This window comes from Trachemys scripta, chromosome 4 (genome assembly GCF_013100865.1).
Source record: "Trachemys scripta elegans isolate TJP31775 chromosome 4, CAS_Tse_1.0, whole genome shotgun sequence".
Taxonomy (NCBI): domain Eukaryota; kingdom Metazoa; phylum Chordata; order Testudines; family Emydidae; genus Trachemys; species Trachemys scripta.
Genome location: NC_048301.1, coordinates 26,062,374 through 26,134,462, shown reverse-complemented (window position 1 = coordinate 26,134,462; position 72,089 = coordinate 26,062,374).

The following is a 72,089-nucleotide window of genomic DNA, read 5'->3' as shown; positions in this document are numbered from 1 at the left end:
CAATGGAATGACCCTGAATTTACAGCAGCATAATTTGCCTAGGATGTTCCAAATAATGTTAAAAGAATTTTTCAAAAGTGACAAATGTTTCATTTTTGAATTTGTGCTAAATAACAGATTTAGGCAGTTAATCAGAAACTTTCTTCAAAAATTGTCCTCTGCAAAGACTATAGAATTTCTGATGAAAAGGAATTTTTAGGAAGTTGGGCAGAAGGAGTGTCAAATGATCAATAGACAGAGAGAGAGAAAGAGAGAGACACATACAAACACACACACACACACACACACAGAGAAATTATTGTCCATATTAATAGATTAATAGATTTTAATTCCAGAATGGACTACTGTGGTCATTTAATCTGACCACTTTCATCACACAAGACAAATAATTTCACTCTGTTATTCTTAAAGTGGAGAAGATTACTCTTTCCTACTCTGCATGTGAACAATATTAAACCCAATAGCTTGTGACTGAACTGAAGCATATACATTTGAAAGACACACATCTATTACAAAGACTGGGAATAGAACCTTAGTCTGTGAAAAGCCTCATTGACTTCAAAGAGTAAGGCGGAGTAAGGTGAGCCTGGGTGGCAAAATTTCTCTCTTGATGCCCCTGGAGCTATGTAGAATTCCACTAGTTGAGATGTGGCCCATAGTGGACTTTGAGGTTCAGTAGGAGATGCCATGCTGGATGATCACTAGTCCTTCAAGTCCAATATCTGTTTTCAGTAATGCCCTCTAATGAATTCCTCAGAGAATAATGATTAAGTTAGAAAATGACATCTGGACAAATGGGCATTGCCATTTGGGGAGGTAGAAAGAATTCCTTCCTGACTCCTATGGTAATCATCACATGCCTTGCAATATGACTTTTAATGATCCCTATTTTAGCAAACATAAATACAATTATTCATAAAATTACCACATTGGTCATAAAGTTACCTACCCCTTTTTAAAATTCAGCTGAAGTATTTGACTCTGTGACCTTCTGTGGCAATGAATCACACAGACTGATAACATGCAGTGTGAAGAATTATTCTCTCTCCTTTGTTTTACATTTACCTGCCATTAACTTCAAGTGACCCCCCTGTTGTTCTGGTGTTATGAGACAGCGTAAAAAGATAGACTGTCTAGTTTTTGACCATACCGTTCAGAATCTTAACTACAGTAATTAAATCCTCTCCAAAGCTTCTCATTACAACACTAAGTAATCCTAGTTCTTGCAGTCTCTCCTCCTGCAGAAATCCTACCATATCTCTCTCTTCAGTGCCCTTCTTTGGACCTTTTCAATCTTAGCACTCTTTTTCTATCAGCATCCCAAATCAAACAGTATTTCAAATCAGGGCCTCCCATTGTCCAATATTTTGGAAGGAAATCATTGTTACTGGTATTAAAGCACATACATTTTAATAGTAGGTAGGACTTAGATTATGCCTGGGTCTTACGTGGGTGTTGAGTGGGGGAAGGCACAAGGAGTTTTCCATAATGTGCAGGCAAAACTGGCATTCCTGCATTCAAACTCCCTCCTAGTATCCTGAGTAGGGTATATTGTGGAACTTCACCATCCAAAGCTCCAGATGGCGCCGTATGGGGACACTTGCTGCACCATCTCATTGCATGGTGCAGTGTTCTCCCTTGTCCACCCTCCCTTTCCCATTATTATCGTCACACTAGGGGAGGGAGCACATTGCACCAACCAATGGGATGCATGCTCCTCTTAAAGCTGCCTGGAACTGTGGGAGGGATTGTTTCTCCTGGAGCTCTCACTGGATGGTGTAACTCTGCATCACTCCCTACTCAAGGCTGTGCCTAAATCCTACAATTAGATCTTTTACTGAAAATTGAACTCAATTGCTGTATGTGTTCCATTTAATTTTCAGATATAGAAGTCACTTGCATATCTAAGGACTATGAGGATCTAAAGGACGAAGAGTAGAATTTCAAAATTATTTAGGCGTCTGAAGGTGTAGATAGGTGCCTAGTGGGATTCAACGCAAGCAGTTAGGTGCCTAATCTAACTAACTGAAAATCCCACTAGGGATCTATTGACATTTTATGATGTCTAAAAACCTTGAAAATCTGTCCCCAACGGCACTTTATTCCTATAAAAGATGCCAGGAAGGCCATGTTTAATTATAACTTTGCAGAACACACAGTGTTAATGGACTTTTTAAAAGTTTCTCTAGCAAAACTGACACATGGCCGTGCTTCTCAGCTGCCCCTCGATAGTGTCTTTAGGCTTGAAATGGGAATGAATTGCAAAATTCAAATCAGAATACAACCCAGTGCTGAAGGCCCCCAAAGCTCAAGGTTATTTGTGCCTCATGTTGAGTCCTTGATGGGTTGTAAACACATCCCTACAGCTGCAATTTCTGTTACAGCATGTTAATATGCTTATACCTCACTGTACACCTGTAGCATGTGTACAGCTCTTTCTTCTGTGCTTGCCCATCATCCTATGCATGATTAAGCGAGTATGGAAGCAATCAGATCCCCGCATGTTCATGCCAAGCTGTACTGTAGGTATTCACCCCTGTTGGTGACAGAGCTTTTATATTTAGGCAGTAAAAATCAGGAGCCCTTTTCTGTACACCAGTAGTCTATTGTAAGAGAGTGTGGGACGTTTTCTCTTTTGTGCTGCAACCCCAAACATAAATTGTCTGAACCACAACAGCTAACTTTGTGTATATGAAATAAGTAGGGCAAAGAGAGACCCTATGAAATAGCTGCAGTTAGTGGCTTGTTGACTGGGGGTGGGATGAGGGAAGAAACTCGCTTTTAATCAATGTGATAATCGATGACATATGGCATCTTGTTCCTGCCTGACTCAGTTTTTTCCCCCACATGCTGCAGGCCTCAGTGACTCTCTCCCAACCCTGAGCCCTTTGCTGGCCAGCTGGAAATTCTCTCTCTCTTTTTTTTTTTTAATATAGATACATTTTTAAAACAGACATTGATCTTCAAAGAAGCCTGCAATTTAACTGGGGATGGAATGTTTACAGCCGCAGTTTGTTTAGTGATGATAAAATGCATATGCCTCTGTTACTTTTTCCCATACAGGCTGATTCCATGCAGGACCCCATGATTCTACAGGCCAGCCAACAACATGGAAAAAGCCCAGACAACGATCTCATGCGGTGTGTTAAACGTGCATTTTTCTAAACTGCAATACAAGCACTCTGAGTGGCAAACGTAGTGTATGCTTCTGTCTCAATGCCCTTTTTGCTTGTAATAGTTTTGGAGGTTCACAAAGCTAAAACTGTTCTGAGTAATCCTGGGAAGGCTGATGTTTTTAACTCAGAGCAACTTTACGCTTCACATTGCAGCTTAACACAGCAACAGCAACAAACATAATTGGTATTTTTGTTGGAAGGCTACATTGAAGCCATAGGGGTTTACAGCTTTAAGCCCATCCTCATCTCTTCAGGGAATGAGCTCCAGATTTGTAGGCTAGTTAAGAAGACGCTTTGTCTCTTACATACACAGGTATGAGCTTGACAGTGCTATTGCACCAGTTTTACATAGCTATTGTGGGACCTGCCCTGCTAATGACAGGTATATCCTGGGGCAAAGCTTAAAGGAAAGTTGTACATATCACTTTGAATTCTGGAAGCTCATATACAGAGAAAACCAACTTTTATAGACTAATAACCTTTTTTTTTTTTAAATTAAAATACCCTTTTATGCTGACTTTCTCAAAATGCTTTACAAAAAGACACTGCATTATTATTTTCTCTGTTTGACAGATGGGGAAGTGGAGGCCCAAAGAGTTTAAGTAAGACTTGTCAAGGGTCACACCAGAAGGTAGGAATGGGTGGCATTTGAGAGAAATGATTTGTATTATTTTGGACCCTTCTGAGCTTCTGGCTATTCTGCCAGCATTTTGCTGAAAAATGACCTGGTTTTTGACAGTAGTAGGGACTGGAAGAGACTAGGCTCAAGTATTTTAATCTGTATCATTTAAACACAAACCATTTTTATTTTAAATATAAAACAATAAATTCCTCCCTTGGATGTCCATACACAATATTTAGTGAAATCAGTGGGAACAGGTAACTGGGCTTTTCAGTTGACTCATGCTGTTAGTAGGGTTAGAACCCTGCATAAGTCTGCTGTGTAAATTTTGCTGCACTGGCATGCAGAGTCTTAGAGGTGGGAAGAAATACATGTTGTAATTAGCTTTTACTTATTTCTAGAAATACTGTGACCTAGTAGAACAAGCAATGACCTAGGACTCAACATGGCTGGGTTCTATTCCCCTCCGTTGACAGTGGATGATGTTGGGCATGTTGCTTCCCCTTTCTGTACCAGGATAGCGGCTTATTTTTTAAAGTGCTTGAAGTCAAAAGATGAAAAGCGCTATGTAAGAGGTAACTATTGTGCTTGTACAAGGAATTAACTACATCTTTCATAAGTGAAAAAGTCAGAAATCCAGACTAAGGAGGCTGTCCTCATCTATAAACTCAAGATTGCATTTTTAGTGAAAATAAATATCGAAACAAAAAAACTCCTGTGAATATAAGTTGTCATGAAACCCTCCACTGACATCTTGTGCCTTGGGTATGCTGCACTGTGGCATTTCAGTGGAATGTAAGGTTTCATTTACCATTAGCCATTTACTGCAGTAGTTACACAGCCAAGACTCCCCATGATCTTGAGACTTAGCTGCATTAGGACTGCAGGGTCTGGCTTCATATGTGCTGTACTGCTGAGACCAAATGAGTAGTTAAAGGAATTAAGAATGCCACGGTAACCTGAAATCATCATTTTTCTTGCCCACATTATTTTGGTCTTAACTTTAACTTCCAAAGTATATGCAGTGTTCACCCAGCTCTAATTGTTTTATTTATATCTATATCTATCTATAAATATGTGTGTGTGTAACATATTAGACATGGGTGCATATTGCAGCTGTGTGAATGTTGCATATACATATATATACGTGTATAGCTATCGATATAGATGTGGGTGTGCATGTGTGTACACACACACACTTTCATTCTTTAACAAAAGAAAGAACATGTGATGGCAGCAGGCCAATGTATTGTATATCATTACTACAAATAATTTCCATTAGTGATAAAATGGCTTATAAGTCATAAGAGGCAGAGCCTCAAGTGAGTCATGAAGGTAATTCCCCCTTAGTTATTATCACTCTGCTCAACAGGCCTTTGATATATGTAATCGTTTAGCTTTTTTATTAGATAACTACTAGTGAGGAGCTTAGAACCCTTTGACATTCCTTTAGAGGCACACCATGCCAAGGGTTAATTTGAATTTCAATATGTTATGGATTGTATGAAGTTTGTATGGAAGTTTCGAGCTCTGGGAAAGGGACAGATGCAAAGGTTTGCATGTACCCATGGCTCTTCCATTCACTCTAGTGTAAATCAGAGGTAACTCCCTGGAGACCAATGGAGTCACACTGGAGTAAAACAGGTGTAAGTGAGAAGAGACTCAGGCCTGTGATTTTATTTCTCCCTTTGCTTTCACCAGCAGTGAATTTTCCTCACACGCAACTCAGTGTGGGACACTACAATAATAATGCTTGCTAATTTCAAAGCATAATAGATATCACTGCCATTTAAACAATATGAGGTCTCAAGTAGTCCCCACCACACCTGCCCATATATAAGAAGGTGGCATGAAAGATTGCTGATGACAAGACCCATGAAAGAAAAGATCTTGAGGCCCTGTATAGCACCAGAGTCCTTTGATGGAATTACTGCACAACTTTGTGTAGTCTGCATGCTTTCAGAGAATTTTTATACCAAAAACACACACAAAACATGCAATAACTATCAAACAAAATAACATCTGCTCTTTCCCCTGTAAACATTGCCTGCCTGTTATGCTGATCTCCTTGTGTGAAACTCTGTCTACACACTAATTTAATGATTGCAATCTCTAAACACAGGTAACAAAAGTTTGTTGTGGTGAGGTTTTTTTTTGGTTTGGTCTTTTGGGTGTTTTTTTTTTTTTTTTTTTTTTGTCTGGTAACACTAAAAGGTTCTGAGACTGAGTAATAGCCTAGGGGGGAAAATTCTATAGTAAATGACTAATCCCTTTAGTAAGTGCATTTCTGCAGAAACTATTGTATTATTATAGTGGCATGTACAAAGGAAGTAGGGCACTGCTGGTCCAACAGTGATAGCTACTCCTTAGATGGTATTACCATAAAGCCATTTTGTCAATTTACCTTATTAGTTTTTTCCCCTGAAAAGGATCCTTTTTTTCCTCAAAAACCTATAGTGTTTTGAGTAAGATATCGTTGACCATTGTTCTCATCTACCATTGAACATATACAATTATATTGTTCAAGCATTCCTCAAAATCCTATATAATATCAAAAGCAACCCTTTTGAATTGATAAAATGGTTCAGTATCAATCATATTTATTCGTTTATTCTGTTCATTTGTATATGTGCTTAAACATACAGGCTAGTCTTATGAGATTTTTTTTTTATCATCTACAGTGATGACCCTCCCCTGCTATGAAGTAAGTACATGATCTAAAATCTATTATACTCAATGGGAATTTCTCCACTAACTTGGATGGGCTTTGGATCAACCCCTACATTACCGCCTCTCATAGGATTTCTGTCCTCACTGTTACATTATCCTTTTAGTTTATGGTTGGATCATTCACAACTTGCTTCTGGGTAGGTTGCTTGAGAAGGCAGAGGTACTCAGCCCCAAAGCCCACTTTATGTAACGCTCACTTTTCTGTCTGGTTTGACTTTTCAGACACAGCATAGCACAAAGAGACCATTATCCTCTCATTTACAATGATATTTGGGCACATCCTTTTAGGGATACCTTAGTTACTTGGATTTTGTTAAAGCAGATGGGGTGTGTCTCTTTCGAATGGGAAGTACTTCTCAAGAAGTAATTCTGGGAGGAAGTTCTGGCTTGCCACTTTATTCCTACCTCTTGGGGAGACAGAGAAAGAGAGAGAGATGGCTTTGTTACAGTAACTCCGGAAGCCAGAGGGGCACTCCTTTTCCAGTAATAAATAGATGTGATTCTTTTGTTTATGAGCTTCTGCTGGTCCATTATTCTAGGGACTGTGATTGCTTATGCAAACCTGTGTAGAATGCAAGGCCTCTTAACAACAGACACATTGACTTCAGTTAACTATGTGCTTAAGTGCCTATGTGGACTCTGGCCCAGATTGTTACAAGATCAATTCTGAATCCAGATCACACGTTTAGGATTTTGGGGAGCAGAAATGTTATCAAGTATTGATTTGAAAACAATAACAATTATGGGAATACCAGACAAATCTGTCTTTCAGAGGAAACAAAAGGATTATCAAGAGGTGAACTGCAGGCTGCTCTAATCAAATATGAATATCTTGCCATTCATTTTTGGTAAGGGAATAGAGCAGAGTGTGTTCAATGGTCTGGAGTCAACACGGTATTCAAGGAATAATCAGAGGTCAAACCCTAAGATAGTTGAGCATTTGCCAAGAACTCACTATTCCCACTGAAGTTAATGTGAGTTGCGGATCAGCTCCTTGGATCCAGGTATTGTTTGTTATCCTTCTACTACCTCATGGCTGTTTTGGGGAGTATCTGGAGTAAACTAAGGCACGAGGGGGTTGAACAGATAGGGAAGCTGATTTTATATTGAAGGAGGGGGCTTGGCTTCAGACAAAAGGCAGCAGGCTGAAGCTACAGGGAAAGGGAAGATGTGACGAGGAGGTTCAGGAAAAAGAGGCAACTCCAAGGTGCACAATTTCAACATTGAATGTGGGTTCTAATGAATAGATGGATATCTATAGGGATTTATCTGATCTGTAGTTCATTACTCATATTCTCTCTTCATCCATTTTGACAATAAATTTAATAACAAGCCCTCTGAATCTCTTGTACTTGTTAAAGTTTCATGCCATCATCAACATATTCTGAACTAGGACTTAAGTTAGTTTTGCCCACAGCAAATAATAGTTTCCATGTTTTTAATACCTTGGGGGAGTCTGACAATTACTAATTGATGGTTTTTCCCTGCTTGAAATCATTACTGTACTTCGGACTTTCGAAAAGTATGGCTCAGTCAGCTAGTCATCAAGTGGGGAATTAGTCTCCCTACTGCCAACAGTAAATTCTCCAGTTCATTCAACAACCAGTTGAGCAAGCTCCTCAATATTTAACAACATGAACTATAAACAAGCAATCTCTTTGCCTATTTTATTTTCTCAGGAGAGCTTACACCTTCCCTGTCAAAATATGTACATGTACAACAGACAGTCAGCTGCTTCCCTTCTAATGATGAACTTTTTAGCATTGTAAAAGACAATGACTGTCATTGTCAGAAACACACTCAAAAAACCCTACCTGGTACACTGAGCCACAGTGCATAGAGTTTTGGAGCTACAAAATTCCGAAGGACTTATCTATTGTGATGTTTTTCTTTCTGGAGTGTTGGATGCATAATATCTTTAGGTAACTCCAACTACTGTATGATATTTAATCATCTCCACTGCCATGCAGTAATCACTTTTATTGCTTTATGCTAGTCAGCATATTCTTTGCACTTTAATATACATGAGGTTGAAGGGAAAATATTTTTCACCGAAGGCTTTAGGGAAAATTCTTTATTTATTAATTTTTGTAAAACAAACAAACAAAAAAACCTGCTGTTATTCTTTTAAAAATTGATGAAAATGATTGCTGTGGCCATATTTGTTCAAACAAACAAAAATATAGTATAGTGACAACGCTATCTCTCATTTCCACATTTCACCTGGAGAAGGAAACCATTTGATCTGGAAAGCCTGTGTACTACATCAGTCCACAGGAATATCTTTTATTCATGTGTATTAAAAAATATGCAAAGAGTTTGTACAACTTGGGTAGAAAAATGTTTGACAAACAAAACAAACATGTCCATACAAGCGTTGCAGATTTGGGGTTTCTGGGGCAAATTTTTCAAAGGGTGCCTTGCAATTCAGTTTTTGAAAATAAGCCAGAAATGTTATGTATGTAATTTTTCACATGTAGACTTTTTAATGCTAATATTTTCATGTGCAACATAGATTATCCATATGTATAGTTCCAAGTATAATTGGGCCCAGATTCCTGATCATATTCTCTAGGTGCCACTGTAGTAGTAAGTACAAAAAAAAAAAAAAAGGGAATTTAGGCATGCAAGTTGGGTAGTTTTCCCATCTAGCTACCATTTTTGTGTGTGCTTATCACAAGCTTTGTGTACAGAAGAACTTGGCTGCCAACAATTTCTTGTGCAAAATTGTGCTTGTTAAATAGAAATTTAGATTTTAGAGGTTCCTTCGGAAAATTTTGTTGTTGATGTAAAAGCCTACTGAAACGTATCAGTTTTTCACTGGTGAAAATGTACATGTCTCAAGGTCCTTTGCATCACATTGCAACTAGCTTGTTATGTTGACCATTATATAGCCATCAATTAAGAAGAGGTTCAGCACAGATAATACATAAACACTCCCAAAAGGTATTATTTAGAATATCCAAAGAGATACTATAGGTTTCTCAAAACCCACTGATCCCTTTTTGGTTGCTCTGAATGAGCATTCTGCTTGAGGTTAACATCTGACATGTAGTGTCAGATCATCAACTGATGTGAATCTATATAGCTTCATTGAATAGATGGAGGGGATGTTTAGTGCACTATACTAGGACTTTGGAGACCTGGATTCAAGTCCTGGCTAAAGTCCTGACTTAGACATAGACTTTCTGTGTGCATGTGGGTAAGTTACTCTGCCACTCTGTGACTCAGTTCCCCATTTGTAAAATAGGAATTACAAGGCTGCTCTGAGGTAAATATGTTAAAGAAGATGAGATGTTCAGGTTCTCTGGTAACAAGGGCCATAACACATGGAGATAGAATTCAGTGGGACTATGCTGATGTACACCAGCGGAAGATCTGTCTCATCCTGTAGATTATGGTTATGCTGTATTAACTTGCTTGTGTGTGACATTTAAATCAAACATGAATTACAAAAAACAAAAGACTCCTCCACTTCTATCCTTCTCTTCTGTTTTGATTAAACCGGGAAAGGTTTAATCTTCCTCTTCTTTTGCAAAGGAAATCACACTCATTGCTCTGCAATCTTGAACCCTTCATGAGAAAAAACTTACCCGAAAGGCACAGTTCATAGCATGCCTAGAGATGATATTTAACACCTTCAGTGCATAAAGCATAGAGAAGAAGAGGGTTTAAAATGGTTATTATTATTTATTTATTATTGATATAATGTGCTAGGTCTTGTACAGACATATGGAAAAACACAGTCCCTACCCCCAAGGTACTTACAACTGAAAAAGACTAAAAACAGACAAGGTGCTGGGATGAGCTGCTACTAATTCCCAGCTAAGTGATTGGGGTGATGACTGGCCTATGTCTTGTTAGCTACAATCTTTTTTTTTTTTTACATGTATAAATCATCCCCAGATTTCCCTCTACTTAGCCATTGTTACTTCTGTGGCTATTTTCAGTTTTTAGTTATTTTAACAGTTGCTGTTTGCTAAAGCTTTCTCTTTTCTATTTATTTTCATACCACTGACCTAGACAGCTATGGGCTACAGGGAAAGAGAATGTTAAGATTACAAAGTTAGGCAATAGGAAATGCCAAAATTCAGGCTGACTGTGCAACCCTAGTTGAGCCACCCTTGTGCGTACACATTATGACTCAGTCTTTAATTACATTGATCACATCCTATTTTTTCCACAGGACCTCCCTCTCTTGCAGAGTATAGAGTATTCAGTGAGTAGCTATTTAGTATTTCTTTTTTATCCTCGTCATTCAATGTGTGGCCCCATGCAATATTAACTGCGCACCACACAAACCCTGTACAGAATACAGAAGTATTCATTTCCTTGTGGGCTTTTTTATGGTGCTCTCATTGTACTATCGTAGTGTTTTACACACATGACTGAACTGATCTTCAGAACACTGCTGTGAGGTGAGGTGGTATTCTTATCCCCATTTTACACTTTGGGAACTGAGGCACAAAGATTATAGCCCCACAATTGTCAAAAGTGTCTACTATTTTGGGGATCCAATATGAGAAGCCTATGACCTGATTTTTCAGAGGACTTAGAATATATAAATAGCTACATAATGCTGAGCACATCTGTTGTTGGCCTCAGCTGCAGTTATGAGTGCTCAGGACTTCTGCAAATCACAACCCAAGTATCTCAAATTGAGTATCCAAAACAATACTGTGATGGGGATGGAGACACATACTTTGCTCATGAGTTTCACGGGATTAATAGATTCTATTCCAGATTCTGGAGGGGAGTGTGATATAATGATTAGATCCCTCTACCTGTGTCCCCCCAACCTCTCCCTGGAGCCCCCTGCTGTTAGCCCCAATGGCTTCTGTCCATCCCTATCCAGCCCAATTCCTGCCACTGATACCACTGCTTCTATTCCCCCCTCCCTCAGCACCCCAACTCCAGCCTCTGGCCCCCGCCCCTGCACATAGTTTCCCTCCCATCTGCTTCTATCCTCCCTTCCACGGCTTCTGCCCATCCTCCTCCCTTCCTCTTGTCCTATCCCCTTTCCCCCATTCTTGTTCCTATTCCCTCCCTCCCAGTCTTCTGTCTCTCTCTGCTCCTGCCTCTGTTTCCCACTTCCTGGCTTCTGCTCCTATTGTCCCCTCTGCCCAAACTCCTACCTTTGTCCTCCCAGACTGCATCTTTTCCTCTGACCCTTCTATATTCCATTCAGGTGGCTTCCTCTTTCCGCTCCATGCTGCCTGTACACCATTAGCAAGAGCACAGAAGAGACAGTCTCCCTGCTCTGTTCTGGTGCTTGGCATCCCAGCAGGAGCAATTGCAGGGAAAATCCAATTAAGATCCTGCAATCCTGGGATCAAGCAGTCACTTCCTTGGGATGGCATGTGTGCAGTCCAGTCAGCATGTAGGACTTGTGAGGAGCATGCTCAGTACAAATGGAATCTTCAGAGAATTTAGCTGCCAAATTCTTTAACAAATCTCCACTGAGAATGAGTGAACTGAGATTTTTCAAAGGCTCATTCTTGGCCAAATTTGGACAAGTTTTCACAAGAATGGCATCTCTCTGAACTCTATTTTAAGAGAAAGTTCACCTCTGTTTGAGCTTTGATTAAAAAAAAGGAACAGATCCCATGCTATGCACACGTACCTCGGGGTCTACAATTAGAATGAGTTGCCCGAACTGTATATATAAATTAAAAAACTCTCCATTTGTGCAAGGGCCTAAGTCTTGAGCCCTCACTCATGCAAGTTTTGCCGTTGTTTAGTTTCACTTCTCAAATAAAGGCTGCAAAATCAGGCCCTAGGCTACCCCAGCCCCATATTGTCAGAGCAAGTGTGAAGGAAAGACTTCGTCTCCAGTTCCTGTTGCCCGTGGTTATTGTAATATCAAACATTCAGAGAGGCACGTTAACCTGTTCGAGCATGTCAACAGAATATTATAATATCAAAACATCCCTTGTCATAAATCACAGAGGAATAAGGAATAGGTTAGCCTTCTCCTTCGGTGGGAAAAACCCACTTCTATTTTTAAACAATAGAATGATTTTGATACATCTTTTAACTAACCAAAAGTAACATCCTGAAAATTTTAATAGGCTAATTATACACTGATGGTCATCTAGGAATGTGCTCATTTTCAGGTCTTTATGTCCTGACAACTGTAAGAGTTATCAACTGGAAAATTGGCACACAAACACAGAATTTCAATCACTAACCCCCTGCAGGATTGGATCTGACTATTTTCATAGTCAAACAACGGTGCAGGGGAAGATGAAAGATTTTTGATCCTCCAGGTCCTGGGCCCAGACATTGTCCTGATTAGTTTTGCAAAACTCAAAACAGTTCCCAATATACTAAGATGCACAATCAGAGCCCTCTGAATCTCTGGCATTAAAAGTAATTCATTGACGTTTGTACTAACCTTTGTTTCAGTTTCGATTTGCGAGAGTTTGCAATGTCTCTGTGAGATACTGTTATAGAGTCCTGAATCCCCTTGCCAAAGCACGGAAAACAAGAGAGCATCTGTCACAACATCCCACAGGTAGCACCCTAGGAGTTAGCTGCCTGTATCATCTGTGCATTAAACCAGCCCTGACAAACAAAACTGCTTTAATCCTCTTGAAAAAGCTCATGCTATGAAATTCTGTGTCTGGGAGCACTGTAGATGTCCCTCTGTTCTGCCTGAAAGCACCATGTAGGAATATGTCTAAGCCGGTGTCAAGGGTGCAGCTACACAGGAGCCACACATTGTTTTGGGGGAGGTTTCACTTTATTGTAACACTTGTATATCTTTCACCTATAATTTCCCCATGTGGTGGGCCACCATGTCTCTTCCATCTTCACTTTGAAAAAATGAACTCAGTATAATAATAATTAATGGAGATATCCCATCTCCTAGAACTGGAAGGGACCTTGAAAGGTCATCAAGTCCAGCCCCCTGCCTTCACTAGCAGGACCAAGTACTGATTTTTGCCCCAGATCCCCAAGTGGCCCCCTCAAGGATTGAACTCACAACCCTGGGTTTAGCAGTCCAATGCTCAAACCACTGAGCTATCCCTCCCCCCTTCATGATCTAGCCTTCATGACCCTCTGCCAATAGAGATCCCTTCAGATGTCAATATTATTCCCAAATCCCCAGGGTAGTGATTAATACCCTGTCCCTCTAGCTGACATACCTTCCCCAGCTTACTATATGGCTTACATAAGTACATAACAATGGCTATACCGTGTCAGACAAACAGTCTATCTAGACCAGGATCCTGTCTTATGATAGTGGTCGGTGCCGAGTGGTTCAGAGGGAATGAACAGAAAAGGGCAGATTATCAAGTGATGCTTCTCCTGTCATCCTGTCCAAGCTTCTGGCAGTTGGACATTTAGGGACACTCAGAGCATGGGGTTGCGCCCCCCGGCCATCTTGGCTAATAGCCATACTTAATTTTTTTTAAAATACAGTCATACTTTTGGCCTATATACAACTTGCTCTTGCAATGAGCTTCAGAGGTTGACTGTGTGCTGTGTGAAGGAGTACTTCCTCATGTGTGTTTTAATCTTGCTCCCTATTAATTTCATCGGGTGACCCCTGATTCGTGTGTTACGTGAAACGGTAACTAACACTTCCTTAATCACTTTCTCCACACCATACATGATTTTATAGACTTCTATCATATCCCCTCTTAGTTTTCTGTTTTCCAAGCTGAACAGTCCCAGTCTTTTTAATCTCTTCTCATATGGAAGCTGTTCCATTCCCCTAAACATTTCTGTTGCCCTGCTCTGTACTTTTTCCAGTTCTAATACATCTTTTTTGAGATGGGGCAACGAGAACTGCATGCTGTATTCAAGGCTTACAGCTGTCAATCTGGGGTTCCTGTAAAACACACTTGATGCCGGGCCCTACAAACCCTGGGCTGATTCTGGCAGTGTGCTGTCCTCTTTTGCATGGGCACAAGTTCAGCCCCAGCAGCTCCAGCAGAGCTTGAGTGCCCAGGAAACCAGACACTGCTGCTGTGACAAAGGAAAGGGAATCAGCATACAAGGTAAGGAAAAGGGGAGAGCTACTTGGGGATGGTGATGAAGGTGAAGATGAGGAGAGGAGTAGAGTGACAGTGACGGGGGTGGGAAAGGAAAAGGAGTGGGTTTCATAGGCTATGAGGGAAATTTTGCCAGAGTAGCATAAAATGGAAAGGCATGAGGAGTTGCATACTGGGGCTCCCACTTCTAAATATCATTAGGCCTTTGCTCTTAACCACCAGTCTCCAGTGTTTGAGATGGAGAAGTCACTGTTAAGGCTGCAAGAAAATGAGAAATGCCTCTAAATTGCATTGAACCTCTGTTAATAATAACAGTCAGATTACAGCACCAGAAGATAAAAGGACACACAGTTGTTCAGCTGTACAATAAAGTTCTTGGACTTTTGTTTTTATGCACAAAGCTTAAAATAAACTTTTAAGTTGTTTTTCAAATGAAGTCAGCCCCATTCTCCTTGGCCCACATCACAAAACCGTCACATGGCTTGGCATCTCGCAACAAAACAGGCCATTCTTCATGAGGAGAGTGCCAGGAATGGAGGGGAAGCAGGGAAGAGCAGTATTTGCAGGTCTGGGATAAGGGCTGCTTTAGTAGAGCTTTCTAGGGAAGCTTATGCAACTCCAGACTAAAGTATGCTTAGCTCATAGCAGGGCTATTAGCCCCGCACATTCATAAGCATTAAAATTCACCCACAAATTTGAAGGTGGGGAAAGGAAAAGGAAATATAATCTAATACACTCTGATATTTTTTCATGTTACATTATCCTGCCAACAGATACCATCAATCACAGTTTTTAAGAAGCACAATGACATTCTAAATGGTCTATGAATATTACTTTAATATTGAGACTAATTCCTTGGATGAATTTTAACTTTGCTTACCCCTCCCTTTTCCTTTTACCTTTGGCCAGCTCTCTCTCTCTCTCTCTCTCTCAAAATTTTCATGGTCTCTGCCATCAGAGAACAGTGTAATTAACTTAGTGAAAGAGCAGGTAAGAGTGATATCAAAAAGTTTCTGGACATTATTTTAAATCTTGCTTGGAAAGCACTTTAAGCTGAGTCAGGAATATAACTGACAGCAAAGCAACTTGGGAAGTTTTGCTACATAGTTTCAGTAGTACGTGTCCTCAGAAATTTGAGCTATAGCTTCTAAAATATAGCATTTAAATGAAATATTTAGATGGTATACAATTTATGTGTGATATGCACATCCGTAATCAGCAACATTAACTCAGTTACTTGCCTATACGAGATGTTCCCTCTTTCCTTTGTCAAATATTAACTTGACCACAATGGGCTAAATTCTCTGGCTCCTTGTTCTGCTGCACGGTAGTGAGAATTTTCTAAAATGGGAAAATTGCACTTTAAAAAAAAATGCTCACCTGAAAACAATTTAAGGGATTTCATTTCAAGGGCTAGTCCTTTAAGGAACTGAGAGGAACAATAATTTCCTCCACTGCTTTAGTTACTGAATGAAATTCTATAGCTTATCTTATGCACAAGGTCAAGATAGATGATTATAGTGGTTCCTTCTGGCTTTAAACATCTATGGGCCAGGTCTTCAGTTGGTGTCCATTGGGATAGCTCCATTAAAAGTAGAGAATTGTTGTTGTTGTTATTATTATTGTTATTTGCATTACAGGAGTGCCTAGAGGACTCAACTGAGTTGCAGCCCTGTTGTGTTAAACACTGTAAATAAGAGACAATTCCTGCCCCAAGCAGCTTGCAATTAGAATAAATGAGGCCGACAAAGAGTGGAAGGGGAACCAGAGGCAAAAGAAGGCAAAGTGCTTTTCCCACAGACACACCAGGTTTGGGACCCACGAATCCACGTCTCCTAAAACCTAGCCTAGGTCCCTATCCACTGGACTATTCTGCCTCCCTAAAAAAGTTACACCATTGGTGCATCTGGCTCTGTGAATCTAATGTGTGAGTCTATTACCACTTTCTAATAGTGGCTGAGCAACTACAACTCCCACTGAAGTCAACAAGAGTTGAGGACATTCATCATATTGCAGTAATCATAAATTAGTAGATTCATTCATATATTACAGGGCCAGAACAGGCCATTATGATCATCTAGTCTGACCATCTGCATAACATTGGCCGTAGGATTTCCCTGTATTAATTCCTGTTTGAACTAGAACCAAGCACCTTCTAGCACTGGCCTCAATCTCACTGCAAAATAAATTAACTTTAGATTGAAGTGCAACAACAGAGCATTTCAGCCGCAAAAGATGAATGTTTTGGGAAGTTAGGATCTTGTCAAAAAGAGGGAGTTAATAAAGAAAACTGCTTAGCAACATTTGCTGGGGTGGGCACTGTTGAGCCCCTCCCCCCATAGCACAATGTAAGCATGTATCTCAGATGGCTGTAAAATATAGCAATATACAGACAATAAGATTAGTATTAATGAGAGGTCCAACCTTTTAATTCTTTATGTCTCGAGCTAACCACAATGTGCATTAATGACAATGGAATATTTTATGAGTCATCTTTTACTATCTGTGTTCGGTTAATGCACTCATCATTCTTTCATCTAAACTTTGTTTTTTTCATACACATGCACCTTACACGTTTGCAAGTGCTCAAATAACACGGAAACATCACTCCTCCACCCCTCAGTCCTCTTCCCTTTTACAAGCCTAGGAGCTGGAAATTCATATGATCTTCAGGGGCAAAAGCAAAGCATTACGTTTTCTGACAGCTTGTGCCAAACAGTTGGGCAGAGGGGCAAATCTTGCCCATGCAGTCATGGAGGTTACACAAGTGGGACAGCTGCAAAAGAAGGCGTTCACCCCTTGTATGGCATGGAGCTCAGCTCTGTAGCTCTGCACACAGAAGGTAGGGCATGTTCTGGGATACGGACCAAGCATGTGCTTCTATGAGGAGTAAATCTTCCCTCCTCCCTCACAGAAGGCATATTTTAGAGCAGGGGTTCGCAACCTTTTTCTTGCTGAAGCCCCCCTCAACACACCATAGAAACTCCAGGTCCCGGCAGGGGGCGGGGGGGGATTGGGGCTTCGGGCTTGCGGGGGGGAGGGGACCGTTGGGCACAGGCATAGTTTGACTTCTATTTTGTGGGGGGCAAGGGCTGGCAGGGCTCGGGCCAGCTCTACACAGCAGGGTCCAGGGAGGGAGCGCCACCTCCACCCCCTGACTCACCTCAGGAGCCTGTCTGGGCTGTGGGGGGCTGCATCCAAAAAATATAACTCAAAGGGGAGACTCTGCTGGAATTCTCCCCTGGGTTGTTGTGTCCCCTTTGGGTATGTCTATACTGCAGCTACAAGCGACAGGGCTGCCCAGAGGAGGGGGCAAGTGGGGCAATTTGCCCCAGGACCTGGGCCCCACAGGGGTCCCCACGAAAGTATAGTTTTCTATGGTATTGCAACTTTTTTTTTATGGAAGGGGCCCCTGAAATTGCTTTGCCCCAGGCCCCCTGAATCCTCTGGGCGGCCCTGACAAGCGATCCTCTCAGTGAGGGTAGACAGACTCACACTAGCAGGGCTTGAGCTGGCATGCTAAAAATAGCAGTGTGGAAGTTGCAGCTTGGGCGCTCGATCCTACCTGACCCACTGTGTGTGGCCTCAGGTGTTTAGCCCGAGTCTCTGCTGGAGGCACAGTGTCCACATTGCTATTCTTAGTGTACTCGCTGAAGCCCCACTGGCTCGAGTCTGTTTATCCGGGCTGAGAGGCTCACTCCCTGCTGCAGTGTAGACATATCCTTTCTGACTCCATATGCTGCTGGAGCAGTGTATAGAACCTGACGCTTTATTCATGATCTGTGTTTCTTGAAGAGTGCGGGAAGTTGCCAGGCCCTATTGTTGTTCTCCGCCACGCACAATGCTTATCCCTGTTCTTTATTCAAATTCACTAACGCAAAAATTTTCAAACTTAAAAGCCTAAAGTTAGGGACCCAAATCCATTCATAGGCACTGAAATAAGTGGGCTGATTTGCAGAGCCTCCGCTCCCACTGGATTGATGAGAGTTGCAGGTGCTCAGAACCTCTGACCATACAAACAACTGAAGGGCTGTTATAGCAGCTACACCAAACCACTCAGCAAACCTCAGGCTAAGTCTTTAAAAGACCTTTTATTCTACTCGTAGCAAGGCCTCCCTATACTTTGTGGATTTTCTCAACTGAGAGCACCTTAGCTCACAGGAGCTTTCAGTAGTAAGGATTGCTGGGGTTTTATAATTGCTGAGCTTGGTAATACAGCTATTAACTGTTGCACTGGTTTCTGGTTCTAACTGATTGTGTAATAGTCTATAAGTGCTTCATAATAAGACTTCTAGCAGTTTGTCCTACTTTTGAGGTTAACGACCAGTGAGATGATAGGAAGTGATAAGAGTACAAGTAGGTAAGAGCAGCAGCCCTGAATATCCTTCCTTTACCAGACTGTGTACTACTCCCCCTCTTACCTCCCCCATCCCCCCTTGAGAAGAGTTTGTTATGCAAACCTGCACAATGCGGTTCACACGGTAAAGAACGGAGACAGTTAAACCTGAGGTATGTCTCCTGCTCTTACAGTTAGTTACGATGCAAACTTTCTCGTGTTGTGCCTTCGAGATAAAAATAGCAGATTCAAAGACAGAAGAGAAGAAAAAAGCAGTTTAAAGTTTTTACCTTCAGTGCTAAGAGGGACAAAAGCTCCTAGGCTGGAAGTGGCACTTTAAATGAACTGGCAACATTCCCTGTAGAAAAGGACATGCAAAGGCCGTTTTTTCCTAGGACAGATATCTAACAGCTTACCAGTGCTTGACTGACATGTCAGTCTTTAACTCAGAACTTAGGTGAAAGGAAAAAAAAAGATGAATATAACGAGAATTAGGTTTGCAGAAATCAAGTCCCTGCAGGGTACATATGTACCGCTTGAAAATTAAGGGCCACGTTTTTAAAACTAAGCTCCAAAGTTGTGTATGCTAAATATGTGCATGTGTGAATGAGCAGGTAACTGCAAAATTTGCAGTTGTTTACCCACAAAAATTGAACAGATATCAATTTGCATACACAATTACCCACTTTGGGTATCCAATGGTATATGTTGCACTCATTATTACTTACTTGTATCCATTTATATATATTTTTAGGTGCCACTACAGTACCTACTTTAGAACCTTTGTCCTTTTGCCTCTCCAAGTTAACAGGCATCAGTTATGTTTTCAGATTCTTTTTTCCTTAGTACAGAGATATTTTATTGTATAAAATATAAACAAAAGAAAAACACATTATATTTATGTATATACAGAGAGAGAGAAAGAGAGAGATGCACACACGCATAAGAAAGTTATTTTTCAGATGACATCACCTTAGTCTGCTTCTACCAACAGTCATTGTTACTATAGGTTTCAGAGTGGTAGCTGTGTTAGTCTGGATCAGCAAAAACAATAAGGAGTTCTTGTGGCACCTTAGAGACTAACAAATTTATTTGGGCATAAGCTTTCGTGGGCTAAAACCCACTTCATCAGATGTACTCCTCGTTGCTTTTATTGTTACTATAGACACACTTTCAGGTCTAAATATCTATGACAGGGTTGCCTGCAATAGCAAGAGGTCGCGTCCAGTCCTATGTTCTTATATTGCATCCTTCACTGATCAGATATTTAAAAGCCCAATTTATAAAACATCAATGCTTCATTTCTGTACACTTATTATTTATGTTCACAGCACCACACTTATCTTAACCTGCTGTCGTCATGGTACTGGCAGTTAAGTAAAAAGTATGGAGCAGGCCTTAAAATGTGTTCCATGCACAAAGAGTTCACATGTATTCGCTAAAGAAATCCATAACACTTTCCGAAATGCACAGGCAAATACGAGGAATTCAATAAATGGTGTTGCATAACTGATAGTTCTTAAGCCCAAATCAAGCCAATAACAAGTTTTGTGGAATAGTATATAATATTGTAGAACTGTGAAACACTGCTAACCTTCCAGTATGATGAGCCCAATCTTGCAAAACATTCATATGAGTAGACCTATTGACTTCTATCTAAACGGCCTGCCTGTTATCTTAGAGTGAAGACAACTTATAAATACCTATCATATGGATACTGTAGTGATAGAACTTTAATGGACAGTAAACTGTCTTTAATGCCAGAGAGTGACACACACAACCATCTGCCAGGCAACCACCAAGATCACACTCATCGAGGACTTTCCAGAAGTTAAATAACACATCTGAAAAAGAAACAAACAGAAACTCTTCTGATTTCCATAGGACAAGGGAAGATGAGGTTACTCACCCACCTGGATTTCCCTTCTGGACATGGTGCTGCCACTAGGTCACCAGGTTGGCGTTGCTGCAATATACTCTCATTCTCTCTGTTAGCTTCACTGGGACTGGAGCTTTTTTTTTTTTTTTTTTTTTTTTTGCAGGGGCTTCATCGCATGCAATCAGCGCTAACAAAACTCCTGGATTCAGATTGCTGATGGAAACCCCCACTTTATGAGAACAACTAACTCTCTGCCATTGATTTGCTTGTTCTATATGATAAATAAGTGATAAGTATTTGCACTTTGAGATAATTCTATGCACTATTTTTTGTGTGTTACGTTTCACCCTTGAATTAAATGTTTTTGTTTTCACTTATTGGGATATACATGGAAAAAAGAGAGAAAGAAAATCTCAGATTTCCCTTCCTAAATAAATGATCAGATATTTACCTGCAGTTTCTTATCTTAATCGTGTTTTCCAAAGTTTCTCAGTGATGCATCTCACAGTGACATGTCACATGTTGTGTCAGTCATACTGTATTACATTAGCAGACATGACTGACAAACCCCAAGGTGACAGCACAATGCAACACATCATCCAGGAAATTAGAAAAAAATACAGTTTCCCCAAAGTATAATTAAAAGGATGCTTTTAAAGATTTGTCTTAATTGTTCTCTCTTTGGCTGCTAAAGACTGTGAGATTGGCGAGCCCTTTGTGAATCATTCACAAGAAAAATTGGAGTTTTAATTAAAACCTTGTGTGCCTGGTGTGAAGTGGGGGCAATACTTTAGATCTATTTCAGCCTCACAATATAGCATTTTTACAAATAATTAACTATATTTGTGAGTGGACTGAGGTGCAAGAAAAAGTTGTGATTTGGTGCCCTCTTCCTACATCTTTGTTCACTGTTCCTTTCTTCTTATCAGCCAATGCAATATTTTACCTTTCTGTCACCAAAAGGGTATCCCCCTTTCTTCTCAGTTGGGTGTGGTGGACAACGTTAGCTCCTAAACACATCCCAGAACCATCAGGTTCAGATGTGTTGACAAGGAAAGGCCACAGCAGTTGATGCAAAGCATTCTGGGGCAAATTTGAAATCCATCCATGTGTGACTAACTAGAAATAGGCTCCCCTTTGGAACTGCATAGAGTGGGCCGTGTGGAGTAAATGGTGGATTTTCTGTAACTTGATATCTTTAAATAACGATTTGAGGACTTTAGAAATTCAGCCAGAGGTTATGGGTCTATTACAGGAATGGATGGGTGAAGTTCTGTGGCCTATAATGTGCAGGAGGTCAGACTGGATGATCACAATGGTCCCTTCTGGCCTTAAAGTCTAGGAGTCTATGAAACATAGTCATTGCCAGATAATAGATGTTTGGAGGTTGCCTGTTGGCAAGTGCACTTATTAGTCCTGGTTCTGTTCTGCCCTTGGAACCTGTATCCCTGACCTGTGTAAGGCTGCTCTTGAATATTGTAGCAAAAGTGACAAAGGAAGGAATCCCACAGAGGTATTACTATGGGCTGGTCTATACATGCAAAGTTATGTCTGTTTGATTTAAAACTGATTTAGTTAAATCATGCAAAAAGTTGTATGGACACTCTTAAACTGATATAAACCTGACCTCTGCTGATTTAGCTTAAGCCAAATAAGAACTGGTTTAAGTTAAACTGAAATAAGAGTCCATACTCAGGGCTTTGCACTAGTTTAACTCATTTGGTTTAAAAACCAATTTAAGTTAAACCAATGCATTAAATTAAACTTGTGTGTGTAGAAAAGGCCCATGTGACATTTGAGATGGGCAGAAATTTTCTGTTCAAAAGCGTTAACTACTTCCAAGCCACTGAGTACCGCTAATCAGTGAACGCTTCAGGGACAATAATTGGTACCTTTGATAGGCAGTTTAGCCGACAATACTACAAAGGTTGGGATTGATCCTGGGGTCCAGCCAAACTGCCAGGAGTGAAACTTGGTATCAGGTGTGTGCATGAAAGTGGCTTAAAACTCACCTTTGTGTTTCTCTAACACTGGGGCTGCTCTATGCAGGGCCAGTCCCTTGGTGGAAGTTAGATTTGTGTGAAAGTAACTCTAACTTACACTAACTACCAGTGGTCCCATGGGTGTACAACAGCACAAGGGATTTGGTAGGGTGTAGGAAAGTTCCTGCACACCCCCTAAGCCAGCTGCAAGGAGGGAAAGGTGGCAAAGGAGTCAGTACACTTGTTCTGTGCCACTAGAGAATCCTGCTAAATAGGGGAAACCTCTATTGGCTTACTGACCTGGCTTCCTGGGCAGAATCTGCTAGTGATGTAGTGCATCCTGGCCTTACCAACCCCCATGACCTAGTCATGTTTAAAATGTGGGATTGTTTATAACTCATAGGGGACTGAAGGATCAGGCTGTAAGAGTAGCATGATTGTTCCAAATTCATAGTTGTAGTTGCCCATCTTTTTTCTTGGTATGGTGCACTAAGCTACTTAAACATTAGAAGAGAGATTGGTCCAAATCCTGATGTCCTTGCTCAATTTCCCCAGAAACCTCACTCAGGCAAACTCTTAACTTCCCTGCTGGGAGCTCTATGGATAAAAAGCACTATATAGGGGATAGGTATTACTATTAATATGTATTGTCCTTCATACTCACCCATTGAAGTGGGAACTGATTACCACTGCACATATTCAGCACATTCCTCCTAGGTCAGCAAGGTTCTTTTCTGGCACACATAGACACTGCCTTCTAGCAGCATGTTAAACACAGAGGGGGTCACATACTTTCATTTATTATGCTGGCCAAAAGCCCACACAAGCTAAAGTACCAATGACGTCATTCAGAAGTACACGAATTCAGCAAAAAGCAGCTTCAGAAGATCTTTTCTTTTCAGTAGTCCCTGTTCCTTGTCAAAAGATTTAGCCTGAATGGTCTGTGCCAAAAATCTTTTTGTGGCATCACAGACGAATTCTGAAGAGTGCACTGGGAGAGGGGAGGGGTCAACACAGCGAGATCTACGATGTTAAGATGAATCTAAACTTCCATTGAAACATTCTGCCTGCCTAACATAGGAATTTTTTTAACTACAGAGAAATAGATGGGTATTAAAAAGTACCTATTGCTTTCCCTTTTCTTGTGGCTAGCTGCAAAGAACTGGCAATGGCCCTGGGTTCAGATGTACAGATAATTAGTGATGGGCAAGCTTCAAAACATTTGGAGGTTGAGCTGAAGTATGTATCCAAGTTTGCATGCTTATCCTAAATTCTTAGGGCAAAAATGGGGCTGACAGACAGGCTTTGTTATACAATTTCTGATGCTTCCTGTTTGCCAAGTGGCTTGAAATGCTGTGAGAATAACCTCCCTTTGTGTGATGTTTCCATAATTAAGCTTCTGGTTTTATTTGGATGCAGCTTGTGCACCTTGGCATAGATCTACTGAAGTTATCCAAGGATCTGACCCATAAAATTCAGAGATAAGCAAAACTAAATCAACAACAATATGACTCCAACTTTTGTTTTGAACTTCAAGGAAGGCTTAATGTGGGTTCCGTTTGAGATTTGGCCAGTAATAGAAATAAGCCTGAAACAAAACACTGGATCCATGTAACTAAGAACTTTGGGAAAGTACATATCTAGATCAGTACTTAGTAGCTGGACTGTGTATGTACCATGGACTGAAGCAAGCCCTCCATCTGAACACCCAGACTCTGGGAAAGTTTGAATACAGGAGTACATTCTGACATTTTGTCCTATGTTTAGTCAGTTGCTACTTTTATCCAAACCAATTTGTCTATCATCCGAAGAAGTGGGCTGTAGTCCACGAAAGCTTATGCTCTAATAAATTTGTTAGTCTCTAAGGTGCCACAAGTACTCCTGTTCTTCAATTTGTCTATCATTACATATAGTGCTTAACATGCACAAAAAAGTTTATTAAAAAACAAACAAACAACTTTATGTGCTATAAGTTGAAAGCTGATTTTTATGGTTTTGGTGTGACTTTGAAGCTCCTACTTGTTCATCAGGCTAGTGGAGTATGGGGATGTTAGGTAAGAGATCTATTTGGGCTCCAAAGGAAGAAGCCTAAATGACACTTGTTGTTAGCCAGTTGCAGAAGAGGTGGAACCTAAGCCCTGAGACTCTCATTTGAAAATGACAGTCATATGTGGCAGCCACATGTGGATAAGGGGAAAGCTTGAGTAAACATGATGCCAGTGAAAGTCTGGGAAAGAGCCTTGTGTGTATCAATCTTCTGACCTGGAATAGAGCTGTGCATACTTAATATTACCACTAATAATAATAATAATAATAATAATATAATATAATAGGCACCTCCTCCTAACTTCACATATCCCATAGCACCACAGCCCTGGTTTGTTTTGGGGTGGGAAAAGATGAGCAATTCACCTCTTTACCCATTTTCCCCTCCACAGGCCTGGCTGGCTTGAGAGCTGGCAGGAAATCCTCATCCTACTTCCTGCTGGCAGCTCTCCTGCCATTGGAGCATGGTAATGCCACTCCAGGACAGTTTGGTCAGATTTTGAGTGGAAACCAAGCTGAACCACCAAGTGTCTCATGCTTCATCACCCATTGTTCCCTGGAAACATGGCCTAGCTCAGAGGTGGGCAAACTACAGCCTGCGGGCCACATCCAGCCCGCGGGACCCTACTGCCCGGCCTCTGAGCTCCTGTCCCGGGAGGCTAGCCCCCGGCCCTTCCACTGCTGTTCCCCCTTCTCCACAGCCTCAGCTCCTTGCGCTGCTGGCGCAATGCTCTGGGTGGCGGGGCCGCGAGCTCCTGGGGCAGTGCAGCTGCAGAGCCCGTCCTGACCCAGTGGTGTGGCTGGCTCCTGCTGGGTGGGCGCAGCTGTAGCACTGCCAGCCACCAGTGCTCCAGGCAGCGTGGTAAGGGGGCAGGGTGGATAGAGGGAGTTTGGGGTGGTGGTCAGGGGGTGGTCAGGGGGCGGGGGTGTGGATAGGGGTCAGGGCGGTGAGAGGGCGGGGATCAGGGGGGTTGAATGGGGGCAGGAGTCCTGGGGGGGGGGGGGGGGCGGGAAGGGGGGGGGGGGGGGGAGGGGGCGGGGGGGGGCAGTCAGGGGCAGGAATACTGGGGGCTGTCAGGGGACAGAGAACCGGGGGGGGACGGTGGATGGGGCAGGAGTCCGGGGGGGACCATCAGGGGGCAAGAAGCAGGGAGGGGTCGGATAGGGGGCGGGGCCAGGCCACACCTGGCTGTTTGGGGAGGCACAGCCTCCCCTAACCGGCCCTCCATACAATTTCTGAAACCCGATGTGGCCCTCAGGCCAAAAAGTTTGCCCGCCCCTGGCCTAGCTTCACAAAACTAGGTGAACCTGGGATGAGCTTCAGGTTTGCAGCTGTTTTTTTCACCTGGTTTTGCATTTTGTTCTAAATGCTGCACACAACTCTAGCTCATAGTAGCTTTGCTCAGTGAAAGCCCAGCCACTCCCAAGAACTTCCTATTGTCAAATAAAACCAAACCTAACCATGGAAAATGCACTTTATAATATTTTGTAAAGGATTATTTCATTTTTTTTTAACATTTCCTGGGCCAGAGGCATCGTTTGCATGGAGTGCAATCTAAGGACACTGTAATGCTGTAGTTTAATGAAACTAACTAACTCTGTCATTTTGCACGTGCATTCCAATGATGTTTACTATATTTCCTTGTTTTATGTGCAGCGTCCAGACAATCATTCTATTTGATGAACATGAAAGGTTGAAGTCATGGTCAGTAGCTCCAGAATGTAGAGCTGGCGAAGGAGCGACTGTTTTCATTTTTAATCAATGGACCAAACTTCTCCTTGGTTTGACTCCATTGACTTTAATGGATTGACATCAGGGATGCATTTGGCCCCATGTGGCCACCCCAAGAGGAGATGGTGGGGTCGGAGAGGAAGGAAGGGGGGAGAAAAGCAGGCTGTCATCTCTGTCATCGCTTTCACTGACCCAGCGTATGGCTCGAACTCACATGCTGGAGAAGCGTGATGGGCTTATCTGCATTTCAGTGCTATTCAGTCGTCATTGTCGCTGAAAATGTGCAAATAAAATAACCAAGAACATGATAAAACAGAGTAAGAAAAATCTCTCTCTATTTAAAGCAGCTGTTTGGGTGCCAGCTGCTTAGTTACAAATACATCTTTAATGAAATCAAACAATCCAGCAGCATTTATTGATTGCTAACAATTGTTTTAAATACAGTCTGGTAGGCTGGGCTGTTAACATCCTTTTTTGTCCAATTAGTTCAGTTGGTTTGAATTAGAGATAGTTTGCTATTATCTTAAAAAAATGCAGCTCACCAGACAACATTTTTTCCCCTCCAGAATAAAGTGTGGCAGAGCTGCACAGAATAAACGATTTCCATGTTACTCCAGCTGTTTGGGGGAAGGCAGCCGAGCCCTTTATCAAGCCCTTTCACCTCAGCAACTGCAGTTCAAATCCACCCTGAGTTCTTGAGTTAAGAGGAAGTGGTGTTTTCTCCTTGGTGCCTGTTGAACAGTGGAAAGGACAAAGACCCCTGTGTTTCTGTGGCACTTCACAGCCAATTTCTGAAAGAAGGATAACAGAGTCCTGTGGAAACTTAAATCTTAGGACTGACCTCTATCTACCTATAATTCTAGACTTGCTAGTATAGAGGGAAAAGCATCAGCATTTTTGTAAGGGAACAGGAACGTATTTCAGCCTTGTTTTCTATGAACCTATGAAAATCCACCATTGACTACAAACTTGAAGAAGTTCTGTTCCTAAATAAAGCCCTGGCTTTTCATAGAATTATGTATAAGTCATATTGGCACTAGCAGGAAATCCCTAAGTACCATGCTATTTCAGTAAATCTGTACTTACATTCAAGTATTCATTAAGGGACTGATCCTGTAGTCTTTTAGATCCAGCAAAAATTCACACTGAGTTCACAGGAAGTCTGGCATTAGGCAGGATTGAGACCTAGGTGTAGCATGCACCAGGATTACATAAAGTTCATCATTTTAGATTCCCCACTGTTTTGCATCTACTCACACAACCATAGAGTATCAGCATTAGAAGGGCCTCCCGAGGTCATCTAGTTTAACCACCTGCTTAAAGCAGGACCAATCCCCAGACAGATTTTTGCCCCGCTCCCTAAATGGCCCCCTTAAGGATTGAACTCACAACCCTGGCTTTCACAGGCCCATGCTCAAACCACTGAGCTATCCCTCCCCACACAAGAGCTATTGTAGCTATTGGACATATCTCAGAGTACCAATCTGAAAACCAACCAAAGTGGAATTAGCAGAGTAAATAACTGTGTAAAAATGATACAGTAAAATACTAATGTGGTTTGGAATGTTGTGCTTAAATAAATAATCAGAAATTCTGGCATATGATACATTGAAGGTACTGATACCACGGTGATGGACAACATTAAAATCACCTAGGTAACTAAATGGATTCTGTAAACTTCACTCATGTAGCACAAGTAGTCCTACTGTAAGCATTGTGACTACTCAGGCGCGGAAGAACTACTCACCTGAATGATTTGCAGAACTGGACCCATATTTGTTTTCAGCCTAAATACTTCATTCAGAAACTACTGGTTAATTTACGATTACATCATTTCCTTGGACTCCAGCAACACACGAGGCTTCATGACTACATCTCTTTGCCTCATTGGGCATTTCTGCCAGAAAGCCACATGAAAATAGCAGTAGCAGCATTTGCCTATATACTAAAGATGGGCCTGATGAAAAATACCATGTCTGAACACCCTGCAAATGTTGAGAAAATTTAGAACTAGATCCAGATCTGAATTTAGTAGGTTGGGCCCATTTCATCCATCTATGTGTGTGCGCATGCACACATACACATCATCTTACTAGGACCTAAACCTTTCACTAGTATGCTCAGGTTGGAGTCATGTAGCATCTGAACATGCCTCAGTATATTGTCCCTTAACAAAGATTTAGTATCTTCTCCAGCAATGTAATATGGGTAAACTTATCAGGTATACCTTCTGCTTATCAGTTGGCTGACGCTGCAAAACTCTAAGATCACTAAAACCATCAACTTAGATCAAACCTGATAAAAAGTCATTGGCTATTGGTCTGGATGTATTTTTTTTAATGCTAAACATAGCATGACTTTTCTCTATTATAATGGGTATTACATGTAAACAAACTTCTTTTGTTGTCACAGTAAATGAGTCATTAATGTTTACTGCTTAGTAACATTGCATTTTATACCTCAACAATTCTGGCCTAATTGTTTGCAATCCTTTTATTAATATGCACAATATGCACAGTAACTTGTTGTTTGATATGTGTTGGTATTACACCAAAGTGTAAATTGGAGTTACTTTGATAAATTGATTGAATGATTTATTATTACTAGGGTTACCAACCCTCCAGGATTATCCTGGAGTCTCCAGGAATTAAAGATTAATCTTTAATTTAAGTTTATGTCATGTGATGAAACCTCCAGGAATTCATCCAACCAGAATTAGCAACCCTAATTATTATTCATTATGACAGTAGTTCGCAGAGATTCCAAATGAGGCTGAGCCCCCATTGTGCTTGACACTGTACAAACACCGAGGAAGTGACAATCCCTGCCCTGAAGTGCTTACAGAACAGACAAAGAGTGGGAGGGGAAATAAAAACAAAGAGAGGTTCAAGGCTTAGGCCACGGCCAGCGCTACGAATAAAATTCAGGTCTTCTCAGTCCTAGAGCAGCAGCCTATTTACTGTACCATGCCACCTCTCAAGATTCAGTTTACTCTAGCTTTACTAAGTACACCTGTATGTTTGGTCCCATCATGTCACATCCCAGTGGACAATCCTATACTACATATCAAAAGTACACCTCAAGAACTTTTTCTTCTTTCTCCAGAGCACCATTGTAATGGAGGCACATCAGAACCAAAGTATGTGTGCTTTCTAAAATGATGCTAGTGACTCCTCTATTACTTTAAAGACAGCATGGTGAGATTTGTTTAATATTTCAGATCCCCTATCATGTAATCCCATATTAATAATAATATTAATAATAATTAATTATTATGGTAGGACCTAAAGGCTCCAACCAAGATCGGGTGCGTTTTGTGCTAGGTGTTGTACGTAAACATTTTGAGAGACAGTCCTTGGGCCCTGCCTCGATGGGGGAAAATATATATATGCTTTCAAATATTTTTACCTCAATCAAGCTTTTAATCGTTGAAAAGCATTATCAAGAGGCACCTAACACATTTGACTTCTGCCCCAGGCTAAGACATGGCCAGCTAATGACTTTAAACAGGTAAGCTGCATCTGACTGGGGTGAAAAACAAACCTGGGAGAAAATATTGGGTGTTATTATCCCCCTTTAATAGTTGGGAAATGGAGGCCCAGAGCGAATAAATGACATGTCTAAGGTCACACCAAAGGTCTGTTATAGACCAGACGACTGAATTCAGATCTGTAAAGCTCAGTCCAGTGTTTTAATGAGAAGACCACCCATCCTGTTTTTCCAGACTATTAATGTTATGTATACTGTAACTCTAAAAGAAAGGGCTCAAGCTACAATCAGATGTTTTGGTTTTTAGACATTAGTTTCATGCCCTAATTTATCATTTCTATATATGTGTAGATTCCACACTGTTCCAACCACAGCAGACACAGACTGAAAATTGTCCAAGCTTACCCCTTTCCTGGTGCTTACTGAAACAACAGCAACAACAATAGAACGTGGGGGGGGAAAACACCCAACAATGCATAAAAATAAGTTCCTTGGACTCCCGTTCAGTTTCTGACTGTCCCACGGTTGCTTCTGCAAAGAATGAGGAGATAGATTCTACGTATAGATGGTTTCATTTTCCTTAAATGTGTGACTCAGAGCTTTGGCTTCCTCTTTTATTTTTTATTTTTAAAGTTTTTGTCCTTTCAGATTAGATTAGTGGAAAACCCCCACTCACCCACCCATTTTCACCCCACAGCCCAGGCTCTCACACACCGTACCTCCAAGTGTTCTAGTCTCCTCCATTTTCTGTTCTGCAGACCTTCTCCCTTTGCTCCAGTATCTAGGTGTCTCTCATATTCATACAGCCAATCATCCTCTTTTACACCTCCCTTCCCCTGCTCTAGTTTCTGCCTGTTCTCTGCTTCATCCACTTCCTGCTCATTATAGGCTTTATTCAAAGCCAGTTGAAGTCAATGGCAGTCTTTCCATTGACATCAATGGGCTCTGGTTTAGGCCCCCTATTACTGACTACCCTGCTCAGCCATGTTACTAATTACTAACATTCCCATCTTGCTTCCTCCCTAGTTTCTCTCTTCAGGGAATCTGCTTTAATGTAATTACACTAGGCAGGTGGAGTAATTAACCAAAGTCTTCCACTTAACTCTCCACTAACCTTACCAGGCAAACTAAAACTAGTGGTGAGGTCTACAAGCACCAGGGCCCCATGCCCCTTTGACTTCAAGTCTTCCCTGTTTTTATAAGGCTATGCCAACACTGTAATTGTAGTTGTAATTGCAGCACATGTACACACTGTTGAGCTAGCTTTAATATAATTATGTTAGGTACCATTAGTAGTAAACCACAGGCTGTAGCATAGACTAGCCATTGAGTATGTACTCAGGCTTCCTAGAGGGTATGGGCTTGGGCAGCTAGCCTTTGCTTCCATGGCTTTGCTGCTATTGGTACTCATGCTAGCTAGATTAAAGCTATCTTGGGTATATCTACACATGCTGTAATCACACCTCTGACTGCTGTGTGGATATACTCTAAGTGCAAAACTGGGACCTTGAGGGAGGTGTATGAGTGTGATTAAATGGCTTTGGTGGTGGGGATGGGGTTGATGGAGGCTGGAGGGCTAGAGGGAAGAAAAGGGTGCCTGACTCTTTCCTCTCCTTTCTGTCTCTCTGTTTCAGAACAAAAAATGGAGACCCATTACAGAAAAAGGACGGTGTGAGGGAAAATAACATTTATTTCTCTGTCTTCCCTTCACAGTTTTCTCCTAATCCCAGCTTCACCCCTAGCTTTTACCCTCATATCTCCTAGTACTTTCTTCCCTGCACACCATTATCATTCACTCACACCCACGCCCCATTCCTCTCACCTATCTCATTTCCTTCACAAAGCTGCCAACCCGTGAGATCACCTTTCCAGCTCAAAACTCCTCCCCACCTGTGTTTCCTTCAGTACAAAGGTATTCAGAGCTTTCTTCACACCCTGCCCCCTAGTCTCAGAACCTCTTCTTCCTACACCACTTTCCTGATATAAAGCTGCCCTAAAGATGGTTATTTGGCCATAGGAGGATCCAGCCTCCTTCAGGGGATCCTCAGGTTGGTGTAGAATTGCTGTAGCAACTCCTACACCACTCCATCCCTCTGGTCCATGCAGGTGACATGGCCATATGAAGAGACCCATAGTTCCTACTCCCCACTGATCCCTGGCTTAAGAAATGGCCCATAATCATCCCTCAGGCTGCCCTAAATTGTATCAGGTGGACTGGCTTGTCACAGACTGGCCTAGGACCAGGAGAGCGAAAGAGTAATTTAAGCCCCTCTTTGCACCCTGACCTTCTAGTTCTCACCCTCAGCACAGTATCTGGCCCTGGCAGTCTAACTACTCATTTTATAGATGCAATCAGGTAAATGCTAGTATTGGCACTTGCAATTTGGTGTCTATGAAACCAGAGGCCATTTGTGAAAATCAAACCCAAATATTTTAACCAAAATGCCATTAAAGTCTGTCATTTTTGTCTACTTATGAACATCTGGCACTGCAGATATACAGTAATAATATCCAGTCTGGCATAAAAACATTCCAGCATAATTAATTGAGACTCTATAAAAAAGCATAATTGGCAAATTGGCACACTACTAACATATTAATACTCTGACCCTTGCTATATGAGCCTCATGAATTCAGATGCATTATGTTGCCATAGGATGCTGTGATAGACATAGAAAAGTGAAGTAGTGAGGTGACAGAGCTCAGTTGCATGAATCAAAAGGTTGCTGTGTTCAAAGACAAGGATTAGTGTTAATAATTTCCCCCCAGGGAATGAAATATTGGATCCAGGTTCCTCTAAAGCCTGTAGGTACAGAATGAGTGTTGTCATGATGCAGAAAGGAGAAGGTTCTTGTAACTAGGTTATTTTAGCTCCTTTTATTTGATAAGAATGGCCTAGGAGATAAAACTTTCTGAGATGCTTTCCCACATAATTGTCTTTTTATTATTATTGATCATATTTACACATAGGAATATATACACACAGCACTTGTTACAAGCCATTTACATTGTTAGGTAGCTTGTAAAAATACTACAATATTCTGTGATAATGGTCCAGTGACATTTGCTATTATTATTGTCATTGTTATTATTACTGTTGTGGTGGTTGTTCTGCTGCAGCAGCGTCTCAAGGCCAAGGTCAGGGCCACGTTGTGCTAGTGTATGCAATTAAAAGATGGTTCCTTACCCTTAAGAGTCTACAAATTAAGCATAAGACAAGAAACAACAGGTGGATACAACAAACAAAGCACAAGGGAGCAGTGAGATAGTTATGATTCATGTAATAAGCAGTGGTCATAGCACACCAGCTGCCTAATCATTGTCAAGTGATCTGTAGGCATCATGAGACAGATGGATTTTAAGAAAGGTCTAAAAGATGATAACGTAGTGGCTTTGAAGAGCTTCTTCCTTCCACAAGAGGTGGCATGGGAGAAAATATAAAGGTGCATGTTAGAAAATTTGAAATATGGTGGTGTGGACCATGATAGCATTATATTCTGGTATATTATTAGTATTTGTTTTGGGTCTCTTAGATACACCAGGGTGAAATCTTGGCCCGCTTAAGTCAATAGCGAAACTTCCTATTGACTTCAGTAGTGCTAGAATTTCACCCTGAGAGTAGGTACACCAAAGAAAAGGGGAGATACACATGTAGCTTTTGAATCAGTGTATGCCTGATAACACTTCAAATGTGTTTGTATAATACAGGGCTAGTTACAGGACCTTCTGGAAGTGAGTATTTTCCCTCTCCAGTGTACTCCCATTGAGTTCAATAGGATTGCATACATGAATAAAGATGCTCAGTGTAAATAAGTGTTTGCAAGACATAGCTGAAACATATGATATATTCTTTCTCATATTTATTATATACAATACTTGGGAATATTTTTGTGTGGTATTTTATATATAAGGTGAAATAAATAATTCATACACAATGATATATTGTGTCTGTCTCCAGTTATTATATGAGTATGTTATTAATCTGCTTAGAGTTCTGTAGAGGTTTCATTTTTCATGTCTCTGCTACTTATATAGCTTCAGGCTTCTAAGTAAATTATAACATATTGAAATTATTTGTACGGTTTTGGATTCATATAAATAAGTGGGTCTTCTAAGGGTTGGATTTAAATGGCTTCCTTGCTCTCTCAGTATTTCATTTGAGGAGATATGTATCCTGATTCACCTCTTATTTATACTAGGTTTACACTATGAATAGACCTTTACAGGAACCAGAATTTTCATTACGCAGAAAATTTCACAATTTTGAATCTTTTTCCATTCCAAAATGGAATGAAAACTAAAACAAAACAAAACAAAAATTGAAATTTCCTGTGAAATGAAAATATGGGGAAAAATTTGTGGTCAGTGTGCACATTTTTGTTTGATAGAATTGAAATTTTTCATTCTGATTTTGACTTTTGTTATTTCATATATATAATGTGAAAATTGAAGCAATAAGTCACTTTGAAATGAAAAATTGAAATATTCTATTCCAAAAAGGGTAAAACAGAATGTTTCAACCTGCAAACGAAGCCAGTGCAAGTGTGGGGAAATTCAAGCTAGTGGTTTGAGGAAAAACATGAAAATGCTGGAAAGAATTGTTGTAAGTAGCAAGATGGCCCAGTTGAATTTATCATGTTTTTCTGTCTTCTTCCCTGTTTTCAATGTAAGTCCAGAGGATTTTGTTTTATTTTAGAATTTTATTGGTTAGTCTAGAAAAGAAGGCTCAAATTCTGCTATAATTTAAGCTAGTGTAAATCCATAGAAGTCAGTAGACTCATTTTGGATTTGCATAGAGTTAACTGGGAGCATTACTTTTCGGCCATATGTTCTTCTGTGTTTTTCCAGGTAAAAGCCTCGTTACAATCTCTATTTTGAACATGGTTCTATAGCCCCGTCACGACTTGGTTGTTTGTTTGCTTTCCAAAGATTTTATTTTTGAGAGAAAAAACTTTTTGTTTTTCTGAATGAATTTCTGGGAGGAAGGAGGAAAAAAGGGAATTAACCCAGTGGCTATCGTCTCCTTCTTAAAATTAAAATAAATGGAAGAAATATCTGCAGTTGGTATATGTTTTTAGGAAGCATGTTCATTTTTATAATTTCAATTAACTTCAAAAGGGAGACTTGGTACTTTCCAGATAGTTCTAGATGTTTAAAATAGCATAATAAATAAATACATAAAAATAAGTGGCTCCATATTACATTTTTATAAATGACAATGCAGACTTGGCTGTACCTTTGTAACTAGCCAGTTAATAGAACTTGCAATCCACTTAAAGAGGAACTCTTTAATTTCCAGCCTTTCGCCTGTCTACTCCCAAGACTTCTGATTTGTTTTGATTTATGAACATAACCTGACATATCTCCAGATGTTTTTAATATATTTGAGAAACTGGGTGATATCTCCTGGTCTGTCAAAAACATTAATAGGACATCTGCAAAGAGGCATGTTTTATATTTAGCTTCATCGGCATGGATTCCTTTTATCCACAAAGTAGTTCTGAGAGTTTCTATTAGGGTATACATGATGAGGTCAAACAGAAGAGGAGAAAGAGAACCCCCCAGTTCCATTTCCCCCAGTGTAACTCGAATGGAGCTGTGAAACTGTGCTAATGTAATCCCAATACAATCAATCATTTTTGCCATTCAAAGCCTGAGAAACAATTTTGCCATCCTTCCCCCCTCGCGCAGCGTAACTGTGCAGCTCTCAACTTATTACCAGCAATGTGAAAAAGACACAGATGCAAACTTATCAAAGACTAACCAAGACAGGATATCTCTGATCCCTTGATTCCCTTAGGGAAACTCCTTCCACTTAATGCAGTGCATGCTAGTTATTTTCTCAAGCTCTCTAGAGACTTCTGAAATTTATTTTCAAGGGTGACTATACATAATATGCTGCTTTTCTTCTGCTGCTTTGCATTTATTTATAAAGTGGAATTATTTAAAAAAAATATGGTCTGCATGATATATTATTCTTTTCCCTTTAACATTTCCCCACACCCAAGTAAGCCCTTAAGAAGGGGTGAAAGATGTACTCATTTTGCCGACTCTCTCCTGTTTTTCAAGGAGGTGATTCATTTATTTAGAACCAGGTTCAATGAAAAATGTGTCTGCTTTCTACACCGCACAACCCTCCCTCCATCTCTATAGAAAGCTGATTTGGGGAGAGCCTTTTATAAGCTTCAGCATATTCAGGGGGTGTAATTCCATATAAACCCCACCCTTATTGATTAAAAAAAGCTTGTAGCGCCCTAAAGCCCCACCTCAATGGGTATACTAGTAAAAAGAAACAACACCATAGCTAATCACACGCAAAGCCAGATCCTCCGATGGAGTAAATCATCATAGGCCAATTTTTACACTATTTTTACACCAGTGAAGCATCTGGCCCTTATGTGTGGAAATGAAATAAAAGATGAGGAAACACACTTAGAGATTAGATTTGCCAGTTTTCTTGCTGCTGCTTTTACAGAAGTCTCACTGGTTTTCTGTGGAATAACTTTGCCTTTTACTGAAATTTTCCTGATACATTTGGAGTTTCTTTTGAACTCGGCTGGGGGACAGAAATACATTTCTGCTTTTTCTCCCCTCCTCACTGTTTTTAGTTTGTTTTACAGTTAATTTAATGCTTGTGAAAGTTGTTAGGTTAATAGTCCTGGAGACCAAAGCCTTGTGTTTATCCACAAAATAGATACAGGGGCAGAAGTTGTGCAAGTTTCCTTGTGTCCCCTCAATGCTGTGCCCAAAGCCTACAGTTGCAAAGTGATGGGAGACCACTCTTTTTATGGACTACTGCTTGTTGGAGTGGGAGTGTCTAGAGCCTGATGCTTCACTTTCGCCTGCCAGAAATCTCTGCAGCAGACTGGCCTTCAGCCCTGACCAGACGCACTAGCTTCGGGCCCAGTGCAGATCCCTATGCTACTTCTAGTGATGGAACTAGAGGGGATGAACCAGACCTTTAGCTGGTTTAACTTGGCACAACTCCATTTTGCCAGTGGAGTTGTGCCAAGTTAAACCAGCTCTATATTTCTTTTAATCACTTGATTTGGTATGTCTCTATATACTATTTTATAAATGTTAATGTGGAACTGGCCAGGGGTTATTCTACGCTACCCTGTCTTCTCTCCACATACCAAAATTGCCTAAAATGGCTGCCATGGTACTTCAGTGTCAAATATGAAAAAGCCTCAGACCTGTGACGTTAGAAGTGTATAGATAGATTCCAAGGCCAGAAGGGACCACCTGATCTTCTGTATAACACAGGACATAGAATTTCCCCGAAATAATTCCTAGAGCAGCTCTTTTAGAAAAAATCTTCCAGTCTTGATTTAAAAATGGTCAGTGACAGAGAATCCACCATGACCTTTGGTAAATTGTTCCAATAGTTAATTACTCTCAGTGTTAAAATATTATGCCTTATTTGCTAGTCTGAATTTGTCTAGCTTCAACTTCCAGCCACTGGATCATGTTATACTTTTCTCTGTTAGATTGAAGAGCCCATTATTACATACTTGTTCTCCATGTAGGAATGTATAGACTGTAATCAAGTCACTCCTTAGCCTTCTCATTGTTAAGCCAAATAGATCAAGCTCCTAGAGTCTATCACTATAAGGTATGTTTTCTAATCCTTTAATCATTCTCATGGCTCTTCTCTGCTCTTTCTACAATTTATCAGCATGCTTCTTGAATTGTGGGCACCAGAACTGGGCAAAGTATTCCATCAGTGTTTACACCAGAGCCAACTACAGAGGTAAAATAACCTCTCTACTCCTTCTTGAGCTTCCCCTGTGTATACATCCCAGCATCATATTAATTCTTTTGGCCATAGTGTCACATTGGGAGCTCATGTTCGGCTCATTACCCACCATGACCACCAAATCTTTGTACTGAGTCCCCGCTTCACAGGATACAGTCCCCCATTCTGTAAGTATGCCCTATGTTCCTTGTTCCTAGATGTATATATTTACATTTAGCCATATTAAAATGCATATTGTTTGATGCACCCAGTTTACCAAGTGATCAAGATCACTCTGAATCAGGTACTTTAGCTCTTCATTATTTGCTACTCTCCCAATTTTTGTGTCATCTGTAAACTTGATCAGTGATGATTTTATGTTTCCTTCCAGGTCATCTATACAAATATTAAATAGCACAGGGACAAGAACCGATTCCTGTGGGACCCCACTGGAAACACAACTGCTTGATAATGGTTCCCCATTTACAGTTACATTTTGAGACTTATCAGTTAGCCAGTTTTTAATCCATTTAATATGTGCCATATTAATTTTACATCATTCTACCTTTTTAATCAAAATGTTGTGTAGTACCAAATCAAACACCTTAAAGAAGTCAAGGAATATTATGCCAACACTAAAACCTTTATCAACCAAACTTGTAATTTCATAAAAAAATATCAAACTAGCTTGACAGGATCTATTTTCCATAAACCTGTCTTCATTTGCATTAATTACATTTCCCTCCTTTTATTCTTTATTAATTGAGTCCTATATCAGCTGCTCCATTATTTTGCCTGGGATGAATATCAGTCTGACAAACCTATAATTAGCTGGGTCATGCCATTTACCCTTTTTAACTATACGTACATTATCTTTCTTCTGGGCTTCTGGAACTTCCCCAACGCTCCATGACTTATTGAAAATTAACATTACTGGTCCAATATTCCAAACTGAGCTCTGAATCTTTTGTGGCCCTCAAAAGTTTCCAAAAGTGACATTCTGATTATTTGAAAAATTGCCCAAGACAAACTGAAAACAACTTTATGTGACATTTCTTGCAAACTTTCACTCTAACTTCTGGCCTCAGTGAAAATTAACAAATAAGGAAATTACTGTATCAACTAGGGAAAGTGCTCTTTTTTTTTTTTTTAATCTGAGGGTTCTCAGAAGGGAAACTAATGCATTTAATCTTTTCTTCCACAATGATAAACACTCAGATTTTTTTTTTTTTTGCAGTTTTCATTACAAAATTCTTCCTGAAACATGACAAATATAACTGCATTTGCATGTCTCTTGTATTGTTTTGCACTGGTTTTATTCCAGTGACCTCCGTGGAATTACTTCTGATTTAAACCATATAAGTGAAAGCAAAATCAGGCCCAGAACTTTCACAAATAAGTAACGTGCTCCTCAGGCAGCCTTTTGGTACTTATATTTCAACGTGTCAGATGATGCACAGGATGTATCTACTCTTCCCGAAGGATTAAAAAGGCTACGGTTTATATTTGTATGTACTACTATTATATTTACTTGTTTTAAGTAGGATTTAAGTCAAGTCCCATTGACTTTCAATCTATACTAGATACTTACATGCTCCTCATTATCATATGATGTGAGTGCCTCACATTTTTATATTTGTCCTCAACCCCGTGACACAAGGCAGTACTATTAGCAAATTTGGCAGATGCAAAACTGACTCTAAGGCCATGACTACACTACAAACTTTGGCCAACACAAGTTATGTTATCCAGAGCACTGTCTACTGCTACTGGTCAGTGGGAAATCATTCTGGAGTTGGAAAATTCACAGTGGGGGCCATTGTCATGCAACTGTGTGGGGCCACACTGGACTGTGACTCTCAGTAACGTGCAGGACATAGTGGATTAATTTGCAGAAATGGGGTTCCCGAACTGCAGGGGGGCTATAGAAGGCACGCATATCCCTATTTTGGCATCAGCACAGAGTACATCAATAGAAAGGGCTACTTTGCTATTTTTATGCACGCATTGGTGAATGACTAGGGACACTTTACCGACATCAATATTAGCCGCTCAGGGAAGGTGCACAATGCTTACATTTTTAAGAGCACAGGCCTGTCCAGAAAACAACGAGAAGGAACATTCTGTCCCAAGAAACAGATTACAGATTTTGGGGGCTATTAGGAATTGTGTGATGTTTGGTGCACATTTATGAATATAACTCGTTCCATTAATGCACCTATTAATTTTGCAGTGCTTGCTGTATATTTATAATTATTACAGTGTCACTGATCCTATGAGTTCTGTTGCCCTATACAATAACAAGTAGTGGGTACTTTCAATAGCACTATGCATTCTGCAGCATATGTGAATTAATAAAGATGAATTATTTACCAAAACATATATTTTTATTGCATGCCAAAACCACTGCAAAAAAACCCCAATGTGCCATTAAAAACAAATACAATAAAAACATCTCAGATAAATGAATGGAACAGAATTTAACAAGTGGAAAGAACATTCATGTCCATTTGAGTTCATTTTGGCTACGCACACATCAGTTGTGGGTCTCACAGGTCAGTGTATGTGTAGCTGTGGTTGTCCTTATTGTTCCCTGGTATAGAGTGGTATGGGTAGGGTTGCAACCCCTGATGCCAAGTGCACTAAGGGGTAGGGGGGGTAGGGGGAAGGAATGGGAAGACACTGAAAAGGAGGTCTCCATTGACTCCAAAAGGAGACAAGCTCATGATTGTGGAATTTGTAGGTCAACAAGAGTCTGCAGCATCTGTGTTCGCTGTCAGAGAAGCCCCATTATGTCCCGGTGCACCCCCGTCTCTCTGTGTCCTGGGCCTCTTTCCTTTCTGATCTTTCCCTCTCCATACTGACTGCAATATTCACTCTTCAGGCCCTCTCTTCGTCATCTGATGCAGCACTGGATTGCAGGATCTCCTCCCTATTATGGTCAGGCGTTCTGCAGGAGAGAGGGGACCTCAAGGCTGCAATTGCAACAGCTTCAGATAAAACACCACACAGAGGTATTGTATTTATAATCACGATGGATAGCAAAAGTTACATTTCAGAATCCCCTTCCCATGCTGCCTTGGAATGTCTGTGCACAGCACTGCTCTTCAGCCACAACCAGAGTGAACATGAGAGGGAAGCAATGAGAAGGGAATTGTTCAGTTGCACAAAACAACAACATTTCAGCCCATTTCCACGGGTATGAGTGCAGGGCAATGGCACTCAGCATTGGCATGGTTTTCTATATGGGGAGGTGATGATTTTAGCGGATATCTCGCTCCGGAGGGTAACAAAGGGACAGAGAACACAGCTGCTGGTGGCTTCCCAAAGCTGCGTGGGCCCATATGCTACTAGCCTGTTTACTGCAATGATGCCTACTGAAATCATTGTGGACTGGTGTGGGAGAGCGTCCTACCCTGGAGGCAAAAATAAGGCTGTCTTCCTTAGAAATCTTCATGAGGGTTGCAGAGCACCTCCATGAGAGCTTCACTGAGATCTCTCAGGAGGATTAAAGGAAATCTCTTTCTACATAAATTGCTTTGAATGCCCCTCCCCCTCCAGCTAACTCCAGCTCTCTCTGTTGTACCGCTATCTTTTCTAGTAGGAGTACATTAATAAAAAGTCAGTGGCCGTTTCCTGCTCCACTAGGGTTGGGTGCCAGCTGTACATTTCAACATTGTAATAGGAAATGCAGTCCTATCTGAGGTGCCTTCCCCTCCACTGGCCTTGCCCATGCTGGGCTGCCAGGACTGACTAGATTGCAGTGGAGTCTGAAACTGCTCCTGGCTCATGGCACAGCTGGACCACTCCTCATCCCCCGGTTACATCTCCCGCATCCCCCTCCCTATTCACAGCAGGTGTCTGTGTCTCAGGCTCTTCAGAGTATCCACAGTGGTCTGTGGGGTGAGGATGAAGTGTTCACCTAGTGCAGTAAGCAGCTTGTTGTAAAAGCGGCAGTTCTGTGGCTTGGAACCAGATTGACTCTTGGCCTCCCCAGTCCTCTGGTATACCTGCCACAGTTCCTTCGCTTTCATGCGGTACTTATGCTGATCCTTGTCATAGCCATTCACCTGCATCCCCTGTACAATCCTGCTCATAAATGTCCATGTTTCTGCAACTGCTCTGTAGCTGTGCCAGCAGAGTCTCTTCTCCCCCCAGGCCCAAAAGATCCAATACCTCCTACCTATTCCAGGCAGGGCACATCTAGACCATGTAGCCAGCATGGTTGGTTGGGCAGTTGCACATGGCAAGGGAGAGCTGTAAGCTGTACTCGACAAGCTGGACAATCAAGAACAGGCATTTTAAACATGGGGGTTTTAAATGTGGGCAGCTTTCAGTTCACAACCGTGATGAGAACCGTCAGTTTTGGGCATGGTGGGACAGCACCTGGATACACTTGCACTATGTCTACCAGGGCTCAACACTGTTTGGAGAGGTAGTGTAACTATATAACGATAACATGGAGCTTACTTTGATGGGAGAAAAATTTGAGTGTAGAAACATGCACAACTAGGTTAATGCAAGGTTACTTAAGTCAACCTAACTTTGTAGCGTAGGCCAGGCCTACGTAACTTGTCAAAGATCACGTGAGAAGCTGAGCAAGGAATTAAACCTGTGTTGCCTCAGTCCCAGACTAATTTCCTAACCCCTGGACCATCTCTTTCTTCTTAGAGAGCAATGAAGGCCCAGTAGGAATTTAGGACCATGGATACACTGGAGACAAAAGCTGCTTTTCGGAACAATGACTTTCACAACTTGGCAAATCTTACCTGATTTTTTGTTAAAGTTCCTTACCTTGCAAAGTCCCCAGAGAGCACTTAATTACATCTAGCTGAAATGTTCGGGTAGGAAAAGCTAGCAGTACAAGGGAAAGAAACTATAATGATCTTTCATATTTCTGTGGTGCCTTTCATCCCAAAGGAATCTAAAGAATTGTATAAGCTATGAGAAAAATGCTCACCTGAAGAGCCCAAGTGGGATAGGAGAAAGTGGGTGCAAACAGCATATTTCTCCTGCTCACAGCACACCTCAGTACCACAAGGGGAGAATTCCAGCCTTCCTCTATCTGAAGCACCAAAATCGGGGAGCTGTTGAACTAGACTGACTCCCAAGGAAACACCTGTGACCCTATTTACAAATAAAGTCATAGGAATTGCAATACTGAAGGAGACCAGTGATTCATCAAGGCTTCTAGCTCATCTCTGATGGGGCCAGCACCAGCCAGCTCATAGGAAGGTACAAGAATTCCTACAGGAGGCAATGCTTCTTTGTCTTCACCATAATTGTATTATTACTTTTTGTGTTTATGCAGACATGGATAGTAGGGTACTGAAGAGAAGACATGCTGCTCTCTTGCAGAGAATTAGGATGAATTGCAGAGCACATAGCAGCATGGGACAGCTCCCCCACCCCCTGCACCAGCAAGGTGGCTCAGCCATGTGGCCAGCACTGTTTCACTCTTGCCCTTGCATGACTCAGTATGTTAAGGGTAGGACTGAACTCTTCATAGATTTTTTTTACAGGAAATACTGTGTTAGCCCTGAAATGCAGTCTCCCTGGGTGGAACACAGTAGGTCTATAATAGCAGATTGAGATACTGCACAACAGTTTATGATTGGAAGGAAGTGAAAAATACCATGCAAAACTAAACCTGTAAATGGGCATTGAGATAGGCAAAAGATAGTTATCCAAATTGAAATTTAGTCACACCTTCTTGTCAACTGTCTGTAATGGGCCACTCTCTTACCACTTCAAAAGTTATTTCTCCTCCCTTGGTATCCTGCTGTTAATTGATTTATCTCATTAGACTGACTTAACACTTGGTAAAGCACCCCACATCCTTTCATGTATTTATACCTGCTCCTGTATCTTTTACTTCATACATCTGATGAAGTGGGCTCTAGCCCATGAAAGCTTATGCCCAAATAAATTTGTTAGTCTCTAAGGTGCCACAAGAACTCCTTGTTTTTTTTGTTGATACAGACTAACACGGCTACCACTGAAACCTGACACTTTTTCTTGTAAAAACGATGTGATGTAAAAATCTTTAAATGACCACAAGTGGGCAAAGGACCTCAGCTTTACTGTATGTCTCCTCCAAAAGACATCACCTCCCACCACAGAAAAGTCCCTAACACCATACTAAGACCATATTAACTGAGTGGATGGAAAGCCACTGATTAACGATAGCTGCAACTGCAAGGTTTCTCTTGGATGTTTGTTATCCAAGAACCGATCAAGTTGATTATACATAGGTCATGCTTTTCTGGCAGGAACTCAGCTGCGGGTGGTACAACTGTAGGAAGGGCATAAAGGATTCACCTTGCCTAACCTACCCCAAGTAAAATAATTAGTATAGTCAGGGGATACAGTAGTTCAACAATAACACATCTATGTAAGTTTATACCTAACACTGTGGTATGATCCTGTTGCCTAGCCATTAGTCTGTATGTATGCTGTCAATAATTATTGCTCTGTGCATAAGGACTGCTAGTGTTGTCACCATGTAAATAACTGGTTTACTGGGTTGGAGTCACCCACTGTTGCCCTGAGAGACGTGGGAGACCTCTGGCGCTAGTCCTCCTCCCATGGCAGGTTCAGTGGTTGAACAAAGATTATGACTCTCACCTCCTCAACTCTGAGTCACTGTCAGATAATCTCCCCTCCCACAGAAATATGTGAGAAACTGTTCTGGTTAGAGCTAGGGAGGCATATGTAGAATCATAAGCTTTGGCGCTTTCAAGTACAAGACCTGCTGCACATCTTTCAGTTCTCGTTTATCTTTACAACTGATCTCAGGCTTTCAGCAGTTTGTTTAGTGGAGGGGGAGAAAGAAGAGAAAAAGGGCTGTTAATGTCACCAGTTCCTTTCAGGTTTGGAGTCATCCTTGGCTATATTATTCTTCTGGAGGGGCTCTTACTTCTTCCTGCACTATGTCCATTGCCCCTCCCCTGGATCAGCTATGTCTTACTACTCCAATTAAAAGTTAGGCTGCTGGTTTAGAACTGGCATGACCTATTTGGTAAGGCAGGGCTAGCAAGCTATGGCAGTGGATGGGCATATCAGCTGAAATTCAGAACATAGGAAAAGGAAATATACAGCTTGTGAAAGATGAATGCTTTCCCTGTGTACAAAGAATATAGATTGTGCTGAACAACATTATGCATGTTTGCTGCACTCTGGCTGATGTCTGGTACAATGAATATTAAACTAAGCAAAAGCAAATAACTACAACTTTTTAATCATATACCTGCTAGGAATGTGCATGAGCACTGATATTTAGATTTAGTTTACATCTAGTTTGAGCAGGCCGGGGAGCAAAGCAGTTCTGGGACTTGATATGTTGCAGGTTATATTCAGATTTGGCTACCTATTAAATGCATTGGTCCTTCTCTCTCCTTCCTCCTACCAGCTATTTCTTTTTATCCTGGTGGCTGGGTGCAGATTGTTCTCTCTTCTTCCCTCCTCATACAGTGGAGGGACAGCCCCGGGAGTCTTCCATCCTTCATCCCTTTTAAGAAAAGCAAATTCTTCTATCTTGACCCACACAGAAAAGTTCCATACTCCATCTTACAACTCAAGATATTTGCTCCCTCTGGCATAATCCCCTGATCCAGTGGCAGGCTAGGAAGATCAAGAATGCAATAGTCAGGGTTTCTAGTAGGAAGGATTTGCTAGCCCTATTTCAAGAGCAACGCCTAGGGGCTTTTTAGATTTGTTCTGGTGGCAACTAGTGGGACTTTGAGACAGAGATTTAGTAATGAATAAAACCATCCAAGGATGGAAAGATGGTGAGGCAACCCCAAAGGCTCCACTTGAACCAGCTTTTGATACCAAATTGCTGACTCATAATCAGAGCTCCCATCAGCACCAAGCACCTCTCTAGGCTTAGAATCAAGAGGCTATTAAAACACACACACACACACACACACCCCTGTATCACTGGATAAAATTACCAGCAAGCACAGAAAGTGTCTATGCAGAAGACCTCGGCTCAAATGTCATCTGGGAATTTATGGTCCTCCTCTCCACAGCTTGAGTGGGGAGTCCAGATGTTTTCAGCCTCTGATGTGAGCCAGGGGAAGCTCAATGGCCCACCCTCTTATGCTGAGGCTTCAGGTCTGAGACAGGGGGTATGGAGAATGAAAAAGAGGAATATGGAATAATTGGAGAGGGGGATTGGATGGGAAAAATCACTTAAAACTGGCAGTCCAGTGTCATTGGAAGCCATGGAGTATAAGACACTTGGCAGTGCCTGTTAATGAATAAATAAACCACTACTTTTCTTTTCAGAGGGCGACTAACCAAAACCAAGCAGCTAAAAACTACTTTACATTTTAACTTTAATGAGCACTCTAAAATTGTATCTTTATGATGCTTAAACTAATAAACACTTTTTCCCCCCAGAAAAAAAATAAGATGTTCTTTGTATTTATATTGTCACTCATGCTTGGACTCTGATTACTTATCTGGATAATTAAGCAATATCAGTGAGGAACCAGATACCAGAAATCTGATATTAATCCATCCCTCTTAATAGTAACACAAAGCCAGTCGGGTGGAAAGCAGCCTAGTCTTCTTAATCCCTTTTTACCAACATTTCGGCATCAGCACATCTCATTTATTTTCAAAAGTGGTTCAAGACATACGATCACTGGCTTAAGCCTAATTTAGTCTTTAAATCAAAGTATGTTAAGAAATTCAAAAATAGTCAAGATTACTAAGATTTCTTGAGGGAATAATTCACAACTAGTACATGACTTTCCAATGGGAACAGCTAAAGGATTGTTACTTGTTTGTGCCATTCTTAGGCACAGTACTCTGCTCAGAATTAAAAGGAGAATGGGGGATTGCAGCAGAAGCCTTGGGACCCCATTGCCATACTTACCAGGTGTGTGATATTGCTAGTGTAAAAATAGTTTGAGTAACTTCTACAGCTGTTGGATCAGCCCCCAGTACAGAACAATCCAATCTCAACATGTTACAGAATCTTTGTTCACTTTCCCTTCCTTGTTTTTTCAACATCTGGCCAAGTATTTTTATTTTTAATGTCTACACTGTCCTTTGTAGAGCTGGTTGAAACTGAGGATTTCCCTGTCGTGGAAAATTTCATCAACATTCCTATGATTTCATGAAAAAAAATGATTAAATTAAAATGGCATTTTTCCAACTGAAAACTGCTTAGATGAAAATTTTCTGACCAGCTCTAGTTCTGAGCTCCCCACTGGTTGGTGATATCCCCCTGGTTCCTGGTGTAACTTCACTGGCTTTACTGGACATGTAACCATATGCATTTTGCTCATCATGCTTAAAGGAACAGGGAAAAAACAACCCTGCACCATGGTCAAACCAGGACAAGAGGTCCAAGCACAAAAGCCAAACTGTGCCTTCTCTTCTGTTCATGCACCACGTACTGTCACTTTATCATATTAGTAATTGCTAACATTCACCTATGCATATTGAACCTGGAACATTTTGACCTAAAAGCATGAGGACTAAATCCATTAGCCTCGTAGCAGACTTGTAAACCTCTTATGGTCCAGCCACAAGAGGGGGGCAAAGACCCACACAGTATTAGCACATGTTCAAATCTGCAGTTTGTACACTCCAGTCAGCCATTTCTGGTTGTATTGTATTGAACTGTACAATTGCATGTATGCAACGGCATGCGCCTCTTCCTGAAAAACTAGAGGAACATGTCTATATAACAATGCTCAATAAGGCAGTTAGAATAGGCCAGCCTTGAACTTGAATCTGGGGGTCTGAAATATTGACAATTGGAATTGGAACTCAAGGACAAAATTCTGACCATCAAAGTATTGGGCACTTCTAAAGTAACTCTTGTTCAAGGGTCTCAGAGCACTTTGTAATCACTTATTAATTAAGCCTTACATTATTAAAACCTTTCACAGAAGGCTGAATAAACTGAGGCACTGAGATTAAGGGACTTGCCTAAGGTCTCATGGGAAGTGTCACAGAGTCCACTCACTGCTAGTGGAGCTTCCTCCTGGTCACTCTGGTAATTAGCTACAGACAGGCATTGCATTCTCCTCTGGCTGTGTCTCTCCTGTCATCCTCTTGCCCTACAGACCACCTCACTCTAGGAACCACAGCCTCTTCTTCATGACTCAGCCCTCCGGCCAGGTCACTACATGGTTCCCCCTTCCAGGGTGGTATCACAGTCCTGCTATACAAAATGCAGTCTTTACTTCAATTCTCTGACCTTGCCACTCCTCCAGTGGTAGGGGAACAGACCTCTAACTCCAGGTTCCAGCTCAGGGGCCTTCTAATCAGCAGCCAAGGTCTGCACTACTATTCCTTGCTACTTTTCCCCTAAGCCTTCTCCTACTTTTCTGGTTTCCTCCCCCTCTCTAGGTTGTCATCCTCCTAACTCCCTCTTCCCAGAGAGGGCTATCAATTACTCTCTATAGTCCCAACACACCTCCCATCATCCATAGAGTGACTGCAGTCTACCTCCCCCTTCTGTTCCCAGCTCCTGAGTTTTATACATGCCCCTCCTGTTCCTGTCCAGCTGAGCCCGCTTCCAATTAGTGGCCCCTAACAGCCTAAATCTCTCCCCAGCTCACTGCTTAATTGTTGATTGGGCCTATCTGGCCTAATTCTGCCCTCTCAGGGCCAGTATGGGGAATATACCCCATCACAGGATGTCAGAAGTAGAGCTAGGTAATTAGCACAAAAGCTTGGACTTTCAGTCACCTACTCTAAACACTAGACAATGCTTCCTCTCAGCAATTACAGCAGGATTCTAGCAACTAGCCACATCTAGGTTACTGTTCACTGCTTCATAACATTTGCAAAGAGTAACAGGGAAGGAGGGGGTAAAGCTCATGTAAAGTAATAGTAAAAACTTAGAAGCATCACACCAGTCACTTTATTTTCAGAGGTCCTAGAAACTAGCCTTTTCAAATCCTCCTCCTTCTCCCATCAGAGACAGACACACTTTTCAGCCCAAGAACCTCCTGGAGAATGCAGTTCTCCCATGTATTTTTTATTAAGCAATAGTGCCACCGTGCACTGTACAGATGGGGGAATCTATCACATTATTTATAAAATAATTAGCCTGCTATTTCAATGACAAGAAGGAACGGCAGCGTGTAGGCAGCAACCTGAGGTGCTGCCTTTACCTACCTCTTCATTTTTGTATTTGTACAAAAACAGTAAAATGTTTTTACAGGCTAGGCCAATAGTGCCACAGGAATTGAATTAGAGCATCCTTAATTAATATGTCAGAATATAAGAAATGATGCAAATATGTATAATTAAATTCTTGCACTAAAAACAGGATTATAAAATGTGACTAAAATAGAGCAGTGCAGCATTTTTTTTAAATTGTCACTGTTTCTACTGGCTTTGTGCTGCATCACACTTCACTATTGGGTAGCTGTCTGATAGATAGGTCACCCAACAAATTAGACACCAATTGTCAAGATGAAAAGAAATCGCCCAATTTTGTGACTCTTGCATTATTTTCAGACTAACATACTGTAATGACAGCTTGGCACCCTGGTAACCTGTATAGGCAATAAGACGAAGCTGCCCCAGACAGGTGCTTCAAAGAACACACGTCTTGCATAAATTAAATATATATTTTATATTATGTTGCCGAAATTTTCAAAAGGGGCACATGGTTCTGGGTTCTTCAATTTTCCTAGTGCTCACCTCGAGACACTTGAAAAAGACTTGATTTTCCCAGGTAGATGCTCTGTGCTTTCTAGGGTTGCTCTCCATCCAGGTTTTCCCAGGATTGTCCTTTTTGTTGTTGTTGTTGTAGTAGCTGTCATGGGAAATCTGTAAGGGTGCTCAGTACACACTGCCAGCTATCCAGTTTTATGGGCTCCGGATCGTCCTGGATGGCTCTGGTTTTTGTATCTCAGAGGTGACAATCTTAGTGCTTGCTAAAAACCTGGCCCCTTAAAGTATTTCAAGTTGGACTCTCCAAAATTGGGTCAACCAAAACAACGATACTTTTAAAATGTAGTCCTAAACTTGTCTGCTATTTGGCAAATAACTCTGCAGGCTGGTTTTCAATGGGTGTTTTTTACTCAACCTGTAAATCAGAGAAGAAAGGCACACTGCTTTCTCATGGAAACTTTCTGTTTGTTCTTTCTTTTTGCTGTGCTTTCATTAACCTAAATAAAAATATTTTAGACTAAAATCATATGTTTATTTTTTCTTTACTGGAGCATCATAATTATTATACTGCAATTTATAAATGCCTAGTAGTCTACATCTGATTTAAAGAGTGGTTTTAGTCTTTTATATAAACAATGAGATCAGTTTGTGAAAAGCAAACAGGGTAGTCGTCTTACAAAATCCCACATAGACTGTTGAATCATGTTAAACATTATTTATTCAATCATTCAGTATATTGATCTTTTAATAAGTGCTCTCTCTCACCTGTTACATAATTTCTCACAACAAGATTCAACACCCTACATTCCTCCCTCATTCATTGGATCCTTAAATGTTCTCAAAGGCCTGCACCCAAAGTAAGACATCAGCGTTTAAATGGGTACTGTCCAGATGACTCCACTGGCAGGAGAAAAGCTATGAACTACATGTAATGAAAGAGCCATGTGGGGAAAATGGAATGTTCTGCTCCTGCACTTCAGTAGCATTGATATCCAGCTTTTCAAACAGACAAAACCAAATATTCATATTGGTTAACATTTAACCCAAACTAATAGGCCCAATTGCACATACTCAAATAAATCATAATGTATTTTCAATTAGTTTGCACTTTCACTAGCTGCTGTCCTGAATAATTAGGAAAACAATTCACATTTCAGTAGGAGATGATATGAAGTGTTATTCCTGTGATAATTACCAAGCTGCAGTTCAGCCTCCTCTGCTCCCACCAGGTCATCAGGGCACAAAAGAGGACACCATGAGAGCATTAATGAGCTCTCATTGAAGATGTTAAAAAGCTTGTATTGATCTGTTTGTCCAAGAAGGAGATATTTAAGCCCTTCTGCTGAGGGAAGGAGAGACAGAGATTCATATCACAAAGCCTTTTATCCAGCCCCTTCTGTTTCTGGCTTCAATATTGCCCAGTCTCAGCATGTCTGGTTCCAGAGGTCACACTTTTAAACTTTCAGACCATTTTTTTTATTTTTCCTTTCTTCTTTTTGTTTTAAAAAGATAATATACAGTGTACACTTAACCTTTAAGCCAGGGATCCCTTTATGCAGCTGGTTCTTTTGCAGAATAGGATTCACATACATAGACTCCCACCAATCCCACTCCCCAGCTCCCCTTAATTGTGTGCAGGGTAGTCCAGATAAAGCAAGATGCAAAATTTTGCTTATCCTCTCAAACCAGACTTTTTGGAAGGTTGATCAAAATTTCCCCTCCACCATCACAACATTGTTGTGAACCTCTTTTATTTGCTATTTCTGTCTGGGAGCGGAAGTAAAAGTACTGAAATATTGCAAAATAGCCAGTTCTTGTGTTATTTTCAGAGGAGGCTTGTCAGTACAGGCAGGGTAGGCGAAAGCCTGCCCTGTTTTGAATTATATGCATTTTTATGATCTATACCTGAAGCAGTAAATTGGCTCCAAGTGCACATATTGCATATGTCTGTTTTGCCTACTCTGTTTAAAAAGTCAGGATTAGCTTCCAGTGAGTATTCCTGGCCTGTTTGGAACAGGAAGTATGGGATATGGGGTATTCACTAAGGTAGATGTAATGGGATTTGTTTTCTCTGTATTACACCTTTAAAATGCTAAGGCCTCTGAGAAGCCAGGCAGTCATTTTGTGAGCAGTTGAGTGCAGACCATCCCAGAGGAGACACACTGTGTTCTCTCTCATGGTTACTTTTTTGTATCTGTTGTTCTCTTAATCTAAAATAAAGACCATTATGACTGAAAGTATCTGTTTGTTTTTTTGATGTATGGAAAAATGAAACACTGGGACCCTAATGATAAAATCTATTCTCTCATGAGATTTCTAATCAAGTTTCACATATCAGAGTGGGTTGGATAATGTAGCTAAGATTCAGCCTCTGAAGGTTTTGAGGTTTGCTAGTCCTTACCTTGGATCATATCCAATTTACCATGTGCTTTGACTGCTCCTAATTAACTCATGTCTTCCTGTCAGGGACTCCCACCTATTTATAAGCATTCTGGACCAAATTCAACCCTGTTTTGAGTGGGTGCTACTCAGCAGAGTTGAATGAAGTTATGCTGATTTACACCTGCTTGATTTTGGTCCTGCATATTTATTAGTAAGTTTATGAGTATTGTTTCGTGCTAATAGAAAGGCTGGAGTGGAAGAACTTTGCAGTAAGCACCCTTTTGTGTCACAACGGGTCATCCTGTCCTGCAGTTCCATTTATGCATCTACATAGGGGCCTCAGGGCTCTATCTTTTGAGCTCAGCTATTTCTCTCAAGTCCTGCACCATTTGAAAATCAATTCCTCTGCTTGCCTCTGTGTAATAATATAACACGTTCAGATAATATGCCCTGGACTGGAACTTGGATTAGTAAGACTTTAGCAAAAACAGTGGCATAGTAAAGGTCTCGAAAACATACAATGATAATATAGACCATAGTGGTAAAGCCATGGTACAGAAAAAAGAGAAACATTTGGACTGAATCATGCATGTGATCTGGTCTGACTATGGTTTGAAACCTTCAGAGACAGACAGCCTCACTCTGGTAATGACGTGTTATTGATATTGTAATTTTTATAGTAACAAATCTGTGGTGGAAGTACTCTGTGATGGTTTCTTGGAGAAGAAGCTGGTCTCCACAGTTCTGGTGGGGCATGCCCAATGTCTGACACAACATACGTGCCCCAGCATACCAGTGCAGCTGTGCTGGCTGGCCCACTGAACTCCGCCCATTTCTCATCTTATTCGACCCACTTGCCATCCAAATCCATGGGGTTGGTGGGAAATGACACACCTAGTGACCTCTAAGAGGTTGCTGTCCACTCTGTGCTGCTCCCCACCGTATGGTGAGCTGGATGGGCCACACACAGGTGTGCTGCTACTGGGATAAGCATGAGGATGGAACATAATCTGGCCCTATGTGGTCAGCCAAGTTGAGGGCCCTTGAAAACATGATGTGCTGATAGAGGAGTGCTGGTAGCTCCCATGTATAGAATTTGCATATTTGTTTGAAAAAAAAAAACACAGAGAAAATCAGACACTATAGCTGGGTGGAAACAGACACCCTTTTAAAGTTACTTCCTCATTTCACCCCTTTGTACCCACTGTCTGGGAACAAAACAAGTCATTCAAGCATGGCTTTCTTAGGGCCCATTCCTGCTCCCATCAAAGTTCACTGCAAATACTTCAACGGTCTTTAGATCAGCTACAAAGTCCCCTAATCTTGCTCGCATGGAAGTCATTGACAAAACTGCCATTGGCTTCAGTGATGCAAGATCAGGACTCAAATGAGCATTTTGCTATCACAGAGGAAGATGAGGTTCACTTATAATACTCCCTGGTAGTAGAGAAAGGGGAAGGATACAGATAGCTGCAAATAGAGTTGCAAGAAAACCAGAAATCCCTCTGCTCTATCTATCTATCTTTCTATCTATCTATCTATCTATCTATCTATCACCTCTTTCAAATGCAATTTGTTTCCTTACCATATTTGTAATATCTGGCAGACCAAGAAAATTGAAAGATTCTCCCAGGTTCAAATGGAAATACAGAATTGAGATTTCATTTCTAATTGATTTTTTATTCTCTCCCATAATTTCATTGGCATTTTATTTGCCAGTCTCTGTGAGTCCAAGAATAAAAAGAAATGACCGTGGTTTACTTGCTTTGGGTGGATAGTTTAGGGTACACTTCTCCTGATATTATTCTCTTAGATCAGAACAGTTTGAAACCTGCAAGCAGTGCCTGCAAATTGCAGATTCTTAATGCAAATTGCAGATTCTTAAAAGGGCAAAAGGAGAGTTAGACATTTCTGATGCTAAGTTTTATTTAAGTTTGAAATTAAAGGGCTTCCCTTTATCCTCCACTTTGCAGGAACTGCACACAGCACCACCTCCACTCCTCAAGGTATAAAATCAGTACTTTGGGGAACTGGGCTTTCTGCCTGACCTCAATCAGTGTATGTTTGGATTTAACCAGCCTTTCAAAGGATGATTCTTGCAGTTGTTGCAGTCTAGGTTGCACTTGACAGCTCTCCCTCTGAAAACAGAACCAGACAAATCCACCAGGCCACACACTGTTCAGTACCTCTGATTAGTTGCGCAAGATCAGGTCTCTATTTTGGCACAGGAAGGAAAAATATTTCCTTGCAGCCCAATTACTATTTGCTTAGTGCCAGCCTGTTTGGGGCACTTTATACAAGGTCTGTCCCATCACACCTTGGTTGCCAAAACTGCAATTAACCACTGTACATGAACAACAACAACAACAACAACATTTGCTTTCTACTCCGATCTCTCTCCATGTTTTCAAACAAGCGCTAGTTTAATGATCCCAACCTGAGGAGGATAGATAACACATTGCAATTGCAAAAGGGCCAGGACTTGCTGACTAGAACAGAGAACCAGGAAGAAAAAATAACTATAGTAATTTATTATGAGGAAGAATTGCTCTCAGTTGTTAAAATCACACTGTGCAATATTTATGTTAATCCCCAAATCTGGAGATATCAAAAATAACATGAATGAATGAATACGAGGGTCCTGGTTCTCCTCATAGTGATCCAACTCAGGTGACTTTAATGAAGCTAGCTCCAGATACACACTCATGAAAATGAGAGCAGAATAAAACCCACAAAGCAAGTGTGGAAAAACAATCTGGAGTAACATCTAAATAAAAGCAGAAATTGTCTCATTGACTGAAACTTTTACAACGGTAGCTGGGTACTCAAAAAAAAAAAAAAATCACCTGTAAAATTTCAACCCTTCCTGCTCAAACATTGTTTTTAGAAAAGGCAAAATCACAAAAAGTACCCGTTCAACACACAAAACTAGTACTAAAACTCAGGCAGCCTGATTGTTATGCTGTTCTCCCATGATATATCTATGCCCTATGATGTACACTCATTACCAGCTGATTTCTAGAAGCATGAGATGATCATTTTGACCTCCAAAGCCCTCATAACTTAGATTCCCTCCACTTCAGAGACCGTCTCTCTCCCTATATGTTATTAAGTGACCATCTGAGGTACACGAGCTATCATCTTTAATTGGGAGGGAGCAAAAGCAAGGACATTCTTGAGAGGTCTACTGGGGGCCCTGGAACTTCCTTTGTGTTTTGACACAGATCTAGGGACCTTCAAGACATGCTGTCTGGCTTACTCACTCCCTTGAAATCAGTGGAGTTATGCTAGTATAATGGAGAGCTGAATACAATCCCCAATGCAAAATGGGGATAACAACACCTATCTCACAGGGGTGCTGGGAATTAATTAATTCATGTGGGAAAGGCACTTTGAGAACTTGAGACAGAAGGTGCTATACAGTGTAAATGCAATGCAACTGCTCTCTGTTTCATGTGGAACTGAACACTTTGCATCCACAAATGCATATTTTGCCTGCTCAGTTATATGTTGGCATTTGCCCACTGAGAGGAACCTACTCTATGTATATGCATCTTTCAGAGACCATTTCCCCTCTTATTAGCATGAGCAAACTCTGGAATGGCATTTCTTCTGTGTCACATGGCGCACTATATTACTGTTCCAGTATTTGTTGTAATCTGTCTGCATGATTGAATTATTTGACTATCTTTGGATGGTGAATGTGATAAGCTGTGGGACCTTAACCCAATCTTATAAGGAATGGGAAATACAGAACAGACCTTGGTTTAATATATTTTTGTGTAGTTTGGATGATATCATAGAAAACCAGTCTCCCTATCTTTACTCCTCTTGTCCAAACTCACACGTTGTGGATGCAATTGTGGGTCTCTCTATATGTTACCATGATTATTACAAAACATGGCATATCTAACCCTCTCTAAGAATTCTCCATAATACATCAGTTAGGCACTTATGGGTCTTTTCCCTTAAAAATAAAATGGGTAGGTAGAATGCAAAGAACTACATACAGGTGTATCAAAACAATGATACGATCCACATTAAACAGACAAAAATATTTTTGCAGTCTACAGTAAAGAACAGCAATAGGCATGTTCCCAAGCTGGGATAAATGGAAGGTTTCAGGCCACTCAGAGGCTGGGTTCAGATGATACTGTCATGGCCTCAGATTTATGCTTGACAGCATTAGTGCCCGGGCCACTATTTATGTTGCTTTAATCAGTCACACTTTTAAAATCACCGAAGCTCAGCATTTATATCAATGAGGTGATAATATTGCTGTCAGGCACCACTATCGATAGTTGTGCCATAATCTAAACACTTTTAATCTTTTCCTGTGCTCGCATTAATGAGTCTGCAAAAAGACAAGGGTGGCTCTTGTTATGACGAGTGGCAATGGAAGATACTGAGCAAATGGGAAAAAATAGGCTTTTTGTTTGCTTGTTTGTTTTTGTTTTGGTTTGGTCCTTGCAAACCATTTTAATTTGCCTTTGGCTTTCTCTCTGACTATCTGTGAAGACACTGTCAGCACATCCCCCTGATTTTCTCACAGGCTACTTTTGGCTCTCAAAATATTTTTAGACTTGCTGTAAGTGTGGGGAAGGTAACCACTTCTCTAACTCATATTGAAAATAAAGAAAGAAAAGGAAAAGAAATCCACCTGAGACTAATTTTAGTAGGAGGAATAATCTTCTTTTTTTCCTGAGCCCACCACCAAAGCTACCACCTTTGTTCTTTTTATATTGTAAATAAAGCTTTAAGCAATTTTTTGTAATTAAATTTCAGTTCAAATATGAAAGTTAAAGAAAACTTTCAAAGCAAAATCTACAAACTGATTAATTCAAAGGGCCTGTTTTCGTTGCCATAGCTACAGATTACTATAAAGAAACTTGAACCAGACCTTTGACACCTACAAAGGTCAAAAGTCATTTCTGCCTGTGCTAGGACTCTTTTGACAACTTCCTGTATAAATTTGACTGTTATTTGCCTGTCTGGTCACCGTCTGACCCCAAAGTCTGGAAAAAATTGAGAGGCAGCATATATCTTTGTTTCACACAGACCTCAGAAAGGGCACTTTTAATCGCAGTTTGGTGAGAAACCTCTGCTTGCAGGCTAGTGCAGCCAGCAGCTGGGGGAACTCCTAGAATCTTACAGGTTAAGGATCAGCTTGCCTTGCACTGCCGTAATTTGTCATATATACCCGGCCATGCATTGCTGTCTCTGCCTCAGAAAAAAGGTATCAATTTCATAGGCAACTTAGCTTGGTAACAGTAAACAGTTACCCCAGTGCTACAAATCAACTACTGAAATATAATGCATTGTATTGAATTCTACATAGTTCATGCTTCTCTAATTTAAACTTGATTTGTGCTCATTGGGCTGTCCCTGAGATCCGCTCAGCACAGCAGAGACAGGTGACATTAGGAACCTGGTTGTAGCTCCTGATTCTCTGCCCCAGCACTCGCTCTATCTCTAGCCTACACCAACCGAGACACTGCCAGCTAGAATAAATGGAGCCCCGTGCATTCTGGCCACACTCCTCTCTTCCCCATCATCCCACCTAAGCTGCAGGGGAGGTGGCATAGGAGTTGGCTATGCTGACTCTACAGTCCAAGTGCAATTTCTGCACCCTTTGCACTTTCTGAGTGGAGTAGGACTGAGAACTTGCTCAGTCATTATTATGCTAAGCACCATGGGGAACTACATGTAACAATGTATTTAAATGGTGTATATTAAATGCTTCTGAAAAAAAAGAAATATTTTAAAAAATCACCAAAGATAATGTGTAAATATCTGTAATAGATAGTTTCAACTTTGCGTAATTTTAAAAGCAGAGACGGGCCTGCAAAAAATCCTCAGTTGGAAATGATTCATTCTCCCTTTGTCATGTGAAGATCCAGCATTGCTCTTTGTCACTCACTCTGAGAGAGTGAGTTGCTGACCACGTCTGAAGGTGTGGTGTCCGAAGCTTTTAAAGGCACCAGAAACAGCAGCGTCAGCCTCTGCCAGTTAGTAAGCAACATTCTTTCCCGTGTAGTTCCTGTGAGCTATCCATTGACGGTGCTACTTTTTTATCCCAGAAAACTGTGCAAACTGTGCATAGTGTGCTGAGACTTGTCCTATTTGGCCCCTTATTGGGGGCATTTATATATCTGTCTAGGAGATTTGTATCAAAATACACAACCATTAGACAAAACAAGGGAGAGCAAACATCCTCACCTTCTTGTCAGATAGCACCCACTGGAACATCAGCCACTGCTAGAAACAGGATACTGGGCTTAATAGATGAACAGTCTGATTCTGTATGGCAAATTCCAGCTTCCGATATAAAAGATGGGATGTCCAATACACCTGGCCTTCTTCTCAAAGACAGCCAAGGAAAGAAAGATGGGCATGCATAAATTAATGGGGTGAGGGATCCAGAATGGGGCTTCTATTCAGTAGTGTTTGTTGCAAACCACCCTGCTTAAAGCTTGTAAAATTACACAGGAGGAAAAAAAAGCTGTGCTTTTATGTGTTATTTTATCATTCACTTAATGATGCACTTCAGTTCACTCAGAAATAAAGAGGCAAGCTTGAATCAATAAACAAGGACTAACTGAACACAGTCTATCTAATAGGCAGTGTCTGTGCATCAAACCTAAGCATGATAGCTATGCAGCACTGAGCGCCTTTCTTTTGAATACCAGGGGGGTGGAGAGTCCAGGAGATTATAGTTATTTATTTATTTGGGCCAGAGTCTTTGTGCTGAAGAACTGAGGACCTGATTCACCTTCTGTCTTCCATTACCTAAAACTAAAATGAACCCGTGATCAGGCTCTTAAAGTCACCCTTGCTCAGTGAAATCACAGGAATCACTCATGGAATGAGATGGTGTTCTATGTGCCTATTGGACTTTGGCCCCCTGTATAAAAGATGAGATAACTAAGACAGGGAGAAGCCAGGAAAGAAGAAGATTTTGATATCATGCAGTAGGTTGGGTGACTCGTGCATGGTCCAAGTGTGTTATGCAATTAGTTTGTATATAGATATAGATTTCATTGTACTGGTTAAGGGAGTGATAGTTCTGTTGTGAAAGGCATGAAGGTTTTTTTCTTTTTTTCACCTAGGATGGTCTAAAAAAACAAAGAGCAACTTTTGAGTGCCACCCAGCGGGAGTGCCCTTCCATTCAGACTGTGTTTTAGTGGGGACATAAAGGTGTTTGTAGCCCTACTTCCCCACCTGACCATTCCTTTGGGTGCCACAGGCCTCGAGCAATAAGAAAAAAGAGAAAAATTAGAGAAATGTAAATAAGGAAGGTAACTTGCCATTTGTCACTTTAAAGTCCTTATTTCATGGCCTGTTCCCTGTACTCCTGGAATTTTGTATCATTATCTTCCGTTAAAAGGATTCAAATGACATTATTTGCATGGAAACTCGCATACAAATGATGTCGTCTGTGCCACAAAGTTGCATTACAATGAAGGGAATGATGACTGTGTCACATGTACGTGACATTCTTTGTGTCATTAAATTTAAAGTCAATGCTGGCAGTTATAAACCACTCACGTCTCAAGCAAATACATCACTTCTGATCTGAAATGAATATTTTAAAACGCCAACTCCAACTGCATCAAACAGCAATAACCTGCAATGTCATCTTAAAAAAAAGGCAAAGATTCTAAACAAAGGTGGACTTATGGGAGTGTCTGATACACAGCAAAGCAAAATATTTTAATAAACTGTAATAATCCTCAGACAAACAGAATCCATAGTTTGATAGTTGGTTCCTGGAGACATTTTTTAAAGCCAAATTAATATCATGTATTTTTTTCAGATAGTATTATGCTCACAGATGGAGTTTAGGTTGTTAATTTTAGGTAGACTGAATGAATTAATTGTACAGTGGAGCCCCAGGACAGACCTTTCTGTATGTTGTTCCTATCCATTTTCTTGCCAGAGTCTGGCACTGACAACAGGCTAGGCCTCTGAAAGGTCTCCTCACTCCTCCACAGATTCAAGGGCAAATGATGACAGGAAAGGCTCAAGCAGTTCCCATTGCCAAAGTGAATGGGAGAACAGAGAAGGACACAGGATGGAAATAAAAAGGTTGGGAATTTTCTGAAGAAACTTTTTTTCATCGGTGAATGCCAATCCATCAAAACCGTAACTTTTCACAGAAACCTATCAGTTTCAATGAAACTTTTGCCAGGAAGCATGGAATTGTTGGTCAAACCAGAGCAGCAACCCCAGAATAGTGTTTAGCCCTGCAGCTCGGGCACTCAGGTGGGATGTGGGCAGCTGAGGTGCAAGTCCCTGCTCTGCCGCATTGTACCCTACCTGCGGGCTATGGCGTCAGTCTCTGGCCCAAGGATATGAAACTAGTTATACAAAGCTCCAACCATTCAGAATAGTCAATACTCTGGGTGTTAGCGTATTTACATGGGAGGCGGGCAAGCCAAGTTCAAGCCCCTGTTCCAAATGAGGAAAAGCAGGCACACAAACCTGGGTCACCCCCACATCCCAGATGAGTGCCCTACCACTGGCTATTAATTACTCTGGGATGGAACTCGTTCTCTCTCAGAACATTTTGAAAGGTCTTAATGTGGAACCTCAAAATTTTGCACAAAATTGATTATTTTTTTCCTGGCCAGTCCTGTTTCATGCCATTGTGGTGCTTAGAGACTACAGTGATGAGGACCATACAAGTAACTAGATAGACATGTAAACGGATCTGCTTCATTATTGATCCAATGCTTGTATAGTCCAGTTTTAAGGTGAAAGACATCTCAATGGGGTTTTGTAGTAGCAATGATAATTGTGCCCTTACTCACCTGCATCAATCCTGCTGGCTTCAGATCTAGCTATTAGCATTCTGCTACAGTTATGGGGAAAGGCACTTGAACATTTTCTTTAGAAAGTTATTGTTTCAACAGCAGAATGTGCTGTCAGATCTCCTAAAAGTTCTGTGTATAATTTTAGACACTCATTTAAATAGAAAAGTTCAATCTTTTAAATACCACAAGGAAGATCAGTCTTTGGCTAAGTTGTTATATGGCACAATCTTGCATAAAAAAAGATCGGTCTTACATGATACTCAGAAAAAAGTTTCCTCGGTGTGCATAAGGATCAGTAAACGATCAGGCAAAGAGAAAAAATTCTGAATGCAGCCCATTTCTTTTTGCTTATTGATACCATTTCAAATTTAATTGAAACATCCTATAGAGAAAGCCATTCTATCCACCCCTTCAGCTTTGATATGGGTTTTTAATCAGAGGACATTGTTATTTCACAATGAACATGGAAAACATTTAAAATATTTTCTAGATGGAGTGCATTACTTCTGATCCCAGATTTAAGACCACATTAAAAGGAGTAAATGATCAGGAATGGAATTCACACTTTTAAAGTCTTCTGGGTTCTAAAGCATTGGTGCACATGTGGAATATGCTAAGGGATGGATCTGTCTAGATACCAGGTTTAAGCAATGAGCTAGTTTTTTTTTTCAAAAAATAAGAGAGCTCAGAGTTTGGTCAGGGGAATACGTTTTTCTAAAAAAGAGATTTGATGCAAACATAGCTCCCACCCCAGGAATGTATAGAATAAGCCTGTTAGTTGGCAATCTAGTCTGGGTTTGCTGCACTGTCCCAGGAGAAGGGCAGGAACCAGATTGTGACTCAGAGTGACATCCTAGTAGATATTTTCCCCTTTCTCCAGCGGGAGGTAATATGTGTCAGCTATTTCAAGAGTAGAGATAATTTATCCCTGTATCCTGGCTCTGGTATTGGGGCTGAGGGCGAGGTTCCTTTGGGGACTGAATCAATGCCCCTTCCAGGTAGGCCATAAGAGGATATCTTACACCCTCTTGTTCCCATGTATTGCTGTGCATTAAGGCTCCCAACTGAGCTCTTAATGTCTAGCTCATATTGTGTCTTGGGATGTATTACTTGTTTGTAAAGGAGCATAGAAGAAAGGGTTAAAAGCAGGACATGACTGAAATGACTCATTGGGTCAAAGTCCTTTCACCCCTTTGCTCTGGTATGTCTAACATTTTTCTAAATCTCATTTAACCCAGGTACATTCAATTACTAATGTGACCAGGAATAAATCAATTTTAATTAGTTTAAGATTTAAAAAATGGCTAGATTAAGATGATGGGATCTTAGTGAGGTTCATGAACAAGTGGGGGTATCTGTATTTTAGGGGAGTTCCACAAAATCTTAATTTCTTACTTTACACAAACAGATATTGGTGAGATATGTAGCCTGTGAAGTGACAGAAGAAATGCTTTGGCTGCTTTTTGATGTAGAGTTCAGCTGTTCTGGTTTGTAAATATAACAGAACGAAAGGATATTGTACTCAACCCACTTCAAGCAAAGAAGACACTCTGGCGTCTAAACTACCATTCTTCCATTGCTCGAGCTGTTACTCAGAACAAAGAAAGAGAGGGAGCGAGAGATAGAGAGAGAGAGAGAAACAAAGTAAGCATCTGCATCTTTAGTAATTAGTAAGGAACTGCAGTGTTTAGCCTGAAAATTACGGTACATATGCTGTCCACTTGTTCAGGACCCCTGTATCTCGAGAACAAGCAAACATTCATCATTCGCAGATGTCCGCCAAGCCCAGGTGACTGAAAATTCAATGCATAGTGCTTCTCACAATGGGTCGAATGCTAATTGGGTGGCTTGAGGAGATTAGAGTAGCCCTGGAGCTATTCTCTATCTGCAAAAGTCTCTCAGACAATAACAGAAGTCAACAGTGTCTTTGAGAAGCTTGCCTCAACTGACACTTATGAGGAAAATTAGAATGAGTAACTGAAAAGAAAACCAACCCCCCTCCCTAATTCCTCCTTTTGCTTTCTTGTCCCAGTTTTTAGCTTGCTGTTTTCTTCCTTTTCCTTTTGCTTCCTGCATAACTTCCCATAAACAGGAGGGAAATAAATAGTATGCAAACTAACAGGGAATTGAAAATGGATGCATAATGCAAGCTACTGACTATTTCAAGAATAGAGGCAATATCACTGAGGTACATTATTTTAAGTTTTTGGAAGCCATAGAGTGGAGGTGATATGGTCTAGTAGCTGAGACTGAAGTATGGACTTCATGAGATGATGGTTTTATGCTCATCTTTGCAGGGCCGGTGCTACCATTTAGGCAAACTAGGCAGTTGCCTAGGGCACCAAGATTTGGGGGTGCCAAAAAGCAGTGCCCCCAATTTTTTTTACAGCGTTCCTACGCCCCCTCCCCGAGTGCACAGTCACTGCTCCACTTCTCCTGCCTCCCAGGCTTGCAGCGCCAATCAGCTGTTTGGCGCCACAAGCCTGGGAGGGGAGGAGAATTAGATCGGGGGCAACGTGCTCGGGGAGGAGGTGGAGCAGAGGTGAGCTGGGGTGGGGAGCTGCCGCATGGCTCCCCAGGGGAGGGGGGCACCTCAGGGCGGGGGGGGGGGGCTGCTGCGGGGGGGGGGTGTGCCTCAGGGGGGGGGGGGGGGGGGGGGCGGCCGCAGGGGGGGGGGGAGAGAGCAAGGTTTCGCCTAGGGCGCGAAACTTCCTTGCACCAGCCCTGCATCTTTGCCAGAGGCTAGCTGTTGGACCTGGTTAAAAATGCTTCTCTGCACCTCAGTTCTCTCATCTCTGAAATGGGGGCAATTATACTTACCCATCTTTGTGTAGCAAACTGAAATCTATGGATGAAACAATACGTCTCTTTACAAGAGCTAAGGATGTTTGTCACTAGTAATATGGCACAGGGAAGTCCATTACATGGATTTGTTTCATGTTCATCAACTCTGCCAGAGCTCTTCAGTCTGTTCTTAAATGGCAAATACTGGAACTGTGTGAAACTCTACATTTGCAAAGTTTTGTGTAAACTTAAGTTTGTGTTACACATACCCTTCAGAGTCTAGTCAGTGGCGTAACAAGGGCCCAGAGGGTCCTAGTGCAAGAATGGGCTAGAGTTCCCCTTTCTGATTCTGAAATCAATCCCTCAGCCCCAGTCCAGCCCCCGAGCCCCTCTAATACCTCCACAGTGCCAATCCAGCTGCCCCCTCCCCTAGCTCATGCCTAGCCTCCCCCGCTCCCTCAGATCCCCCATAGCCCCAATCCAGCCCTGTCATTCAACATCTCCTTGCTAGCTTCCTTTCTACAGATGCTCTAGCTCTCCCTATAGCCCCTTCACTCCCCTCTAGTTCTGAATCAGCCCCTAGCTCTCACTCAAATCCCTTCCAGCCTCATTTGTTCCAGCCCTCAGCTTCTCCATCCCTCATCCAATCAACCCTCCAGGCCCTTTTAGCTCCTCTCCTGCCCCCAATTTCCTTGATCCACCCCCAGCCACATTTCAGGCCCCCACAAGGCTTCCCCCAGCTTCTCTCTTCAATCCCCTCCAGCTCTGCCCCAACTCCCTGTCTCAGCCCCCATTCCCCAGGTGCTGCGACCCTCTCGTGTCTTCACCAGACATTGTTGCCGTTTGCTTACAGCTGGGGCCCTGATTCACCTTGGTCGGGGATACCTCTCATCCCCTGGGGAGAGGGGGGTGCAACAGGTTTCATTCTTTCCCAGTGGCCTCTCTATGCTGCAGCATGGCTCAACTTCAGGACTGGTTGGGTCCCCATAACCTCATGTGCCCTAGCACAACTGTGCCTCATGCACCATTATCACCACCCCACTGATTTTAGTTTTGAGTTTCAGGTTCAAACAAACCCCAACTCTTAAAGCAAAATTCAGATGAATCCTTTAGGCTGCATGATCTTCAATGGAGCTATAACTGGTGTATAACTGGGGTAACTCAGTGGTGAATCAGGCTTGATTTCATTGGAATTATGCTGGTGTGTAACTGTGGGATGAATCAGGCCCACCAATTTTGTCTGTTTTTAGTGACCTAATTGTCCATGGCTTCCACCCCAATCTGCCTTGGTTCTTTTGAAACTGATCTAGGTTGGCTCAAAATGCAGAAGAGATTTGTCAGCATGTCCTCAAGCTTCAGCTAAACATTTTGCGAACTTGGCCCAAGTTTTGGCTTAATAATAAAACACAAAACCAGGTGATATTCCCTTGCCTTCAGGCTTCATTATGAAAGTTTTGCACAGCTCTAGTAAATATGTATTTTATTGTTCTCTAAAGTCTGCCCTTTCTGAATCACCTTATGCTGATGTAACTGTAAAAGGCATTACTATTTTGGGTTCTTCCTCTGCTAACACTAAAGCAGTAAGCTGGGGACTTTCATAAGAGATTGTACTGAAATGTCAACAGATGGCTTGCTAATCACATTAAAAAATACTCATTTCTTTTCTAAAATGGCATTTTTTTCTCAGTAAGTAAATCAGAAAGGAATGTTTATGATATAAAACATATTACTCACAACGTCTTTTAATTATCATACTTAATCATCAAGGTCATCATGATAATTGTTTCTAAAAACTAACACCTCATTTTTCTGAGAAGCCTACCAAAATGCATGGTCAGAAACATGAACGTACTAGTGTGGAACCTAGTTAGGAAAATATATTCTCTGTTCACAAAACCAAATGTATACTTAAATACCATGAAACCTTTGCAAATGAATTTGTATTAAAGACACAGTCTAATTAGTCCTCTGTTGCCTCATGAATGCATACCATACCATATGCCCCAAAATGGGGTGCCATGTGGGTGTTCAGAGGTGACACACATTTCACGAGATAACTCAGAGCCATTAATATATCTTAAACGTAACCTACTTTTGTAACCTACTGGAGACAACTGTCATTTGCACTTAATGAAAACAGCCATGATAGCTTGGCAGAAATTGCACCATATTTGAGGATGGTGAGCAATTCTTGTGGGCCACCATATATAATTTATGCTGCCATCTAAATATATAGCTAGTTCAGACGTCATCTTGTGTCTGGGTTGCTGGAGAGGAACCTCTTTTATTCTTCAGAAAAAAGAACAGGAGTACTTGTGGCACCTTAGAGACTAACACATTTATTTCAGCATAAGTTTTCATGGGCTACAGCTCACTTCTATGCATCTGAAGAAGTGGGCTGTAGCCCACGAAAGCTTATGCTGAAATAAATTTGTTAGTCTCTAAGGTGCCACAAGTACTCCTGTTCTTTTTGCGGATACAGACTAACACTGCTGCTACTTTGAAACCTCTTTTATTCTTGATTCCAGGTCAGTTTAAGAGGTTGCTCTTCAATGATAATAGTCACACCTAAAAAGGAATAGGAAGCTATGCAACTACTGATTTCCCTTAATTACATCCCACACCTAAGAACATCAAACCCTAAGTATTAGATAGGTAAAGGTACACAGCTTCATCGATATTAAAGCCAGAGGAGACCATTATGACCATCTAGTCTGACTTCTTGCAGAAGACAAGCCAAAGAACCTCTTCCAATAATTTCTGTGGTAAGCCCATAATTTCTGTTTGAAATATACTATGTCTTTTCTTTAAAAAAATCCTGTCTTGATGTAAAGATTTCAAGTTATGGGGAATCTGTCATGTCCCTATGTAAATTGTGTGGTATGCTAGGTAAGGCTGGGTTTGGCAGGCTTTGTGTGAGACCAACTCGACAATAACAAAAGGGTTGGGTTTTTTTTTTAGAAAATGAAGAAATTGTATATTTCTATTCTCCACCTCCTTCATGATAATTTTATTTGCAAATATTTACAACAGAGAAAGTTTTTGAACCTACTTTCCAATTTAAGCTTAAAAGAGAAAGGAAGGTGGTCACTGAAACTTGTTCACGAACCTCCTTTGACTTCTGATCCCCAGGCTCAGAACCAGTGGTCAATAGCTTTTGCTACCATTTCTGTTTGCCTTTTCTTTGCCTCTTGGGTTCTCTGGTTCCTTAAGAAATTATAATAAGTATAACTAGTATAATATAAATATAAACATACTAATGATAACTTAACTGGTATGGCCTGAACAGTTTTATAGTCTTTTGTATAGCACAAGCATACTGTATATAATAATAGTTAGGTTTCCAATAGATATAATGTACAAATCTTCAGCCTCCACAAAAATTTAAAGTAGCCATTAGACTCACTAAGAGAGTCACTGTGTGGGACCGCAAGAGATTACAGTAGCATGATAGTGAGGTGGGTAAATAGAAAGAACATAGTCTTAGAGTCTGATATAGGTTCTAATCATGGGCCAAAGGATAATAGAGGCACATTGTTAGAACCCTTTGATCACTAAAATTACACACATTTTTTCCAGGGAATAAATAAGACCCATTAGTTAAACATTTGGTCCCTGTGTGGACAATGGATTAGGTCCTGATCTAAACCACATTGAAGACAATGGAGGCACTCCCATGCATTCCAGCAGGTTTAAGAGCTGGTCCTAATTTACCACATATAAGACCTGATTCAGGTCTCACACTTGTTTTACACTGGTGCAACTCCATTGATTTCAGTGGAGTTACTTTTGATAATTAGTCAGAAAGATTCCAGTATAGATATGACATTTCCAATAGCACCCAGGCTGGCGTATACAGCGTGGACAGCAAAATGCCAGGATATTCAGTAATGCCAGGATATTCTTCTTATTATTATTACTATTTTCATTACAGTAGAGGCTCCATTGTGCTAGGAACTGTACAAATCCATATTTCTGCTGCATATTATATACCAAAATTAGCTGCTAGTAAGCATGGTAAGTGAATAGGGCACTAGACTAGGGTTCTGGAATCCCACTTCCTAGGGTTCTAATCTCAGCTTCTCCACTGGCCTGATGTGTGACCTTGGGTAAGCCATGTTGGCTCTGTTCCTTTGACTTTCCTGTCAGTTTAGACTAAACTCTTCAGGGAAAGGACTGTCTCTTGCTATGTGTATGGACAGCACCTAACACAATTGGGCAGTGATTTCAGTTAGGCCCTCAGTGTACAATTGGGATATAAACAATAATAGTGAGCATGGCATCACTGCATCATTTAAAGGATTAGTATGCCCTTTCCCAAACCTATATTTGAGCATTTTGGTGCTGCATTAAAACACAGCTCAGCAATGATCCTCAGCCTTTCTCTTCTCTATTTTTTAAAAAGGGTTTAAAAATTGATGTAGAAAATTATAACTGGATCTTAAAAATATTCCATTGTGACAGGAGGACAGATCTCAGTGTCTTTTTGTTGTGTGAGTTATTGAAGTTTGACATCCTTTGAGGAATATTTTTCATAACCCACTGTTTGCTACCCTGTCTATCCAATTATTTAGAACAAGCAATCTGTCATTTTATTGTTTCCTTCCAATTATGTAACTTTGGTGACAGTCATGGCAGAGTATCCTTTGTAAGTAAAAACAAACCGCGCTGTGGATGCTAAAGGCTGTAGAGCATGAGTGTGTGTGTGTGAATTGTGAGAAGAAAGGGCTGAAGGGGAGGTACTAATAGGATTGTATGTGAGCGTCATTTAAAAAAGTAGTACTAACTCTGTATTGTAGAACTTATAAGAACTAATGGAAATAAAATGTATTATCTATGTTAGTAGTGTTAAAAAGGAGATGCCCTCAGAATGGATAGGTAATATAAAATCTACTGCAGCTGCCATTACAAAGTCATCATTTACCATCATAGTGGTAAATATTTATGGCACCGCAAGGGGCAAATGGTCAGTGTTTAGTGAACCCATTCTGCCGATCTGTGTTTTCATCTGAGATATCCATCTATTGACAGTGCCACAGTGAAAGCCCCTCAGAGTTGTGAAATTGTCTAATTAGATAAATTTATTTGATTGTAAGAGACAAATTTGGTCCTTGGATGCATGTGTCCTATTGACATCAAGGAAAGCCAGATGGAGGAGTCCAGCCTTTCACTTTCAGTCAGTGATTGATAATTTCAGTTCTGGAACTTTGGCATCTTCTCAAATTGGATGGATTCTAAATTTGAAGCTGAATTTTTGGGTTATGCCTGTTTTGTGTCTGAATGAGGAAAGGGAAGAGCATTGGAATGGCAGCTGGATCCAGCTCCATTTAGTAGTCAGAATATATAGAGAACAGCAGTGAAGCTGGGAAGAAACAGCATGCAAACAGCTGCAATGGGGTGATTGAACAGGCAAGTTTTGTGGCAGTAGATGGTAGGGTTGTTTGAACAGTTCCACACTCAAAGCAAAATTGTCAATTTATTGTGTCCCATTAGGCATATTTGTATCACTGTAATCATAGAATCATAGAACTGGAAGGGACCTTGAGAGGTCATGTAGTGCAGGTCCCTGCACTCATGGCAGGACTAATTATCTAGACCATTCCTGACAGGTGTTTGTCTAACCTCTTAACCTTTTGCTCTTAAAAATCTCCAATGATGGAGATTCCACCACCTCCCTAGGCAATTTATTCCAGTGCTTAACCACCCTGACAGTTAGGAAGTTTTTCCTAATGTCCAACCTAACCCTCCTTTGCTGCAATTTAAGCCCATTGCTTCTTGTCCTAGCCTCAGAAGTTAAGAAAAACTGTTTTTCTTCCTCCTCCTTGTAACAACATTTTAGATACTTGAAAACTGGTATCATGTCCCCTCTCAGTCTTCTCTTTTCCAGACTAAACAAACCCAATTTTTTCAACCTTCCCTCATAGGCCATGTTTTCTAGACCTTTAATCGTTTGTGTTGCTCTTCTCTGGACTCTCTCCAATTTGTCCACATCTTTCCTGAAATGTGGTGTCCAGAACTGGACACAATACTCCAGTTGAGGCCTAATCAGAGTGGAGTAGAGCGGAAGAATTACTTCTCCTGTCCTGCTTACAACACTCCTGCTAAAACATCCCAGAATGATGTTAGCTTTTTTTGCCACAGTGTTACATTGTTGACTCATATTTAGCTTGTGGTCCACTACGACCCCAAGATCCCTTTCCACAGTACTCCTTCCTAGGCAGTCATTTCCCATTTCGTATGTGTGCAACTGATTGTTTTTTACTAAGTGGAGTGCTTTGCATTTGTCCTTATTGAATTTCACCCTATTTACTTCAGATCATTTCTCCAGTTTGTCCAGATCATTTTGAATTTTAATCCTATCCTCCAAAGCACTTGCAACCCCTCCCAGCCTGGTATTGTCTGCAAACTTTATGTGTACTCTGTATGCCATTATTTAAATCATTGATGAAGATATTGAACAGAACTGGACCCAGAACAGATCCTTGCAGGACCCCACTCATTATGCCCTTCCAGCATAACTCTGAACCACTGATGATTACTCTCTGGGAACGGTTTTCCAACCAATTTTACACCCACCTTATAGTAGCTCCATCTAGTTTGCATTTCCCTAGTTTATTTATGAGACGGTCATGCAGGACAGTATCAGAAGCTTTACTAAAATCAAGATATACCAGGAGTTTGTATGCCACAAGCTGGCCTGGCTATAAAGTTGCAAAACCCTACATTAAAGGGAAAGAGGAGAAAGAAAAATATATATAAATTTTGTTATTGTTGGAGAGCTTTGTATAACAACATTAGACACGTATTTTATGCTTCAATTCTGCAAAATCACTTAAGCCCCATTGAAGTCATGCTTAAGCTCGCTGAATTGGAACCTTAATGGTCATCAACCCAAACCAAAGGCACTTCTGTATGCTTTCAGTTTTGCACATTTTATTTTACATGAATGTTCACCATATCTCAGAGCCATCCCTAGGACTTGTCTACATGGTGAGTTGGTGTGTAGCATGTTGGTATGCTGTAGATTCACACCCTGGCTTGTTGGACGCTTGTTGTAGACAAGTCCATAGTCGTCCCAACTCTGCCATGTGTTCTATCTTCAACTAATATCTACAACTAATAGTTCTGTAAGAAAATTCAAGCATGTTTCAACTTCAAGAAGAATATTATAGGAAGATCATAAAAGAGAAAGCTAAAGGTTACAGACACTGTTATAGATCCCCACTTTCATAGAAGTTACAAATTCTTTTTGGTCCATTATCCAAACCTTAGTTAAAAAAATATGCCTCCATACTGCGGTTGCAGCTGATCTGGATAATATAGTGGTGTGCTGTACCTAAGGCATATTTCATTAAGAACAGCATGGTGTCAGTGCTGGCTGCTAACCTTGATGGGCCTGCATACGCTACAGACATTTTCTAATCATTACAAAACGGATTCAGGCAAACTGATTTTAAAACTGCTTAGTGTGTACTCTTTACCTAGATTTAAGGTGATATTGAGGTGTTCATGATATCAGCTAAGTTAAAATGGGTCAGGCCACCTTAAACCACCTCTGAACTAGGACACCTTAAAGTTGGTTTAGCTGAACCAATTTTAAAATTGGTTCAAAATATTTATACAGAGTAAACAGGCCCATAAGGCCAATCACTGAAGAACATCAAAGATAGCTTTGAGAACATTATTCATGGGGACGCCTCATTTTTGGAATATGTTCTCCATCCAGAAGCTGCGCTTGTTAACTTCTGAGAATGCTTCAAGGCCCATCTTTTTCTCCCAGACATTTTTTGGGGGTCATAGAGGAGGATTTGAGCATGGAGACCAGGATATGCTGTTTTGCAGAGGTGGATTATGCTATCACCTGGCATATGTGCATTTTACATTGGCAAGAGCAGCCCCTTGAAATTAAGCTGTCAACAAGCCGAGAGGTTGTGACGGGTGACTGTTTGTGGGGTTTGGATTTTCTAAATAAATAAATCATAAATCTGAGAGCTGGACAAGGAATCCAAGACATTTCTTGTTCCCATGCTGATGTTTAGACCAATAGACAACATCTAAATACATTAGTGAGGAATAAAAGTAATGTAAGCTTCCCACAAATCGTGCTTTCAAAGCATTCAAACCAAAGAGAGTGCTGTATTCACATACTGGCAACTCAAAGCTGCAGACCTACAAAACAGCTATCATCAAGAAAGGCATTCTGGGTAATACCATGCAAATAAGCACACCATGCTGCCCAATGGTTTTAAAAATTGCCATATCTTGTACTGTCATCCAAAAACTAGCTTTTTAAAGAACTAAAGAGTATGTCAAGACCAGTTAATATTAAAAATTAAAGTATACTGGCTCAACTGCAAACCTAGTGTAACTTCGTTGAAGTCAATAGAGTTACATCCCGGATGATATTTTACTAGAACTTTTTTATGACTAATAGCTCTGGGGTTTTTTTTTAGTATGGTGGTAAGTATGGAAGCTGAATTATCCTCGTGATAAGAATGAGACTAATTTATATCTAAACCAAAGTTAGCATAGAAAAGCATAATGCTGGTTGCAATGAACCTGAGCCCTGGATAACTAGAGAACAAGATATTTCTCACTTCTCTTGGGCACTCAAATCAAAACATAATGCATGTCTCATTCTTTTTAAAAGAGCTCCTACTGGAAATTCTCCATGTAGCACAGATTTGCATGCTGGGTGTAAATTTTCTAGGACATTTTCCC